The sequence below is a fragment of the Schistocerca serialis genome, chromosome 6 (genome assembly GCF_023864345.2).
Source record: "Schistocerca serialis cubense isolate TAMUIC-IGC-003099 chromosome 6, iqSchSeri2.2, whole genome shotgun sequence".
Lineage (NCBI taxonomy): Eukaryota > Metazoa > Arthropoda > Insecta > Orthoptera > Acrididae > Schistocerca > Schistocerca serialis.
In genome coordinates, this window is record NC_064643.1 from 82,673,527 (window position 1) to 82,745,615 (window position 72,089).

The 72,089-nt window shown below is 44.8% G+C and overlaps 1 protein-coding gene across 1 annotated transcript; it reads right to left on the minus strand.

Annotated features, from left to right (window-relative positions):
- Window positions 1-2,319: 2,319 nt before the first annotated feature.
- Window positions 2,320-46,030, minus strand: LOC126484303 (uncharacterized). Its single transcript, XM_050107735.1, has 2 exons — window positions 45,926-46,030; window positions 2,320-3,675 (listed from the first exon to the last, which is right to left on the minus strand). Exons 1-2 carry the CDS (start codon window positions 46,028-46,030, stop codon window positions 2,320-2,322), a joined length of 1,461 nt encoding a protein of 486 aa, XP_049963692.1.
- Between the last annotated feature and the right edge of the window lie 26,059 nt (window positions 46,031-72,089).

The following is a 72,089-nucleotide window of genomic DNA, read 5'->3' on the forward strand; positions in this document are numbered from 1 at the left end:
GTACGCAGTGTTCAGAGATTCCCGATTCACCTCCCTGACCGGAATCCTCTTTTCTTTCCCTTTTACTCTGTTTTTACCCCTTCTTTTTAAGGCTTGGTTAGTTTTTCTATTCCCATACGTACTTTCTGCATTATAGCAGTTGTACCTTTTAAGTCACAGGTGGTCTTGCCTATGCTGTTTCAGCATAGTGTTGGGTTCGTTCTCTTGCAAACTTCCCTCATTTGTTTTTACTAATGACAACGTGACTGCCCTTTTACGTTTCCCCTTTATCCGATTTATTTTTCTGCCTATACTGAGATGTCCCGTTAGCAGAATGGAGTCTATTTGAAACAAGGGACTGATGACCTTGCTGTTTGGTCCCTTTAACCTCAAACAACCAACCAACCAACCAACCCATTTCCCTGTCATGACTTCCCGCCAGTGGAATGTTTTTCAATACATCCAGCAAGGAGGAATTAAGCTGCTCTTGGAATCGTAGCATCCTCTTATCTGCCTCCAGAAAACAAAATCGCCCTTGTGACGCCAACGACTTCTTTCATTTCTTTCCTGTCCACGTCGACCTTCCCCCCCGAATGATTGCTTTCCAGCTCGTGAAGGATTCATGCTGCTCGTATTGGGTGACTTTCATATTCAAACCATCTCACCGAACACTAGACTGCAGGTTGTTGCAGTTTGCATTTTCCTTCACTTCTTCCCCTTCCTATTGTTCACATCACTCCAGCATGTGGGGTTAGCAGTTAGACCACCTCCAGCCTTTGGCCAACGCCCTCACCTCTTTCTGCAACTTCGTGACTTTAATGCACACCATACACATTGAGGCTCTTCAAGAACCTGCGAGACATGCGCTATCTCAGCCGACCTTCACTATAAACTCAACCTCATCTGCCTTAACACTGGAACACCCACGTTCCTATCAGACTCCACACACAGCTATTCCCATTTGGACCTCTCATTCTGCTCTGTGCAGCTTGTCTCGAGTGGTCCATTCTGTGACGTGTACTCGAGCAACAGTTTCCTGTGTGCTGTCCTTTCACTGACACATACCCCTACATACATGTAAAACGGTTGGTAGTTTTCTAAGGCTGATTGGAGGCTTTACTCCTCACTGGTGACCTTCAATGAAAAAACTTCCACTAGCGCTGAGGAGGTAGAATACCTTAAAAACGTACCCTTGCTGCCGCTGCACATTTTGAAACGTCCCCTTTGAACAATTATACATCACTGTGCTTAAACTGACACACAATATTTTGTTAGCGCAACGCAATCTGACTTTCAAAATTCCCTACAAAAGAATGGCCCTGACTAACATTAAACTATACCTTTCACAAATAACTTACCTCACAAAAATCTTCGCTGCTCAAGCTACTGCAATACAGCGAGCGCCCCTACTGCCAGCTAAATAAGATTCAAACTATGGAAGGCACTAACTACTGATAGGGATAGTTAGCAAATGAAAGATATTAATAGAGAACAAACAATGTATTTACCTTGATATCATCATATATAAATATAGCAGTTCATGACAAATTTCAAAAACTCCGCCATCTCTCTCCCCGCGTCCACCACTGCTGGCGGCTCACCTCCAACTGCGCAACGCTACGCGCTGTTCACATCCAGCTTCTGCTGCCCAACACTACAATGGCAGACAACAATGCAAACTAGACACAGACTGCACACAGCACAGCCAGTGATTTTTATACAGAGGTGGCGTTACCAATAAGAAAACCTAAACAGCCTACTTACATAGCCCCATGCTCCCCACAAAAAATTTTACAAATTGTTTTGGGCAGTGGCCAATAATGATGTAATAAAATTTTTCATAATTACAATAACAAAGATATCAAATGCACACACTTATTGATACAATGTTGGTCAAAAGCTAAAATTTTCTCACAGTCTATAAAGACAGTCCTGATTCATCACAGTAAAATTACAGTGTTTTCCTTTTTTTTCAAAGTCTGAACAGTAAAAGAAAATGCACACGGAAGTAGTGGATTTCCATGCAGTCTTGAAGAAGTAGTGCTGTCCTTCCAACGGAAAGACAGTGCTGACTCTTGACATGCATACAGGTAATGGGCCACAACAGAGCAAATCCCCCCCTGCGGGTCCGGGGATTAGAATAGGCCCGAGGTATTCCTGCCTGTCGTAAGAGGCGACTAAAAGGAGTCCCACCCCCTCATGGGGGTCGTTAGCGCCTGCGTCCGGAGACGGACGGTTCCACGACCTCTATTTGCGGTCATTTTGCTTTTTCCCTTCTCGTTTCTTCCTTCCTTTGGTTGGTTCCTTTCTTTGCCCTTTTCCACCTCACTGTCTTCCTTACTATTTCCTTGCCTTCTTCTCCTTGCCTTCTTCTCCTTGCCTTCTTCTCCTTGCCTTCTTCTCCTTGCCTTCTTCTCCTTGCCTTCTTCTCCTTGCCTTCTTCTCCTTGCCTTCTTCTCCTTGCCTTCTTCTCCTTGCCTTCTTCTCCTTGCCTTCTTCTCCTTGCCTTCTTCTCCTTGCCTTCTTCTCCTTGCCTTCTTCTCCTTGCCTTCTTCTCCTTGCCTTCTTCTCCTTGCCTTCTTCTCCTTGCCTTCTTCTCCTTGCCTTCTTCTCCTTGCCTTCTTCTCCTTGCCTTCTTCTCCTTGCCTTCTTCTCCTTGCCTTCTTCTCCTTGCCTTCTTCTCCTTGCCTTCTTCTCCTTGCCTTCTTCTCCTTGCCTTCTTCTCCTTGCCTTCTTCTCCTTGCCTTCTTCTCCTTGCCTTCTTCTCCTTGCCTTCTTCTCCTTGCCTTCTTCTCCTTGCCTTCTTCTCCTTGCCTTCTTCTCCTTGCCTTCTTCTCCTTGCCTTCTTCTCCTTGCCTTCTTCTCCTTGCCTTCTTCTCCTTGCCTTCTTCTCCTTGCCTTCTTCTCCTTGCCTTCTTCTCCTTGCCTTCTTCTCCTTGCCTTCTTCTCCTTGCCTTCTTCTCCTTGCCTTCTTCTCCTTGCCTTCTTCTCCTTGCCTTCTTCTCCTTGCCTTCTTCTCCTTGCCTTCTTCTCCTTGCCTCCTTCTCCTTGCCTCCTTCTCCTTGCCTCCTTCTCCTTGCCTTCTTCTCCTTGCCTTCTTCTCCTTGCCTTCTTCTCCTTGCCTTCTTCTCCTTGCCTTCTTCTCCTTGCCTTCTTCTCCTTGCCTTCTTCTCCTTGCCTTCTTCTCCTTGCCTTCTTCTCCTTGCCTTCTTCTCCTTGCCTTCTTCTCCTTGCCTTCTTCTCCTTGCCTTCTTCTCCTTGCCTTCTTCTCCTTGCCTTCTTCTCCTTGCCTCCTTCTCCTTGCCTCCTTCTCCTTGCCTCCTTCTCCTTGCCTCCTTCTCCTTGCCTCCTTCTCCTTGCCTCCTTCTCCTTGCCTCCTTCTCCTTGCCTCCTTCTCCTTGCCTCCTTCTCCTTGCCTCCTTCTCCTTGCCTCCTTCTCCTTGCCTCCTTCTCCTTGCCTCCTTCTCCTTGCCTCCTCCTCCTTGCCTCCTCCTCCTTGCCTCCTCCTCCTTGCCTTCTCCTCCTTGCCTTCTCCTCCTTGCCTTCTCCTCCTTGCCTTCTCCTCCTTGCCTTCTCCTCCTTGCCTTCTCCTCCTTGCCTTCTCCTCCTTGCCTTCTCCTCCTTGCCTTCTCCTCCTTGCCTTCTCCTCCTTGCCTTCTCCTCCTTGCCTTCTCCTCCTTGCCTTCTCCTCCTTGCCTTCTCCTCCTTGCCTTCTCCTCCTTGCCTCCTCCTCCTTGCCTCCTCTGGTCTCCGCCTCGACGTTTGAGACAGTCTGTCCTCTCTCTCCTTCTCTCTCCTCCTTATCCTCTTCTTCCTTCCTCCCTGTGCGTGCCTGAAGGCCGACCCACGCGTTCGCACGCGTAGCCAGTGACGGGGTAACGCGTAATTCCCCGCCCTGGGTAGACATGTAAGGCACGCGCGTACCCCCTGGTAAAGGCCAGGCCCGGGGAGGGGTGATTGCCTGAGCTGATACCTTCTGACCATGCCGATTGGTCCCTCCGTCTGGTTCTCGGGAGGTGTGACCTGAGGTGTAAACATTCACCTAAGGCGGGAGTGCCCTCTGAGAGGGTCCCCACAAGGAAGGAGCGCGCCATCGGAGACGCTGGCAATCATGGGGGATTCCTCCGCAATGGATTTCACTCCATCTGTCTCGACTTCTGCCCAAAAACGGAAACGTGACCAGCCATCAGTGACAAAAGTACTACCGCCTGCCCCACAGTTCCTCGTCGCTTCTCGTTCTGAGGACGGAAAGGATTTTTCCTCTGTCAACCCTTTCGTTATCCAGAAGGGTGTAGATGCCATAGCCGGATCTGTCAAATCTTGTACCAGGTTGCGTAACGGTACCTTATTACTAGAAACTGAGAGCGCCTTTCAGGCACAAAAACTGCTTCGGGCCACACTCCTGTACACGTTCCCTGTCCGGGTGGAGGCTCACCGAACTTTGAATTCGTCTCGTGGTGTGGTCTATACTAGCTCCCTCGACGGACTGACTGACGAGGAGATTCAATCTTACCTCGCTGAGCAGGGCGTGACGGCTGTCCATAGGGTCATGAAAAAGGTCAACAATGACCTTGTACCGACCCAGACACTTTTCTTGACCTTTGATAGTGTTAAGTTGCCATCGCGCATCAAGGCGGGCTACGAGGTTATTTCTGTTCGCCCCTATGTCCCAACACCTACGCGCTGTTACCAGTGTCAGCGTTTCAATCACTCGACAGTCTTGTTCCAATGCGGCTAAATGTGTCACTTGCGGCAGGGATGCCCATTAGGGTGACTGTCCACCTCTGTCTCCTCGTTGTGTGAACTGCCAGGGTGACCATGCCGCATCCTCCCGCGACTGTCCTGTCTATAAGGAAGAACGCTGTATCCAAGAAATTCGGGTCAAAGAGAAAGTGTCCACCGCGGCTGCTCGCAAGCTATTTGCTAGTAAGAAGCCCACGCTGCTCCCAGCGGGGAAATACAGTACTGTCCTCGCCTCTCCTCGGACTACCAGGGAGGTGGCAACCCAGACATGCGATCTGACCTTCAGCACCACGGTCGTCCGTTCGGCCAGTGCTAAGATCGCTCGGTCGACGTCTCCTCTTCCTCCCGTCACCCCTCAGACACAAGCACCTTCATCAGCTTCTGCCAAGACGAAGACCCAGAAGTCAGATGCATGGGCCTTTAAGAAGGAACCGTCCCGTGCAGACTTCCTACGTACCTCGACCTCCCAGCCTTCGACCGGTACTTCCACCAAACGTACTTCCAAGAAGGCTCCTAGGAAGCACAGTTCTCCTTCTCCGCCACGGCGCATTTCTTCTCCTGCGCCACCCAGCAGTTGCCGCCCCAGGCCGTCATCCGTTTCGCCTGGCCGCACCGCTGGTAGCCGAACATCTGGCCGTTCACCGGCGGAGGAAGCTCCCCCTCCCGGCCATCTTCCCAAGATGGCCGATGAACCTATAGACCCAATGGACGAAGACTGTCCGCCTACTGATAGCGGCGGCAGTGCTCGCTCGAAGCCAGGCCCTAAGCGGCCTTCGAGGTGACCCCTTCTCTCATCTTCCTTTTCTTACGATGGCACTTATTAACTGGAATATTCGCAGCATTCGCTCCAACCGAGAGGACTTGAAGTTGCTGCTCCGCTTGCATCGTCCGCTCGTCGTAGCCCTCCAGGAAACGAAGCTACGCCCATGCGATCAAATTGCCTTGGCACACTACACCTCTGTGCGTTTTGACCTACCCCCTGTGGTAGGTATCCCGGCTCATGGAGGGGTTATGTTGCTGGTCCGGGATGATATTTACTATGATGGCATCACGTTGCACACTGGCCTGCAGGCAGTTGCCATCCGCATTACTCTCCCCACTTTTACATTTTCCATTTGTACCGTTTACACTCCATCGTCATCTGCCGTTACCAGGGCTGACATGATGCAACTTATTTCTCAGCTACCTGCACCATTTTTCTTAACTGGAGACTTCAATGCCCACCATCCCCTTTGGGGCTCTCCAGCATCCTGCCCGAGGGGCTCCCTGTTAGCAGACCTTTTCAACCAGCTCAACCTTGTCTGCCTCAATACTGGCGCCCCTACTTTTCTTTCGGACACATCTCACACCTATTCCCATTTAGACCTCTCTATATGTACTCCCCAACTTGCACGCCGGTTTGAGTGGTATGCACTTTCTGATACATATTCGAGCGACCACTTCCCGTGTGTTATCCATCTCCTGCAGCATACCCCCTCTCCATGCTCCTCTAGTTGGACCATCTCCAAGGCAGACTGGGGGCTCCTCTCTTCCAGGGCGACCTTTCAGGATCAAACCTTCACCAGCTGCGATCGTCAGGTCGCACACCTCACGGAAGTCATTCTCGCTGCTGCTGAATATTCCATCCCTCACCCTCCTTCTCCACGTCGCGTACCGGTTCCCTGGTGGACCGCAGCATGTAGAGACGCTTTACGTGCTCGTCGACGTGCTTTACGCACATTTAAACGCCACCCTACAGTGGCGAATTGTATCAATTATAAACGATTACGTGCTCAGTGTCGTCGTATTATCAAAGAAAGCAAGAAAGCCAACTGGGCTGCTTTCACAAGCACCTTCAACAGTTTTACTCCTTCTTCTGTTGTCTGGGGTAGCCTGCGCCGGCTAACTGGCACTAAGGTCCACTCACCAGTTTCTGGATTGAAGGTCGCGAATGACGTCCTTGTGGCCCCGGAGGATGTCTCCAATGCCTTCGGCCGCTTTTTCGCAGAGGTTTCGAGCTCCGCTCATTACCACCCTGCCTTCCTCCCCCGCAAACAGGCAGAGGAGGCTAGGCCACCTAACTTCCGCTCCTCGAATTGTGAAAGTTATAATGCCCCATTCACCATGTGGGAACTCGAAAACGCACTTGGCCGATCACGGTCCTCTGCTCCAGGGCCAGATTCTATTCATATTCAGATGCTGAAGAACCTTTCTCCTGCGGGTAAAGGTTTTCTTCTTCGTACATACAGTCGCATCTGGATTGAGGGACATGTTCCCGCGTGCTCACTTGCCTTCCAGTTATCGACCTATCTCGCTTACCAGCTGTGTCTGTAAAGTGATGGAGCGAATGGTTAACTCTCGATTGGTTTGGCTGCTCGAGTCTCGACGCCTACTTACCAATGTACAATGTGGATTTCGTAGGCGCCGCTCTGCTGTTGACCATCTGGTTACCTTGTCGACCTTCATTATGAATAACTTCTTGCGCAAGCGCCCGACCGCGGCTGTGTTCTTTGATTTGGAGAAGGCTTACGACACCTGTTGGAAGGCGGGCATTCTCCGCACCATGCATACATGGGGCCTTCGCGGTCGCCTCCCTCTTTTTATTCGTTCCTTTTTAATGGATCGACAGTTCAGGGTACGTGTGGGTTCTGTCCTGTCCGACACCTTTCGCCAGGAGAATGGGGTGCCACAGGGCTCAGTTTTGAGCGTCGCTCTCTTCGCCATCGCGATCAATTCAATAATGGATTGCCTCCCAGCTGATGTATCAGGCTCCCTTTTCATGGACGATTTTACCATCTATTGCAGCGCGCAGTGTACACGTGTCCTGGAGCGCTGTCTTCAGCGTTCTCTTGACCGTCTTTACTCCTGGAGTGTCGCCAATGGCTTCCGTTTTTCTGCCGAGAAGACGGTCTGTATTAACTTCTGGCGCTACAAAGAGTTTCTCCCACCGTCCTTACTACTCGGTCCCGTTGCTCTCCCAATCGTAGAGACAACCAAATTTTTAGGCCTTACATTTGACAGGAAACTTAGCTGGTCTCCACATGTGTCATATTTGGCCGCCCGTTGTACCCGTTCTTTAAATGTCCTCCGTGTTCTCAGTGGTCTGTCGTGGCGAGCGGATCGAACCGTCCTGCTTCGTCTATATCGCTCGATCGTCCGCTCCAAGCTGGATTATGGGAGCTTCGTATACTCCTCTGCACGGCCATCCATCTTACGCCGCCTCAACTCCATACAACATCGGAGTTTACGACTTGCGATCGGAGCATTTTATACCAGTCCCGTAGAATCTCTTCATGCTGACGCTGGCGAATTGCCACTCACCTACCGGCGCGATATACTGCTTTGTCGGTATGCCTGTCGGCTACTGTCAATGCCCGACCATCCGTCTTATCGTTCCTTTTTTGACGACTCTCTTGACCGTCAATACGGGTTGTATGTCTCTGCCCTGCTACCCCCTGGAGTTCGCTTTCGTCGCCTCCTTCAACACCTTAATTTTTCACTCCCTGCAACCTTTCGAGTGGGTGAGAGCCGCACGCCACCTTGGCTCCAGGCTGAGGTCCGCGTTCACCTTGACCTCAGCTCGCTCCCAAAAGAGGTCACCCCCGGTTCGGTCTACCACTCCCGTTTTTTGGAACTTCGTTCGAAGTTCATCGACATGACTTTCATTTATACAGATGGCTCTAAGACCAATGACGGGGTCGGGTGTTCCTTTATTGTCGAGGCACAAAGTTTCAAATACCGGCTCCATGGCCATTGTTCGGTCTTCACAGCTGAGCTCTTTGCCCTCTACCAGGCTGTTCTTTACATCTGCCGCCACCGACATTCTGCTTATGTCATCTGCTCAGATTCCCTGAGCGCCATCCAGAGCCTCAGTGATCCGTACCCGGTTCACCCTTTCGTACACCGGATCCAACGCTCTCTTCAGCAGCTGGTGGACGTCGGTTCTCCAGCTAGCTTTATGTGGGTTCCTGGCCATGTCGGTATCCCTGGGAACGAAGCTGCAGATGCCGCGGCCAAGGCTGCGGTCCTCCAGCCTCGGACAGCTTCTTGTTGCGTCCCTTCGTCCGATTTTAGCAGGGTGATTTGTCGGCGCATCTTACCTCTGTCGCATGCCGATTGGGCTGCACTTACCGACAACAAGCTTCGGGCCTTAAAACCTCTTCCTGTGGCTTGGACGTCCTCCTCACGCCCTTCTCGGCGGGAGGAGGTCGTTTTAGCCCGGTTAAGAATTGGACACTGCCGGTTCAGCCATCGCCATCTGCTGACGGCTGCGCCGGCGCCGTTCTGCCCATGTGGGCACTTGCTGACGGTTAGACACATTTTAATGTCCTGTCCAGATCTTACCACACTGCGCCTCGATCTTAACCTGCCAAATACTTTCGATGCCATTTTAGCGGATGACCCACGAGCAGCTGCTCGTGTTCTTCGTTTTATCAATTTGACAAACCTCGCTAAGGACATTTGATGATGCTGTTTTTTAATCCTATGCCTGTCAGTCTGTCTTTTATCGTGCTTTCCCTTTTAGTTGTTGTGGTCAACTTGTGCCTTGCGGTGCATTCTTAGAGTAGTCAGGGCGCTAATGACCATTGAAGTTGTGCGCCCTAACACCACAAAAAAAAAAAAGCACCTTCAACAGTTTTACTCCTCCTTCTGTTGTCTGGGGTGGCCTGCGCCGGCTATCTGGCACTAAGGTCCACTCACCAGTTTCTGGCTTGACGGTCGCGAATGACGTCTTTGTGGCCCCTGAGGATGTCTCCAATGCCTTCGGCCGCTTTTTCGCTGAGGTTTCGAGCTCCGCTCATTATCTCCCTGCCTTCCTCCCCCGCAAACAGGCAGAGGAGGCTAGGCCACCTAACTTCCGCTCCTCGAATCGTGAAAGTTATAATGCCCCATTCACCATGCGGGAACTCGAAAACGCACTGGGCCGATCATGGTCCTCCGCTCCAGGGCCTGATTCTATTCATATTCAGATGCTGAAGAACCTTTCTCCTGCGGGTAAAGGTTTTCTTCTTCGTACATACAATCGCATCTGGATTGAGGGACATGTTCCCGCATGCTGGCGCGAGTCTATTGTTGTCCCGATTCCTAAGCCGGGGAAGGACAAGCACTTGCCTTCCAGTTATCGACCCATCTCGCTTACCAGCTGTGTCTGTAAAGTGATGGAGCGAATAGTTAACTCTCGATTGGTTTGGCTGCTCGAGTCTCGACGCCTACTTACCAATGTACAATTTGGATTTCGTAGGCGCCGCTCTGCTGTTGACCATCTGGTTACCTTGTCGACCTTCATTATGAATAACTTCTTGCGGAAGCGCCTGACTGTGGCTGTGTTCTTTGATTTGGAGAAGGCTTACGACACCTGTTGGAGGGCGGGCATTCTCCGCACCATGCATACATGGGGCCTTCGCGGTCGCCTCCCTCTTTTTATTCGTTCTTTTTTAATGGATCGATGGTTCAGGGTACGTGTGGGTTCTGTCCTGTCCGACACCTTTCGCCAGGAGAATGGGGTGCCACACGGCTCAGTTTTGAGCGTCGCTCTCTTCGCCATCGCGATCAATTCAATAATGGATTGCCTCCCGGCTGATGTATCAGGCTCCCTCTATTGCAGCGCGCAGTGTACACGTGTCCTGGAGCGCTGTTTTCAGCGTTCTCTTGACCGTCTTTACTCCTGGAGTGTCGCCAATGGCTTCCGTTTTTCTGCCGAGAAGACGGTCTGTATTAACTTCTGGCGCTACAGAGAGTTTCTCCCACCGTCCTTACGACTCGGTCCCGTTGCTCTCCCAATCATGGAGACAACAATATTTTTAGGTCTTACATTTGACAGGAAACTTAGCTGGTCTCCACATGTCATATTTGGCTGCCCGTTGTACCCGTTCTTTAAATGTCCTCCGTGTTCTCAGTGGTATGTCGTGGGGAGCAGATCGAACCGTCCTGCTTCGTCTATATCGCTCGATCGTCCGCTCCAAGCTGGATTATGGGAGCTTCGTATACTCCTCTGCACGGCCATCTATCTTAAGCCGCCTCAACTGCATACAACATCGGGGTTTACGACTTGCGATTGGAGCGTTTTATACTAGTCCCGTAGAGAGTCTTCATGCTGACGCTGGCGAATTGCCACTCACCTACCGGCGCGATATACTGCTTTGTCGGTATGCCTGTCGGCTACTGTCAATGCCCGACCACCCGTCTTATCGCTCCTTTTTTGACGACTCTCTCGATCGTCAATACGGGTTGTATGTCTCTGCCCTGCTACCCCCTGGAGTTCGCTTTCGTCGCTTCCTTCAACACCTTAATTTTTCACTCCCTGCAACCTTTCGAGTGGGCGAGAGCCACACGCCACCTTGGCTCCAGGCTGAGGTCCGCGTTCACCTTGACCTCAGCTCGCTCCCGTAAGAGGTTACCCCCGGTTCAGTCTACCACTCCCGTTTTGTTGAACTTCGTTCAAAGTTCATCAATATGACCTTCATTTATACAGATGGCTCAAAGACCAATGACGGGGTCGGGTGTTCCTTTATTGTCAGGGCACAAAGTTTCAAATACCGACTCCATGGCCATTGTTCGGTCTTCACAGCTGAGCTCTTTGCCCTCTACCAGGCTGTTCTTTACATCTGCCGCCACCGACATTCTGCTTATGTCATCTGCTCAGATTCCCTGAGCGCCATCCAGAGCCTCAGTGATCCGTACCTGGTTCACCCTTTCGTACACCGGATCCAACGCTCTCTTCAGCAGCTGGTGGACGTCGGTTCTCCGGTTAACTTTGTGGGTCCCTGGCCATGTCGGTATCCCTGGGAACGAAGCTGCAGATGCCGCGGCCAAGGCTGCGGTCATCCAACCTCGGACAGCTTCTTGTTGTGTCCCTTCCTGAGACTGTAGCAGGGTCATTTGTCGGCGCATTTTATCGCTGTGGCATGCCGATTGGGCTGCACTTACAGACAACAAGATTCGGGCCTTGAAACCTCTTCCCACGGCTTGGACGTCCTCCTCCCGCCCTTCTCGGCGGGAGGAGGTCGTTTTGGCCCGGTTACGCATCGGACACTGCCGGTTCAGCCATCGCCATCTGCTGACGGCTGCGCCGGCGCCGTTCTGCCAATGTGGGCAATTGCTGACGGTCCGCCACATTTTAATGTCGTGTACAGATTTCAACACACTGCGTCTCGATCTTAACCTGCCATGTACTTTAGATGCTATTTTAGCCGATGACACACGAGCAGCTGCTCGTGTCCTTCGTTTTATCAATTTGACACACCTCTCTAAGGACATTTGATTATGCTGTTTTTTAATCCTCTGCCTATCAGTCTGTCTTTTATCGTGTTTTCCCTTTTAGTTGTTGTGCCTCGCGGTGCATTCTTAACGTAGTAAGGGCGCTAATGACCATTGAAGTTGTGCGCCCTAAAACCACAAAAAAAAAAAGAAAACGGAGAAAATCCACAGCAGAGTCAGTCGAAATTTTGAAGAGTATTGGTAGGCAGGTCATCACAGAGCAGACCCACTGTAGTCCTGGTAGAGATTACGGTATTGGTGGGCCACCAGAGGTGCAGACCCACTGCAGTCCTTGTAGAAATAATGGTATTGATGGATCATCAAAGATGTAGACCCACTGTAGTCCTTGTAGAGACGGCCAGCAGCCATCTGTTGTGACTGTGCAGGTGCACAATCACCATTGAAGAGTCTTACGGATAATATAGCAAGTCCATAAACCACCACTTGTGCACTCACAAAGTTTTTGGAATTGTCCTTAGAACCAACAATGCTGTTATCCAGTCCCTTGCTGAATTATTAACACACGTGCAAACACTAACAGTCCCTACTTCTCACATATTGTCCATATACTATGACCAACAGAAACGTGTGCAGTGAAATGTAACTTAAAAGTTAATAATAAGATGAACTGGTGTCAATTACAATTTTATAACATGAGAATACAATTACAAAGGTACAAAATACATCATTAAAGAACATAACGATGCAGATAACATTTGTGGTACAGGCTTTACAAAAGAATCGAACTAACATATACATCAGTGTTACAGGAATTATGACATAAGTAAATACATACATAAAAGATCAGAATAACTTTCGAAACATCAACTTCACACATGAGCATTAACACAAAACAGAATAAATGTCTAAACATCTTTACAAAGTAAAAAATACATTATTAATGCCAATTGTATTTGAGGATAACAGTATTCATCATAGTGAATGTAACTTAGTATTAGAAGAGAAAAAAGTTCTATGAAACAGTACACAGAGACAGGAAGAAAACACATACACAAGGGTACACAAACATATAGTGGGATAACACAAAAGGGAAAGGACAGGGTTTGTTTTACTGCAGTATTTTGCATGGAGATCTCCCTTTGTTCATCATTATTCCCAAAAAGTCCTATCTAAGCCTGCTTTCTGTATTCTGTTCATATTTCTTTCAAAAATAATTATTTCTGATTGTACAATACTCATTTTGGCCCAAATATTTTTCATATAACGTCTCAATGGATTTTTTTTCTATTGTCCATAGTCAGTTTCTTATGTAGTCTACCCCCTCTTAAGCTAACTTAAATCTACTGAACTCAGATGCTAAACTAAAGGACGAGGCAATGCAGCAGCACACAACAATTAACACAAACAGCAAGGACAAAAAAATTCAAATTTGCAAAGCAAGCTACAGTAAATCTAAATTACCAAGCAATTCAACATTACAACTAATATGAGGCAATGCGCAGCAAACAAGAAAAATAAATCTGGCTTAGCAGAGTAACACAAATTGAAATTAAGTAGCACTATGCCTGGCAACCAACAACAGAAAATGAAATAACTTTTACCTAAACATGACAAAGCTCAAGCAGAAAATATAGTACACTAAAGATAACAATGCAGATAAGGGAAATGTATAATCACATGTTAATGTCTAAGTAATTAAAGTGGTGCACAACAACAACAACTTATTGTAAAAGAAATATTACCATGTACTTAAAAAGAATATTATGTATGTAGTTACTGTTACTAGTCCCTTCTTATTGTTCTTTCCTTTCCAAGTGCTCCTTGTTTTAAGAATGTGGATTACAAAATTATTATTTAATAGATCTGTGACAAAGTGTTCACATTAGCAAATGCATTTTATTTTATAAAAGCAATGCTGCAACACAGCTGGAAACTAGATATCAAATGAAATAAGCAACTATGTACAAAGTAAAGCATAAGAACATCATTCAGTAGTCATTAGACATTTCATAAGTTAGTAGAAAAATCTCTCAACTAGAGACAGTATTCATAATCAGGTGTATAGACATAAAAATATTTCTCGTCATTTCATTAGGCATTTCAGTAAACCATAAATTAAGAGCTCCACAGTGTAATCATATGTTATCAAGTTCGACCGTGTCGTTTTTCCGATGCTTTGTACAAAGGAATGTCAGAAGCGAGGTTAATGGCTCCTTTTTTTTCTCTCCACCTAATGGCTTTTTCTCCAGGCGGCTGGCCCAGCTGGGTGCCACAACGCATTACATCGAGGTCACTCAGCTTTCTTACCGAAATATTTACGACACCAGTTGCCGCTACAGTGACAGTCTCATATAAAACATTCACAGGTCGAGAATTTGCGTTGCAAATGTGTAGAAACAAAATCTTATGAATATAACAGTGTCCAAAAAATTTTCGCCGGCATTGTGATACATTCACGCATTTACACACATTTCATAACTCTTAAAGTACGATTCTTGGTTTCCAACAACCTTTTTCACAAATCAGCGTCCCTAACCACTACTCATTATTCCCTACCTTATTACACATATACATATTCGTCGACACTTCAATATTTCATCATAAGAAATACGTAGCATACTCAAATAACTCATATAGCATCAGCTTATTAATCATAAACATACCTCAATAGCATAATACACATAGTCATCATAATAATATCATAACACCTCAGTCAAATCTCAAAAACGTCGTAGCTTTCTGCATTAATTTCCAAACCTAAAAAAAATTCTCTGCTCATTTCAATAGTGTCATCTACCTCAAACGTACTTTAAAGTCATGCTCCCTTACCAAATACATCATTCAAAGCTCTCATAGTATCACAATGATCCCGAAAAAATATGAACAGTTTACAAAGTACAGACAAAATACAGTTTCATAAGTGTGAAGTTACCCAACTGTGTATTGCGTAAACATGTCACGGATGTAGTAAAAAAATGTTTCTCTCAGTTAAATGATCAGATAGCTGTGTAATTTGTGTGTTAGAGAAATATGGTACCGATGTGTAAAGTTGTATAAGCAGATACCATATTAGCTAGGGTTCCTTGTGGTTGCCACACACATGGTACACAAAGTAAGCGTGTACCCCCCTGAGGATTAATGTAATTATACCCTCAGGTGTTACAGATTACAGCAATGGAATGAAATGTATCATGGAAAACTTTCTTTGTAATTCAAAAATCTTTAAAAATAAATGTTTTAAGTACAAAATTAATCACTCAAATACGTGTACTGTAGCGCTGAATGTGCGTCTTGTTGCAACATAATCTGTGTGGAAGTGTCGTAGTTATCGTCCTCCGAAAGCTAAGTTCTGCAGAAGTCAATGTACTTACCTCATAATACACAAAAGTGAAATGCTTCCCCTTTGAACAAATATACATGACTGTGCTTAAACTGACACACAATACTTTGTTAGCGCAACGCAATCTGACTTTCAAAATTCCCTACAAAAGAATGGCCCCGACTAACATTAAACTATACCTTTCACAAATCACTTACCTCACAAAAATCTTCGCTGCTCAAGCTACTGCAATACAGCGAGCGGCACTAATGCCAGCTACATAAAAGATTCAAACTATGGAAGGCACTAACTACTGATAGGGATAGTTAGCAAATGAAAGATATTAATAGGCGAGCCGCGACGCGTTTTGTGGACGGAAATGTGCTCAACGCGTTTATAACTGTCGTCCTATGATGGCAAACTACATTCCTTAGAAACAGTTGCGTGCGCATTGACGCTGTATTCTTAGAGATAGCAAAAACGTAGGTGAATTTCATTTACTAATTTTAAGTACCACTCGCTCTTTCATGTGGGCCAAACTCACACGGCTGTCTGGGAGAAATGTCCTTCCTCAAATTTGCGGCATGACAGTAGCAGATGTCATAGTAGACTCCACTGCTATCTACAGCACCTTGGGCTGTTGTTTTGTGGAGGTTTGGAGCTCTACACATTACCACCCGGCCTTCCTCGATTGAAAACAAGTGGCGGTGGCTCGGACAATAACTTTATCAGAATCGTGATGGCCACAATGTCGCCTATACTACGAGAGAGGTGTACGGTGCTCTCACTTCATCCCAATCCTCTGCCCCAGGGCTGGATGATGTTAACATTCAGATGTTGCAGCACCTTTTCTCGCAGGCAAGTGTTCTCTCCTTCATATGTACAATGTCCTCTGGGTGGAGGGAAGATTTCCCAGATGCTGGACTGAAGCCACTGTCAAACACAAGCATATAAGCATGGTAAGAACAAGCACTCTTCTAGCTACTGCCCCATTTCCCTCAGCAGCTGTTTTCAAGGTGATCTAACATAAGATTCATCACCAGCTGGTACAGTGGTTAGTGCTGCAATTTACTAACCAGTGCCCACTGTGGATTTAGTGCGCCATTCTCTTGTTGACAATCTCGTCACTTCGTCCACCTACATCGTGAACGGCTTTCTACGGAAACCCCAGGCAAGCTATACTTCACGATTTGGAGAAAGCTCACGACATCTGTTGGATGACTGGCTTCCTCTGTACCCTCTACTCCTAGCTTCCCTGTTCCCCTCCACAATTTTTAAAAGATGGAGGTTTCAATGTGTGTGTGTGGGTTGCGTCTCGTCAGACACCTTTATCCAAGAAATTGGCGTACCTCAGTATTATGTCCTCAGTATTGTCCTCCTCGCTATCGCCATTAACGCTATAACGGTCTACCTCCTGCCAGGCCTCTCTGGCTCCCTTTTTATTGACGATTTTGTCATCTACTGCAGTTCTCCACGGACCTCTCACGTAGAGCGACGTCTTCAGCGATGTCTCGAACTTCCTTGCTCATGGAGCATCGACAACTGTATTCCTTTTTCCACTGACAAAACAGTTGTGTGGATTCCTGTCAGAGCAGTTGGTTTCTCCCACCATCTTCACATCTTTGGCCAGCTGGTCTTCTGTTTGTTGGAACTACGAAATTCCTGGGGCTCATGTTCGATAGAAAACTCTTCATTCTACCATGTGTCCTACCTGGCATCCCCCCCCCCCCCTCCCTGCGGGTCCGGGGATTAGAATAGGCCCGAGGTATTCCTGCCTGTCGTAAGAGGCGACTAAAAGGAGTTTCAACCATTTCGGCCTTCCATGTGATGGTCCCCCTTGGGGTTTGACCTCCATTTTTCAAAATTCTACACAAGTAAGAGCCTTCTGGGGAAGGACACCTTACATGGTGTACCACTGGTCCTAAGTGCACTAAGACGTTGGCACTCAGCATTGCACCGGCGTTGTAACCATACCCACTATTCCTCAAATTGGGTCTAAACGCCTGATGGGTTGTCCAAGTTACGCCCATAGTGCATCTCCATCTGCACCAGTGATCATGATGGACTTTCCATGGCACCAGAAATCCAGCACGGTAGCCAGCCCATTGTGGTGGGGTCGTCATGTACCCTCTAGGTTGTAGCCCCCTGACAACACAGGGATCGTACTGCCGATACCTGAGCTGCACCCTCCCCATGTCGGCCAAGGAGTAGATGCCCGTCTCCTTGGGGCATCAGGACTCCCGGCAATGGTCATCCTGCCAGGTGGCCCTTGCTGCGGCTGGGTGGCGCCCGTGGGGAGAGTCCCTGGTCGGAGTGGGTGGTATCGGGGCGGACGTTTTGCAGATGAAACGTCAACACGTATCAGGTCGTTTTGCGGCCGAGTCTTTCAAAAGAAAAGGTACCGTTTCTAGTTCTGGTTCTCCTGCCCTTTCTCCCTTAGCCACTCCATGGGAGGAGGGACAGGCCCGCCGGCTTGGGGCGAAGTACTTCCCCCGCTATTTGGTCTGTTCTCGAACCGATGGGGGGACGTTCGCCACCTCCAAGCCCATGTTTTGTTCAGCACATTGATGACATCTTCAGGGAAATGTAGGCTCTTAGTAAAATGCGTTCAGGGTCCGTTCTTATCAAGACCACCTCCGCCACACAGTCGGCGGCGCTCCAGGCGTGCGACCGCCTAGGGGACATCCCAGTATCCATTGTCCCATATCTGGCACTAAACAGGACACAGGGGGTTATTTTTCATCGTGACCTCCTGCTACAATCTGATGAGGAGCTCAGGGCCAACCTGGAGCGCCGCGGCGTGCATTTCGTCCGGCGAGTCCAGCGTGGCCCCAAAGACCGTCGCATCGACACAGGGGCCTTTATCCTCGCCTTCGAGGGGGACGTTCTCCCGGAGAAGGTAAAGGTGATGTGCTACCGGTGCGACGTGCGACCTTATGTCCCGCCTCCTATGCGCTGTTTTAGGTGTTTGCGCTTTGGGCACATGTCGTCACGGTGTCAGGCTGAGCCCCTTTGTGGCGATTGTGGATGTCCTCTTCGTGAGGAACATACATGCACCCCACCACCTCGGTGCATTAATTGTCCTGGCGTCCACTCGCCTAGATCCTCAGACTGCCCCACCTATCAGAAGGAGAAGAAGATACAAGAAATCTAAACTTTGGATCGGCTCTCTTATTCTGAGGCCAGGAAGAAGTATGACTGCCTTCATCCCGTGCCATTGACCACTTCGTTTGCCTCAGTTGTGTCCACTCCTTCCGCGGTATCCTCACCCCTATCCTGTCCCCCCTCCGCCTCCTCCGCCCATCAGGGGGCTCTGCCTCCGCCTCCCAAATCCCTCCCTTCCAAATCCGCCTCCCCGTGGCTCCCACCCCCTCTGCCCTAGGGGCCACCCTTCCTCCTCCTCCTCCTCCTCCTCCTCCTCCTCCTCCTCCTCCTCCTCCTCCTCCCCCCACGCCATCTGAGAAGCGATCCTCTTCTCAGGCGTCCATCGGGGAAACGTTCCGGACCCCAGCTTCCGAGGTCCGGCGTTCCAAAACGGACCCCGCGCGTGAGGACCTTCTTCGGGTCCAGCCCACCATCCCTGTGCCTCCTCGGCTTTCCAAGAAGGCCTCCAAGAAGAAGTCTTTATCCCCCTCTCCACCCCGGCGCGTTTCGTCTGACGCTTCATCCGTGAGTCACTGCTCCCGGCCGTCCTCAGTTTCGCCAGGACACTCCGCTGCCAGGCGCTCCGCCGGCCTTTCGTCGGCAAATGATGCGGCCCCTCCTACACAATCAGGGACAGCGGCCGCAGCTGGCGACGAGTCAATGGAACCGGATCCGCCTCCTGTCGGTTGTAGCGTTGTTCCCTCGCAACCTGGCCCTCCGCGGCCGTCGAGGTGACCAGCTCTTCCCCCGTCTCGTTCCCCCAACTTTTTGACTAGCGATGGCGTTGTTTCATTGGAACATAAGAGGTATTCGATCTAATTGGGAGGAATTAAAACGGCTCCTCCGCCTGCACTGTCCGCTCGTCCTTGGTCTCCAGGAAACCAAGTTGCGCCCGACTGACCGTATTGCCTTTACCCACTATACCTCGGAGCGGTAAGATCTCACCCCTGTGGACGGTATCCCAGCTCATGGTGGGGTCATGTCGCTCGTTCGGGACGATTTCTATTACCATCCCATCCCATCCCATTGACCACCCCACTCCAAGCAATAGCTGTCCGCATTACTCTTTCTGCTTTTACTTTTTCAGTTTGTACCATCTACACTCCACCGTCATCTGCTGTTAGTTGGGCTGACATGATGCACCTGATCGTTCAGCTTCCCCCGCCGTTCTTATTGTTTGGCGACTTCAATGCCCATCATCCCCTTTGGGGCTCTCCTGCATCCTGTCAAAGAGGCTCATTCTTGGCGGATGTCTTCAACCTTTCTCGATCTTGTCTGCCTCAATACCGGCGCCCCGACTTTCCTCTCGGACTCTACTCATACCTACTCCCACTTGGACCTCTCGATCTGTTCTACCACTCTTGCCCGTCGGTTCGAGTGGTATGTCCTTTCTGACACCTATTCGAGCGACCACTTCCCCTGTATCGTTCGTCTCCTGCACCACACCCCATCCCCACGTCCTTCGAGCTGGAACATACTGAAAGCTGACTGGGGACTTTACTCCTCCCTGGCGACCTTTCCAGACCACGATTTTCTCAGTTGTGACAGTCAGGTCGAATACCTCACGGCTGTTATCATCAATGCTGCCGAACGTTCCATTCCTCGTACTACTTCTTCTTCACGTCGCGTTTCCGTTCCCTGGTGGAACGAGGCTTGTAGGGACGCTATCCGTGCTCGACGACGTGCTTTACGCACTTTTCGCCGCCATCCTACGTTGGCGAATTGTATTGAATACAAACGACTCCGAGCGCAATGCCGTAGAATCATCAAAGACAGCAAAAAAGCTTGTTGGGCCTCTTTCACCAGCTCCTTTAACAGTTTTACTCCCTCTTCTGTCGTATGGGGTTGCCTGCGCCGGCTGTCGGGCATTAAGGCCCACTCCTCGGTACCTGGCCTGACCTCAGGTAATAACGTCCTTGTTGATCCTGTGGCTGTCTCCAACTCCTTTGGCCGCTTTTTCGCGGAGGTTTCAAGCTCCGCCCATTACCACCCTGCCTTCCTTCCCAGGAAAGAGGCAGAAGAGGCTCGGCGACCTTCCTTCCACTCGCTGAATCTGGAAACGTACAATGCCCCCTTTACTATGCGGGAACTCGAACGTGCGCTTGACTGTCCCGATCCTCTGCTCCTGGGCCAGATGCCATTCACGTTCAGATGCTGGCACACCTTTCTCCGGCGGGCAAAAGCTTCCTTCTTCGTACCTGCAATCGCGTCTGGACCGAAGGTCAAGTCCCCAGGCGTTGGCGTGACGCCGTTGTTGTTCCTATACCCAAACCCGGGAAGGATAGACACCTTCCTTCTAGTTACCGCCCCATTTCTCTTACAAGCTGTGTCTGTAGGGTGATGGAGCGCATGGTTAATGCTCGGTTAGTCTGGATTCTTGAATCTCGACGACTACTTACTAATGTCCAATGCGGCTTTCGTCGCCGCCGCTCCGCTGTTGACCACCTTGTGACCTTGTCGACATTCATCATGAACAACTTTTTGCGAAGGCGCCAAACGGTAGCCGTGTTTTTCGACTTGGAGAAGGCTTATGATAACTGTTGGAGAGGAGGTATCCTCCGCACTATGCACAGGTGGGGCCTATGCGGTCGCCTGCCCCTTTTTATTGATTCCTTTTTAACGGATCGAAAGTTTAGGGTACGTGTGGGTTCCGTATTGTCCGACGTCTTCCTCCAGGAGAACGGAGTGCCTCAGGGCTCCGTCTTGAGCGTAGCCCTTTTTGCCATCGCGATCAATCCAATTATGGATTGCATTCCACCTAATGTCTCAGGCTCCCTCTTTGTCGATGACTTCGCGATCTACTGCAGTGCCCAGCGAACATGCCTCCTGGAGCGCTGCCTTCAGCATTGTCTAGACAGCCTCCACTCGTGGAGCATGGGAAATGGTTTCTGGTACTCTGAAGAGAAGACGGTTTGTATCAACTTTTGGCGATATAAAGTGTACCTTCCGCCATCCTTACATCTCGGTCCTGTTGTTCTCCCATTCGTGGACACAACTAAGTTTCTAGGGCTCACGTTGGACAGGAAACTGTGTTGGTCTCCACATGTCTCTTATTTGGGGGCCCGTTGTACACGTTCCCTTAATGTCCTCAGAGTTCTTAGCGGTTCATCTTGGGGAGCGGATCGCACTGTCCTGCTTCGCTTGTATCGGTCCATAGTCCGGTCGAAGCTGGATTATGGGAGCTTCGTCAACTCGTCCGCTCGGCCATCCCTCTTACGCCGGCTCAACTCCATCCACCATCGGGGGATACGTCTTGCGAACGGAGCCTTCTACACTAGTCCTGTCGAGAGTCTTTATGCTGAAGCTGCAGAGTTACCATTGACGTACCGGCGCGACGTACTGCTGTGTCGGTATGCCTGTCGGCTGTTGTCTATGCCCGAACACCCCTCTTACAAGTCCTTCTTCGCCGATTCTCTCGACCGTCAGTACGGGTTGTATGTGTCTGCCCTGCTGCCCCCCGGAGTCCGCTTCCATCGTCTGCTTCGACAATTGGATTTTGCCCTCCCTACCACCTTCAGAGAGGGTGAGAGCCCGACACCACCTTGGCTCCAGGCTCCGCTTCATATTTATCTCGACCTCAGCTCACTCCCGAAGGAGGGTACTCCCGCTGCAGTGTATTGCTCACGGTTTGTCGAACTTCGTGCTCACCTTGCCGGTCACACCTTTATTTACACTGATGGCTCCAAAACTGACGATGGTGTCAGCTGTGCCTTTGTCGTTGGGGCCGCCACCTTTAAATACCAGTTCCTCGACCAATGTTCGAGCTTTACGGCCGAGCTTTTTGCTCTCCATCAGGCCGTTCAGTATGCCCGCCGCCACCGCCATTCATTGTACATACTCTGCTCTGACTCACTCAGTGCTCTTCAGAGCCTTGGAGCTCCCTATCCGGTCCATCCCTTGATTCAACGGTTACAGCAGTCCCTCCATTCTTTCGCTGATAATGGTGGTTCTGTCAGCTTTCTGTGGGTTCCCGGACATGTAGGTGTGCCTGGGAATGAGGCTGCAGGTGCTGCAGCCAAGGCTGCAGTCCTCCTGCCTTGGCCATTCTCCCACTGTGTCCTGTCATCTGACGTTCGTGGGGATGTATGTAAGAGGCTTGTGTCGTTGTGGTGGGATGCTTGGTCATCACTCCAAGGAAACAAGCTCCGGGCAGTAAAACCGCTCCCAACTGCTTGGACAACATCCTCCCGACCATCTCGGCGCGAGGAGGTCCTTCTGACCAGGTTGCGGATTGGGCATTGCCGGTTTAGCCACTGCTACCTGCTCTCCGGTGACCCAGCCCCGCACTGCCCTTGTGGTCAGGCATTAACAGTGCGCCATGTTTTATTGTCGTGTCCCCGTTTTAGTCCATTTCGTGTTGTCCTGTCCCTGCCATCTACTTTACCGGATGTTTTAGCTGATGACGCTCGAGCAGCTGCTCGTATTCTGCGTTTTATAACTTTAACTGGTTTGTCCAAAGACATTTAACCTTTTTACTTATTTTATCTGCATCTTTGTCAGGTCCTTCTGGTGTCCCCCCATCCCCTTGAGTTTTAACAGATTCCATGTGCTCTAACAACAGTGACTGGGCGCTAATGACGTCAGCAGTTTAGTGCCCTTAAACCCAACCAAAAAAAAAAAAAAAACTACTACCTGGCATCCCACTGGTATGTGGTCCCTCGATTTCCTACGTGTCCTCAACCTGGTCCCTTGTCCATTCGAAACTAGACTACAGGTGCTCTGTTTATGCATTTGTCCATCGTACACTATCTCAACACTACCCACCATTGTGGCATCTGTTTGGCCACTGGCGCCTTTTAGTGTACACTGAAGATGCTGAACTACCACAGTCATACTGATGTGATATTCTCCTCAACAGATACACATGGAGTTACGCTGCCATGCCTGGCCACCCATCGTATGCCTCCTTTGATGACTTCTTTCAGTATAGGGCCTATCCCTTTTCAGTTGCCTCCTGGAGTCTATTTCCAGTTCTTGCTCCAGCAGCTGAACTTTGCACTGCCTGCAACTCACCCAGTTGGAGTGAGCCCTTCAGCACCTTGGCTTTGTGTGGCGGACCATGACCATCTAAGCTTTAATTTGCTTCCTAAGGACACTAATGCTGCCTCGCTCTATTGCCTTCACTTTCACTACCCACACAAGGGACTTCGAGATAGCACAGCCAGAGCCATCTGTGTACAGAAAGGTACTATCAGGTGTGCCTTTGTCATTGGCGCACAAGTTTTTCAGTATCAGCTTCTGCAACACTGCTCAGTATTAGCTGCAGAGCTCTTCTCCCTCTATCAGGCCAGAGTACATCTGGTGACACAGGCTTTCCAACTGTCATCTGCTCAGACTAAGTGCCCTTGTCTTTGTGCACTGTACACTGCCCACCCCTCTGTGCAGTGAGTCCAGGAAAACTCACTTGCTCACCCTTGATGGAGCCGCTGTGACATTACTGTGGGTTCCTGTTCATGTCAGCCTGACAGGAAATGAGCCTGCTGAAGCTGCTGCCAAGACTGCTGTCCTCTTACCCCAGCCTGCTAGGTCTTATACTCTTTCAGGTGATCCCTGTTCCAGCCTGCCAGCAGGTGGTGTCACTTTGTCATTACCACTTGTCCTCCATTCTAGGGAACAATCTCCAGGTTATTTAGGCTCTCCCAGTGATATGGACAACCTCCTCCTCTGCCCTCTCGACGTGAGATCATTTTAGCTAGGTTTCGTATTGCGCACTGTCCTTTTAGCCATCATCATTTGTTTAGAGCTAATCCCTCATCAGTTTGTGCTCATTACCCTCAGTCTCTGACGGATCGCGACATCCCGACGGAATGCCCTTTTCTTAAAAACTTATGTTCTCATTTAAGTTTGCTGTTACGTTATCACACGCCTTAGCGAGCGACGCACGGACTGTCGACCGCGTTTTGCTTTCGATCCGTCGTAGCAATACGGTGAAAGACATTTAATATTCAGTTCAGGACCTCCATTGTGTCTATGGCGTATATGGACCTTTCTCAGTCCTTGTTTTTAAGCTCTTTCCTTCCGTCGATTGTTCTATGGTTCTGACTTGGGCGCGTAAGACTCAAATTTTTGCGCCTTACAATAAAACCGCAAACTGTCTGGAATGATGATAGCCACTTGTCCAGAGTCCCAATGTTCCTGGGACAGGCGCTACCTGCTCCTTTGTGTGCACTGAGTCAACACTGTGTTGTGCTCCCTGCGTTGTCAGAAGTCACGTTTTAGTACGATTAGGTGTAAGCTCAAATGGCTCTGAGCACTATGGGACTCAACTGCTGTGGTCATCAGTCCCCTAGAACTTAGAACTACTTAAACTTAACTAACCTAAGGACATCACACACACCCATGCCCGAAGCAGGATTCGAACCTGCGACCGTAGCAACAGAGCGACTCCGGACTGGAGCGCCTAGAACCGCACAGCCAACGCGGCCGGCTTAGGTGTACGCCTCAGTTTACACAAGTACTGTCAGTGCAGATAAATTAGATGTCGTAACGTCTTCGGTATTTTAATAAATTTTGCCTCATTCCTATTACCCAATCAGCAGCGTAACCAGATTTTACAAATTATTTCTGGCGCATCCACGATGTAATGCGTAAGTAGCATTGAGACTGATATAGCGCTGTCAGGTGAGCCATTTTGGAGGAATTCCTAGCTACTGATTTTATTTACTACAGTGCTCTGGTATGTCACAAGACGTGCTTTCAACAAGCTTTAACCTTTTGAATTGGGATTTCATCATAACTTCGTACTGTAGGCCCAGTCTCCAGATGATACTCTAGGCTGCTAACAAATAAAAGCCCACGAGGTTGATATCATCTTCTGAAGGTTTGCATTCAAAGTCTTGGCCATCACATACAGAAGCACAGTTTCGTATGGGGACAAAAGCTGGCTGTTTGTACATTTTTTGGAAAATCCTAACTATCAGTTCGTTCCAGAAGCCTTTGGAAAGGGGTGATAAAGTTAGTGCGTTGCTTCTACGTGTCTGGAACAGTCGGTAGAGCACTAGAACACTAAACACAGAGGTCCTTAGCTGTAGTCTGTCCAGTACAGTTTTATTCTGGCAGTAACTTCTAATTCTAGAGTTCCTCGCATTTCTTGTCTCAGCCTGGAATATATTCTTTATATATCCTCAGGGTATATGCATCTTTGCTGTTGCCGTGAACATCACAAAGCTGTTCTTGTTACCAGCAGAAAGAGGAATTCAGTCCAGGCATTCATCGTTTTACAACAAATCATACCAATGAGCTGTTTGCAGGTTCCCTTTGTACAGAGGAATTACCATTATCAATGGGAAAGTTCCCCTGAGCGACGTAGTATTGAATGAGGGAAATCTGACCAAATTGAGTTGTGACAAAGCGATGGTGCCCGTCAGCAGTGCCAAACGCAGGTTTGTGTCGTTCTCCAGTTCCAAGCTACTTAAGTGATGGCATCGGTCTTCAGCATTGAAAACAAAATGGGTGTTGTTTTCTACTGCCTACTTTACGAATGTTTGAAGAACACGTCGGCCAAGGGAAGAGATTGTAGATACCAGTTACGATTAGTTCACCAGTTTCGGTGGTTAATTAATAGTGTCGTGAGTTGGTTAGCAGGTAAGCATTTCTATTGAAGTCGGACTTCTTGGTTACTCGGTAGGCATGGTGAACGTCGCACCAGCAGTATCGTATCTATCTATTTTCTCCTCCAGAGCGTAGTTGATCTCCATCTGCACGGTTTCCCTGTAGGACATACCATTGCTTTTGAACAGCATGTTGTGTAGAATTTCTGCTAATGCTCTCGAATTTTCATTTGACATAAATAACTGCTCTCATTTTCCTAGAGATGTGACCCTGTAAAAATAACTTCCGATGTACTGCCGATTCATTCCTTCTCTCTCCAATAAGATCTTCGCGTACATCAAGGAGACATACAGCTGTTGTCTAACAAACAGGTGTTGCTCTCCTAGCACTACACAGGGGTCACATGTAGGACACTTTCAGGTAAAACCTACCGATGTGAAGCTACATAGACCCCTGAAACAGCTGTCAACTGTGAAACTCCAAAGCTTCATTTTACCTTAGGTAAGCAGTCCGTTCACATGCCGCTCAACAGAGTAGCATAAGCGGTGAGAGACAATGCTGTAGTTGACTTAAGGAGTAATATTCAATGAGCTTTTGAGCTCAGTGGGAAGGAGATCAAAAACTTCCAGAACAGCAAACTTAACGTCTCCACAGCAGTGACAGGTTACGTAACTTGTCATTCATTGATTTGGTGTTACACATGTGAAATGCTGAGCTGTGTTCAGACAATGGAGTCCTTGATAGCAACACATTAGACAACTAAATGTATTGAGAAGCAAACAACTTTAGCCAGCTGGGAATACTTCAGATTCTTGACATTACTTTACACAAGAGTATACTCACTTTACTAAGCAGTGAAGATAGTCAGGGGAAGAGAATAGGCGGCCCAGAAGGTAATTAGGTTTCTTTTCATAGAGTGCACAGGAACAAACTAAGCTGCTTTTGGGACCATTTCGTCGCCAATTTCTTGGCGCAAAAGAAGCTGATCACATTTTTTTCTCGGTTGGATGAACGCCATGTTCCCAATGTAGTTGGCAGTTGTAGCAAACGCCCAGAAACGTGATGCTACCACCACAAGTTGCCACAATCCACTGCAGGGTCCAGTATTGCTAACAGCTGTTAACCTCCAGTCAGTGGCAACTGATACAACATTTCAGATGCCAACGTTTACTGGACCTCAAATGCCCATCCAAGCAAATGTCACACACTTTACATAATCTCAGTTCAACCATAATTAGTTTTGGAAACCAACATCCGTAAAATTGATAGCCATAGCAAGGACAGTCACAAGGTAGCAATGACAGCATTAATTAAGTTCTCCTAACTTTCAAATTCACTCCCCTTATCAATGACATGGCTATCTCCATCAGTTAATCACATTCTGCTACGATCTTCATGTAAACTCACACCTCTATACAGTTACATCAAACCCATCAAAGTTTGGCAGCAATGCTTCAGTAACCTTCCATTCAATATAACTAGGGGTAACGTATGTTTAATGTACTGTCATGTTCTCTGTCCATGTGTCAATGGAATAAAAAAGGTTTGACTACCAACACTTCTCACACACAATGCCATATGCCATATCTGACAAAGATGTGGAGTGTTACGTAAAACTCGGGAAGGGTATTGAGAGATGAGAAACGTTTTAGGTAACAAACTGTCAACATCTTGATACTGCCTCGAACAATGGAAGTTAATTCACGTAGGCAATAGTCCGCCCTTTCTTCTACACTAGTTTTGAGCCACCAAAATGTAAGGTGTCTTTAATCACAATGGGAGTATAGCAATGTATAAGATGTGCAAGATGATGCAAAGAATTAATCCTTAGCCAGACACAAGTAACACCATGTTAATCTGTAGGGAACACCAATAATCTTCAGCAATCTCTGCCTAAATGCAAGAAGTCTTATAATGCAAGTAAGGGCATCATTCCAGGTAAGCACTGGCATATCAGCAGAATCAAGACAGTGCCTTTCATCAATTATTTCAAATGTGCCATCACTGCTCATACTGCAGACAGCATAGTCTTGCCCCACCAGCCTCCACCAATTGACTCCACACTGCTCTCCTTTGATCCCTGTGTTGCCACCAGTACTGGTCAAGGAGGCTGTAATTTGCAGATTTGCCACACATTGTTCTAACAGATATTGTGTTATAATGCTGGTAGTCATGCAAAGTTTATTCTACACCAGTTACAACTGCATGCACATTAAAATAAATAAGATGAGGATGGACACAGAACTGAAGGCATTTTTTTCTGAAACACCATTCCACTGATGTTACTAAAAGGCTAACGAAATTAATGGCATGCACTACTAGTTTCATCTTGCTTACAGGTATCTGATAGCTTCCTGGGTCAACAGAAATGTAATTTTTCGGGATGCAGCCAAATATATGTAATACTGAAAATAAAATTGCCAGGATTTACTCAGTAATAGGTATGAGCTTGCATCAAAGATTCTACACACAAAAGTATTTGTCAGAAACGGTGTGTCGTCAGGCAGTGCAGGTAAGGATGCACAAGACTATTCATTCAGTAATTTTTTTCATAATGTGGGGCCATAGTCATAATATATTTCTTTAACGTCAGTGCCGCCATTAGACTGTTATTTGCAGTTTTACATTTACACTGTCTTGATTTCGGCTTGAAAGTGCCATTATCAAGTGCTTTGTGTTACACAGTGCCTACGATGGCATACTCTCGTATTTAAAACATACTATTAGACACATTGCCTAAGGGTCGATATTTCTTATAAGGCCTACTGCTTCTTTTCACCAAGAATACCATCTTGACTGAATGACAGTTTGCTCTAAGGCACTGTATTACTCTTATAACACTTCATAATGGCACTTTGAAGCCGAAATCATGATAGTGTAAATGTAAAATTGCAAATAAATAACTCTAATGGCGATACTGATCGTAAAGAAATAGTCAGTGTTTCATAATGAGCGCTTAGTTGCTTCCAACAAACATTAAACGTAATTTCAAACATTTTCTAAATGCTTAACAGCAGATAGGTACAGCATTATCATTCGCAAGGTATCAGAAGTTCAAAGAAACTGCAGTGAATAAAACAGCTTCAAATAATTGTAAGTTCAGTGAGCAGAAGCGATAATAGCAATTAGAAACAAAGTAGCTAACGTTTTTTCTCTTCGTTTGTATTTGACCTTCTTCCATAACATTTGCAAAGTATGCTTCAGCTGTAAAAAAAAAATCCTGGCCTATGAAAACCATATTACCAGTGAGGGATTTTAGCAGACATACTTTTGAATTATATCATATTCATTTAAAATAAAGGCGTAAAACAACAAATGCATTAAATTTCTGATTTGTGTACTTCAGCCTTTTCATTATACATGGTTTTTGTTACATGCTGTTAAAACCTTAAGAACATACAAATAATCGTAATAAGGTAGGACTCTAATTCCTGTCGTATTATTTAATAGGTCACAATCAAGTACAAGAGTTGAATGAAGAGTAATGACTCATTCTTCGTTAATTGGGTTTGGATGGGAATATTTTAATGCCTCAAACGCAGAAATAATCCATAGAATTGTTACAGTTATATGTGTTTGTATTTAAGTGGCAGACAAAAGTTGGCAGCACTTCTGCTCTAGAGCCTTTGGAGAGACAAGCACTAGGAACTACGTCTTCGACGATGAGTCTTTGTGTGGCTGTACAATGTGAAATAAACGCAATTTTCAGTGAAGTACACAGATTCTTTTTAAATCTAAAACAAGTAAAAGTAACAGGTTATGGGCCCAGATTCGCTTAAGTGTCGTAAGTGAATTAGACTCGAAACAGTGACGAAAAGTTAACAAAATACGATAACGTGTGCTTGAGTGAAAACTGTTGTAAAACCATTTGCTGAACTGTGAAAGTGTAAGTAAGGGCCAAAAACGAAAGTTTTTATGACCAGTATAAAATACAGTAGTCAAAATTTGAGGTTAAATTGTTGTCAACTGAGTTTTGAGTGGAGTACAGCCAGCTGAGGTTTGAGGTCAGGAACATCGACAGATGAGTTTTAGGTTTTTACGATTAGTTTTCAGTAACCAACTTTCTGCCATATATTGTATTTTGAAGCAAAGATTCAGCAAAAATGGATACGTCAAAAAATATAAAACCAATTAACAGACAAATGGACTGGCCAATTTGGAAACGAAAAAAGTCTTGATGGGTTACCATGAAGGTGCATTGGACATGATTGACACGAGGTTAGTTAAGCCCAAGCCACTGGAAGACGGTGCAGCAGATGAAGCAGCAAAGAAACACAGAGAACAGTTAGATTTGTATCGATGAAGTATATCAAAAGGTAATGGACAAGGAAACGGCTAGTGATATGTGGAATGCCTTAAAGCAGCAGTTTAAAGCTTCATCCAAGGATCAGTTGTTAAAAATCTGCACACACTTTTCTCCTTCTGCTGGATACCAGGTGATGTTTCTACCCACATAGCAAAATTGAAGAGTTTGTGGAATGAGTTAAACAGTGGACTCAAAGCTAAAAACGAAAGTGTTTTACCAGACCTTAAGTTAGTGTGCAAAACGTTGCATACTCTTTCAAGTGAATTTGAAACTTTCCAATCAAGGCAAAGGCAAGTTCATCAAGAATGACACAAGAAAAGGTGACATTTGCTATTATTGAAAGTGTAATGTCCACTGGGTAAAGGACTACTAATGGTGGATTTCTGATGGAAGACCAAATAAAAATCGAAACTGAAGTCAAGAAAATTGTGCTTCTGTTAGTGCTGTGCTAATGTCTGTCTGTGAAGAGGCCTATACAGTTGAGGCAGATTTAGCACCATGGTGGATTGATAATGGAGCTAAAAGACCTGTAAGAAACTGTTCAGTGTTTTACAGACTTTGTAAAATTTGGCACTCCATGTGGTGTAAAGGCAGCTGGAAGAGAAACTCTAATGGCAGTGGGAAAACGCAATATTCAGTTATCATCTCTGACTGATGGACAAGATGTGATGTTGTTGGATGTGTAGTATGTTCTACAATTATCTAGAAAATTGTTTTCAGTGTTAGCTGCACAGGACCAGAATCCTAATAGTGAATTTAAGTAATCAACAAGTGTGTTGGCTTAACATTGATGACAAGGTAGTGCTGCATAGAACCCATGAGCCCTTTGGTACCTTGTACAATGCAGACATTTAACCAAATTTGCCCAAAGAAATTGCTGAAGTAAATGCCATTGAAGAAACTTCATTATTGCAACTGTATCATGAGAGGTGGGTACTTCAGGACAAACACCATGTCAAAGGAATTCAACCTGCCCTCGTGAACTGATGTCAGCTGAAGTCTGTGAATCTTTCAATGAATCTTAGAAGAGGAGTCATATGGTTGTGTTCAGACAGCTACACAAAATTTCGGTATTGCTTCCATGTAAGGCAAAAGTCTGATGTTAAAGATGCATTGAAATATATTCTACATTCAAAGATGCCGGATCATACAGTCAAAGAGCTCCTGAGTGACAAAGGTGGAGAATTTGACAATAACGAAGTTAACGACATACTGCAAGCAGGTGTTACTCAGAGGGTGACAGCACCCTACACGCAACAAAGTGGTGGAAGTGAGTGGGATATGCTAACTATAGTTGAAATGGCAAGAACCTTAAAGTATTCAAATAAAGAAGCTAATTTCCCAGCAGCCTTATGGGCAGAATTGGTTGGAGCATCAGTGTACATTTTGAATCGAACTGCAGAATCATCTGTGGAAGGAATTAGTCCATTTGAGCTGTGGTTTGGCAAAAAGCCAAGAATAAAAGTTACATATAATAGGCTCTACATGCTATGCCCACATACCAGACAAAGAAGATTGAAAATGGATAAGAAAGCTGTCAAGGGTTATTTTGTGGGGTATGAATATGAGTGTTACAGAACTTGGGTGGAAGAAGAAAACAGTTATTCTTAGCAGAGATGTAATCTTCCATGAAAAGCCTGCAAGTTGTGAAGAAAGTCAAATTACCATTGCAGGATGTTGAGCAAAGTAATCAGGGAAACTATGCAGCTGAAGAAAAAGATAAGGTAAATTCCAACAAGGAAGAGTCTGAAGAATCGGAGACTGAAGAGAGCAGTGCTGATACCAGAGAACAGGAAATTTTTGTCCCACCTCATCGACAACTGTGAAATTGTTCAACGTTATTGAAACCTTCGTGGCTAAATGACTTTGTACTATTTACAGCTTCTTCATATGACTCTGGTTCTTCATTTGGTTCATTAATCATCTCTTCAGTGAACATTACACTGTTCACTAGAAGCAAGCTATGAAAAATGAAATGAAGTCATGAATCACACATGGGAGCTGACTACTTTACCAAAAGGAGCAAGAGCTATACCATGTAAGTGGGTTTTTCGTGTAAAGACTAATCCTGATGGAAGTTTTGAGAAATACAAAGCAAGACTCGTCATAAAGGGATTTAATCAACGCTATGGTGTAGACTACAGTGAGACCTTCAGTCCAGTAGTTACGTTGAGCACAATTCGTTCAAAGTTAAGTGTTGCTGCAGCTGAAAAGATGCATCCAATACACTTTGACGTGTCTACAGCGTTCTTGTATGGATAACTAGAAGAAATAATATTCATGCAACAGCCAGAAGGATATAATGATGGCGCAGAGTGAGTCTGCAAATTAAGGCGAAGTTTGTATGGAATTACGCAAGCCCCAAGATTTTGGAGTAAACGGTTTGGAGCACTTCTCATGTCAGCAGGCTTAAAGACAAGTGATGCAAATCCTTGTTTACGTATCAGAGAAGAATGTGGCAAGAAACTGTTACTTCGTCTTTATGTAGACGATGGGTTAGTTATGGCAAGTGATCAGCTGGGTGCCAGAAAATTTGTTGATGAGTTGAAGGCTGAATTTAAGATCTCAGTGAAACCAGCATCATGTTTCCTTTGCCTTGGGATAAAACGCTTTGATGACGGTGAAATCAAGATAAGCCTATGCAAAGAAGATTCTGGAGGATTTGTTTTCAAGAGTGCAAACCTGTCTCAATACCAATTGTCAAGAAACCAGATAAATTACAGGTAGAACGAAAGAATGCAGAGAAGTGTAACTTTCCCTGTCAGCAAGGAGTTGGAGCACTGATGTACCTGATGCTTGGAACGACACCTGACCTGGCTTACAGTGTGAGCTTCCTGTCTCGAACTCTTGCCACGGCGTCAGCAGAAGATGTAGTGCGACTAAAGCGAGTACTAAGGTATTTGGCAGGTACATGGGACCTAGGCATAATCTATCGTCCAAAATTGTGCAGTGACATAGTAGATCGCTACAGTGATCCAGACTTTGGAGGAAGCAACAAAACAGGACGGTCAAAATCTGATGTACTTATTACACATGCAGACAAAAGTTGGCAGCACTTCTGCTCTAGAGTCTTTGGAGAGACAAGTAACAGAAACTACGTCTTTCATTATGTGTCTTTGTGTGGCTTTACAATGTGAAATAAACATAGTGTACAGTGAAGTAGACAGATTATTTTTAAACCTAAAACAAGTAAAAGTAACACGAATGTGATGTTTAATTACAAATATTCACTTTCCCGCATCACCACCAGCCAGTTGGATACATTTCTGCCAACGATGAAAAAGTATTCTGAAGCTGTCGCAGAAGTCGACACTGTTCCCGCAACCACAGTCTCACAGTTCTCTCAACGTCTTCATCAGAAGCATAATGATGTCCCCGCAGATCGTCTTTCATTATCGAGAACAGACGGAAGTCAGACGGTGTTAAATCTGGACTGTATGGAGATGCCATACAGTGGTGTGATTCAGTCTCTCAAGTTATGCTGAGGTGGCACGTGAAGTGTGGTGCATGTGAAGCAATAATATAAACCACAATTTCTTGTGAAATTCCGATTGTGCTTGCAATTTTTCTGCATGATACGACCATTGTCCTGGATCAGTCTATCAAAATTTTGCTTTTGAAACTGTGGTTGCTGTCACAAGACGTCAAACTGTCATGCAGATCAGATGTTCTCTCAGCATCTAAAACTTACTCGCCCAACGACGAATGGCACTCAAATCAACACAATCGCCATAAATTGCTTTCATTCTCTGATGAATCACCTTTGGGGTGAAACCTTCGCCTGTCAAGAATTCAATGACTGCAAGTTGCTTAAATCGCATTGACCGATTGTCTGCATAGGGTTCCATACTTCACACTGTAAAAACACAACCGTTTAATGCTGAGGCTTCACGCCAACTGGAGCTGTAGAGAAAAGGCTTCAGAACAAGCCAGTACCTGCCACACACAAATACTATCAGCTGTTGAAGTGAAGTGTTATGAAGGTGGAGGTATTACTTTTCAGTCAACCCTAGTACATGACATGGTAGTCTGAGCTAGGTTTCCGATTAATAATTATCTCTACAGTGTCAACTGAACTGTGTGCAGCTACGCAGTAACTTATTATTACTCCTGAGCTTTTAAGCCTCTCTGTAAGAGTGCTTAGATCACAAATTTGTAGTCCTAATATTTTCTTGTAAATGGTTACACTCTACTGTGATTCAGTTGTGAATAGTTTCCTTTACGCGACCAGTTGTGCATAGATAAATGTCACAAGCACTCTTAGTATGGTCGGTAATACAGGTTGTCTGTACACCTCCCACGCCTTGTCTCAAGTACTACTAACACGTTAGATGTATGGTTAAATTACGAAGGACTTATTGTTATTTTGATATATTTTTCGTTAATTCAATGTGATTATAAATAAGCTTACGGAGGGCCAGTTATTTGATATGATAGTTTGATACACACATTGCCATCACTTTATATTGTACTTCATAAATAATATAGTACTGTATCTGTGTTCCTTGATATGATTAAATAACATCTAACTTCAGTATGTTTACTGACAGAGCTGCTTATGACATGAGTATTTCGTGCCTTCTACATATGTTTTGGTTTGTACACTGCTTTTTATTCAGTTTGCATGGCATATATAAATCATGTGCCCCCTGTACATATATTTGTCATTTGGGTGATTTTTAAAAAAGCCTTTGTTGAAAAACACTTTGTTACTGTCATACATTTTTACAAACTTACAATAGAACTTTTTTTACCTAACATTATGTATTGTGCACATTCACACTCTTTGTATGATCCTGGAACTGTTATCTTTCACACTTCACATTTTACCTGTATAGCTCACATGCAGTATTTTGCTTTAGAAGTCGAAAATTGTATTCACTGTTTCATATATTTTCAATACGATGATGGTTAATCGTGTATGACGAAATGTCAATTCTGATGTGATTGTAATTTTCTCGAAAAGAATGTCGATTTAGTAATCTTACTGGATCTCCTGTTCGGTTTCGATGCTAGTTTCCATTTTCTTCTGTTTTGCCGTCCACACAAATGGTAAATGACCGAAATTAGTCATAATAAAAAGTAACCTCTCACTATACTTAACTGTCCGAGAAAGGAATTATTAGTTTAAGAAGCCAGTGTGTTCTCAGTTAAATTTTTCTGTTACTGTCTTCATATGTCTTGCATGCACATTGTTAGTCACATATATATTAAACAGTTCGTGTAAAATTAGTTTTTCATGTCAGTTCACATTCTGATAACTCTGATTTCTAGTATCCACTTGAAGTTTTAAAAGTAATTAATGAAAATTGGAGTTTGTGTGCTTGGAGATGGTTTTCTTATCCAGACTCTCTCTCCAAAATATTTGTATTCCGCAAATTTACCTTAGTTTAAATTTGTACTATTAGTATTAGAAATTTGTTCCCTTTGAAAGGAAATATAATTACTTCACATTGTCATTGCTGAAGCTTTTAAACTCGTGTTCGTTCTTGCAAGCACTGTAAAACGTCTGTTGCAAATATTTATACCAATTAAGTTCAGTTAGATGATGCAATGACATGTTTTGCAATTCCAATATAGACGAAACGATATTTGTAGATAAAAAATAAACGATGTAGAAAACTTTTATTACCCTTCATGTAACTAACAGCTACTATTTACGTTACGTTTTCCATAATATGAAAATATTTAAAATGTTTTACCTCACTTGTGTAACATTTTTCCTCAGCTAGATCTAAGTTGTCCTTTGTTACCATTAAGGCGGTATATTATACCTTCTCTTATAAGTACATTACCGATTGACTGGTACATTGTCTTCGGTGTATCTTTGGCATATGTTAGAACAGCTAACTAGAATTTGACTATGTATGTTGTTACTAGTAGATGAGTTGCCGTTTGCACATCAGAGTGTGATTCTGAAGTAAAAATTCAGAATTTAATTCATGAAATTGTCTACTGTTAACATTGTTAAATTCTCTTCTGTTGCTATTTGATACAAAGCATACTATTATGCATGTATGGCCATAAATGTGGACTGAATGTGTGTGCCACACCTTGTGGGACATTGTACATACTGTAAACATATCTTTAAATAATGGCCAATAACGAAAACTATAATTAAGATTGTCCTATTTTTGAGTTCTCTAGACAGCATAAGTTGCATATTACTGTGTTGGTATAATCATTCCATAGGTACTTTATAATAGCATGGTAGTACAAACTGGCCAATAGCACACTAAATCAGTTGTAAAGATAGGTTGCAACGTTTTCTTTTATGCAGTATTTCGGGACTGTGGACTCTCATATAACAAATGATGAAACATGATAAGTTGTAGATAGAAAAATTGTTAGCCCAGATGGTGCAACTACAATGTAGAACATGTTGACAAGCTTGTAAATCTAATTTTTTTGATTAGAAAAATCCTTACTCTGTAAGTATTTGAGAAACTCCTGGGAACTTTAGAAAATGTTTTTACTCTGTTCTATAACCTATGTATTAAAGTGACAAAATATATTGTCTTGGTTGAAGTCAGTCGTTATCCAAACCTGCATGGGCTATCATGACAGTAAATTTCGCTACAAAGTGTTTCAATTGACAAAGACATACCAGCTCTAAAAATCAGCTATGTGTTGAACATGTATTGTGTTACTGCCGAATGTTGCTTTCCTATAGCTACACATCGAAAATCTAAGTTAGTATTTTAGACAAAGATTGTAACATTTCTGTGGAACAATTTCAATTTTGTTATGAGGAATATTATCTTTTGTACCAGATCAAAAACTGTGTAGTTATTTCCACTATTACTTAATGTGAGGAAAATATTTTCAAGTCAAGTAGCTTTAATTTTTGGCAACGTTACTTGTAATAAGTTTCTGTAAAGTGTCTGCATGTTGTGAAAATTACATTTATTGAATAAGCGCTGTTGTCACTTTATTTACATGGATTGTTGAGTGTACTCTTCTAGTCCAAGAATACAAGAATCTTCCTTCTCTTTGTGTCAGTCTTAGATGATCTAGTACTGACACTCCTTCTGCTCAGTTGCAGACTTCTGTTTCCCTTTCCTGTCGGCCTCTCTTGGCCAACTCTTGATTTTTCGACCCCGACGGTATTAGGTTGCGAGGCCTGAGGGTGTCCTTCATTTTCTTTCTCTAATCTTGCAATACATGTGGTGAAGTCAGTCCTCCTAGAGTGTAAAACTGTAAAACGAAATGTGGTCCTCCAAACTGTGGGTTATGTGACAATGCTATAATCTGTGCAAAAATCTTAGTACTCACAAGCCCCAGATACGAAGGTTCATGAGATGGTGACAACAGGCCATAATGGGAGTGTAGACATTATTCACACTAGACTACTCTCATTGCAGAAAAATGTGACCTGCGTTTGGGGACATGTCTCTGCATCAAAACTGAAATAGGTGAGACATGTAAGCCACATAAAATGGTAACGGTTGCTGCTCTGTATCATCACCAAAAGAAGTAATTGGGAATAATGGGAACTGGGAACCCCATCTCGGAGCCATTACTAAAGGGGCAATCCTGGAGGGAAGCACAGCACTTAAACACTGCACCGAGAGAAATGAACAAATCAGGTAGAGGAGGGTGGTGTTCCAAAATTACTGTGACGTTATGCACTGCATTTGTCATTCCTGAGGGACAGAATTACAGTAATTCTATTGGTGCTAAATGTGAAGAGAAGACTGAAGTGAAAGTGACAAATCATTGTGGGGGACTGTTGCTGAATTGGAGGCACCAGTTTACTTCGTCCCAAAACAGTTCAGTACACAGCCTCATCAAAGATGCAGTGCTCCACATTGTCAGTCACCCAAGACATAACGGACGTCTGCACTAATAGTCATTTGGAATTTGGTGACCACTACTAGAAGAAATATGACTGTTTCTCAAGAAGATGGTTCTCTGACATTAACTGGAAGATGACATGTGCAGGAAGCTTGAGAAGAGGCCTGAAGTTTGTTCATCTGCAGTCTTCTATTTGGGAGAAGGACATAAGCTGCCTGTATGCCAACATTGTTCCACAAGAGTTAAAACTGTGACAAATAAGCTCTACCTGACAACCTGCCAGCACGTTTCTTCCTGTCGTGTACTTGTTTCATCTTTTCAGGAACATCCAGCATAAGAACCAAGAAACCAAGCTACAAACGACGATTGCCTGTGACTACATGCTGATACTGACATGCTTCCACATGTCACTCGTGACACATCTCAGAATATTCAGCTGAATGCAGTCTTAAATACCTGTGGGCTACTGCTTTCGTCTAGCGTGGAAGCAGACAGCTTAGAATTTATATAGTGAGAGATCAGTTTTAGATGACCCATACCGATGTTCACAGGCGAATCAGCAAGATGAGGTAGTACTGTGGGTGTTCCATGAAAGGTCAAAGAACAGTGGTAGCTCTATGGATGGCTGTTCTGGAGTTGGCGTGACTCTGGATTTATATCAGCATATTCCTTTAGGGAGACAGGATACCAGAAGATAACCAGAAGAGTGGCACAAGAAACTACCAAATGTTTTCAAAGATCTGTGTAGACTTCGCAAAGAACTACATTAACAAAAAGACAATCCAGAATTTGGGATGCGAGGTAACAGGGTGCAAAGAAACCGGTTATCATACGTAAATTGTGTCCAATTCACTTCCATTAACCGGTCTTCAGTGCAATATCAGCCACAGTTACCACAGGTGAGACATCAGTTGTGACCAGGAGGATGACACAAATGTCTCACGAGAAGGGGCAGTATTACTGGAAAAAAACTGTGGATTCAGTTTCACTTACATTCTTCACAAGCTACTTACGTATGCGCTTTTCCTGCAGCTTTGCCGTTTCCTTTTTCTTATCGATTGTATTTAATCATAGAATATTGTGTACATAAATGTTACCGGAGCATTATTCTCTGCCTCTGTTCTGCAACAATTGTGCAGCAGATAGCCTGTGAAAGACCCCAACTGACACAGGTGATAAAATGTGTTTGACTAAAATGCAGGCAATAGATTTACCATATCAAGTAAGACAACTTTTGTATGTAATGTGTGTATTGTATGTATATCAATATTGAAATGAATGCACTGGATATGAGGTAAATTGGCAGCTATAATGTAACAATACCTATGAATATTTCGCAGATAATAGGTGGCAGAATGCCATGATTTTCGAATTAAATGTACCATAAGTAATTAGGCACTATTTTGGCCGTTTGCTTATATAGTCAAAAACGCTGAACCAGTTTGTTGCTCATCTCATGTTCAGTGCTCAGAAATACATTAAATTTAGTTGTATTTGGTAGTAAACCCCACTGGAGCACACAAAGCTGTTAAAATTTTTATTACTATGCAGCTCCCCTATGTGGTCATTTCACACCGTAATGAATTTTATGCAATCTGTGCAGAAGGACTTTGAGTTTTATGTGTATGCATTCTGGTACTATGTTTTCAATTGTCATATTTGTGAGGCCAGTGATAGGCTTCACAGATAATAGAGCTAGTCGATTAATGACGTTTCTTTAATGCAGTAATTTATATGACTGCAGGGCTCCTAAGGAATACTTCCTTACAACGTGAAAATTAAGAGACTTGTATAAAATTCGGTCAGTGCAGTTACCTGCTCAGTTTTTTAATGACTGTAATTGTACCCCGGAATTTAAACTTAATCTGCTGTAATGCACTTGTTAGTTGTGGCACTATAGTCAAGCGACTTGCTATAGTACTGCCAAGCTATACAAGTTGTAGTTTTGTGTTAATACCTAAGTTACATTGAAGTATACTGAGAACCACTTTCCATAAATTGAGACATAATTTGGATGGAGGTGATGCGAACTGACTTCGTCTCCTCGCCAACCCAAGTAAGATAAAGTCTACAGTTTGCTCTCGCTATTGTCCCCCGTGTTGAGGTTGTTCTACAATTCCTACCACAGACCTTCGCAGGTTGTAGAGGAGACTTCGTACGTTTCTGGACATGAGCTCCTTATCAGAACTTCATTTACAGAGCTTTATCTCCAAGCCTGTGACAGGAATCGTGAAATGCCCTGCATTTATTAGTGATGGGATTTATGACAAATGTTTAGCATAGATGACTGAGCCTAAGTAATACAGTGTCTTGTATATCTAGTTTTGAAACACCTGTTACTATGTAGCAAGTGGAATTATGTGCAATTATTACACATAAAATTACGAGGTTAACGTCTAATCCATCTGTTTCTTCCAATGTTGTCAGTTGGGTTCCTTAGATGTTTGTTGTTCCTTGGAAGTTTGATGTTCATTAAAGAAGACTGAAGCAAAGCTTGTTAGCTTTTCGACGAACAACTGAGTACAATAATAGAAATACCTTGTTATTATGTGATGCCCATACAATTGTCTGTTCTGGTTTCACTGTAGAAATATTACCGAAGTCTGTAAAATTTATAGAGAAGTTCCCCCTGTGAATTAAACCATTAACTTTACGGGTTATGGATGTGAACAAAAGTTTCTTCATAGTAGTATTCAGTCAGATAATGTTTATGAACGAAGTAATGTATTATGCAAATATTGGTTTGCAAGATACTTCAGTTCTCTTACAAATAACAAAGTAGTTTGTTTAAGGTTACTTCTAAGGTGGCGTATATAATTTCGAATGCAAACGTTCTACTGCAGTGGTATTACCATGATTGTGTAATGTATTGGAAAATTCTGTACCAGTAAATCCTGATTGTCTAAAGATTTCCACACATGAGAGTATCTGACTCATTGCTCTGTAAATTGTGTTAATTGACTTGAAGCATGTAATCAAGTAAAAGTTCAGGAAAGGTTTGAAGTTGAACGTCAAGTTTGATGGAAGTCAGTAAGCGCTCTTTGCCCAACACAGGATGGATGAAGTCCAGGTATACGCACGCAATCTACGCAGAGTCGAAAAGCACTCGGTTCCTCAAGTTCCTAACGATTTTTCTTATTCCCTTGAACTTCCACTATACTGCACATCTTAATGAGTGAATTCTGGCAGTCTAAATTTCTGAATTTGGAAAATCTGTGAAATAATAATTATAAGATTTTTGTTGTCCTTGGAAGCTGTGACGTAGGCAACCTGAAACCGGGAACAGGCTATGGCCTGGTTTAGTGTCACTATCTTACTGGGACATGGAAGACAGAATTGAATACCAGTTACTGGAATAGTTATTACAATCGTTGGAGCGAAAGTATTCACATCAGAATACAACGTTAGGTTTACAGTATTAAGACGGCCTGCATAGTAACTTCCATATATTGTCTTGAGTTAATGTCAGTGCGTTTTCACTTGTTACTTCCATGTTCTTGTAACACCAGCTACTGGCTACATATGTTCCCACCCTAAGATATAGGTATTCATGTAAGAGGGTGTCGCCTCTACACAGATGTTTTAGTAGTACACCAACAGTGTAAAAATGCTCCCCTAAGCACAAAGATGAATATGTTCCTCTGTAGAACAATGACAGAAAAGTGGGAATCGGCAGCTCAATCTCATTCTGCTTTCTTCACCAAATCTTTGGTATATGGACGTACGCTGTTGGAACGAGGAACATTCTGCATCCTTCCACCCAATCTCTTTACAGTTAAGTATTGCTACTCCGCTAGAACAGGGAACAAAAGCGTGACTATAGCGGATGTGGAAACAGGAAACCCCCCTACATCCCCACTCCCCCCCACGCATGAAAATGGCGACGATGACGGGAGAACATCTAGGCTCCACTGACTCACTCGCTGCAGCTATCTCCACCTTTATCTGTACCACTAACACTGCCACTGATGCCTCTGCTCCAGTGTCTCCCTGCTACTGTCTCTTAGTGCAAAAAAAAAGGCGAATATGTTCTTCCTTAATTCACTTCTATGCAGTCACACCCATTGGACACCACGTGGCTAAAAGGTGCCTTCTCATTGTGCCCAGTCGATACTCCACATGTCTCAGCGATATAGTATTGTGGGTAGGCTCAGTGTATTGTATATCTGAATCCTGAACGGTCTTGACACAGTTGACAGTTGTATTGGGCTGTAGGAGGATTGGTTTCCTGAATGCGAAGGGTTCCCACTGAGAAACACTCTAGCTTCTGTGGTATATGCTGTCAGATCTTCGTGAAATCGACAAATTAATTCTATAGTTCCTTACTGTGTCTACTGTTTCTCAGCGAATTGTCAGAGAACGTAGATCTGAGATACTGTTCAACGCCCTGGCTGGAAACCTCACTGAATTTACCAATTACTGTCAAGAGTTCAGTTCTTTATAGGAGGCAGTTAGACAGGACCACTTACCTTACATTAATCAAGGTCACTCATAGATAACACGCACATTTATCACCCTCGTTTATGGACTGGATAGATCAGCAGCGTTTTCCTTTCTAGTATATCTTTTTTGGTCATTCAAATTATCTGCTGGTGTGGTCTGCTGAAAGTTTCCCATCTCTTGTCTGGATCATCTTGACGTGTATTTCGTTTCCACCAGGGCTGTCCTTAAGCTATTTGATTTGTTAGCATACCATCCTATGTGGGGGGGTGGTTCGGACACAGAAGTGGTCAGACTTGAAAAAGAACTGTACTTTGGTTTCATCAGTTGGAGGCGGTAGAAGTACTCCTTCCATCTGTTGGCGATTTTACACTCTATTTCCACCGTTTCATTAGTTTGTAGCCCGTGACCCTCCAATAAAACCCCTCACCGTTATAAACATTACTGTGACCTTGTTTGCTCTAGTGTGTTTCTCCCTCCACGGTGATGTCTTTCACATACTTCCTCTTTGTTCATCTCAGAGTTGACAGAGTAGCTCTTCAAACCACCTCAAATCGTGCTTAATCCTGCACAAAATTTGTGTCGAGCAACCATCTTCTCATGGTTTTGTCTCTGTTCAGAAGGCATTAAAGCTTGTAAATCATTGCACACAAATATCTGGTCACGTTATTGGGAAACGTTCTGTTGCTGGCTGAGCTGGTGACGTCAGGGAGAAGTAGTAAGATGAAGCTATACGTGTTATTGGAGCGTTAGCCGAAGTCGCGAGGTTTTTGCGTTCCTTTTCTGCAAACATTTTAGCTACTTAGTGATGGGAAACTTAATTACAACTTCTAAGTAATAAAAACAAAATTGTGAACGCTGATAATGGAAGCCTTGTGAAAGTGGATGCTTTTGGTCCACCCACTTATCGTGGCGATATGTACAACTAAGAGATACTATTTTCCCTGCAGTATCATTAAACTCGCTCAAAACTAAGTAACTGTGAAATTTTAGCAAATCGGTCCGTATATTATAGCTACATCGTCGACTGTCATGTGCTACTATCCAAAACACAATAAAACTATTCAAGGCAAAACGTACAGCTGATTTCGTCTTCAGAACACCCTTACCCCAGTAGTGGTGCATCCAGCGAACACTCGGTGGCGCAAAGTATAGTGCACCTGACTGCAAAAAGTGGTCACATTTTCCAATTTAGAACAGGTCACATATTTTTAACAGCTTTACACGAAATACGTAAACAGCGTTATCAAACAGTTCACCTTTCTGCAAAGCATTGCTGGTAGTGAAGATCTCCATACGTCCACAATAAGAGGTATCGGGCGATGAGCCTGTAAAACTTGCTGACACAAACTTCAAGACTGTACAGTTCGAGAATGTAAAGTAACGTTGGTGTCTGAAGCGGATTTAATTAATCTTTGTGCGATGACGAAATTACAAAAGTTTAAACAACGAACACCATAACCGGATAGTACGAAGGTAAAAACTTTATTTCCAATAAACTAGAAAATATCTATATGAACGTAATGTGTGTGAACAGAGATTGCAAATGTAAGCGTACGTAAACGGCAAGGAAAAAACTATATTCTGCCCGTGCTCGGTGTGCTGAAGCTCAGGAATTATGATACGGTTCTGATACGTGAGTCGAATCGTTTCACAAATCAAAATGTTCGTTCGGGCTAGCTTCGAACCAGCGGTCTGCGAAACCCACCTTTTAAAACTAAATGGTGTACCGCCCTAACAATTGAGCTACCGAATAATTGAGGTGTAGTTCGGTAAAACAATTTTTATTAGAAGTTTAATTTCGTTGAATGACGCTATCCTTAGTTGTGACAATGGGGAGTATATGTCGGAGATGCGTTAACTTCATAGTGAACGCATTTGCAGTTACTTTAGTAAACTTGTGCGTCGCCATGTTGGCAATTTGGCGGTACAGTGCTACCATATTTTACGCAACTTGTTCTCTGAAGCCCTGAAAGAGTCTGGTACTCTTCACCATTTGTAACCCATTTTCTGAAACGTCAATTCCAAAACAAGACGTCACCCCACATATCCATTAGGCTGTGGTGCAGTGAGCTAGCCAGTGACGTCACAGGCATCACATGACTCGAGTGTTTTAGTGGGCTTTCAAAACAGTATTTTTTGTAAGAACCAGAATGAAATTCAAATGAGACTTAAGAGGAAAGAAAGCATGTTAGTAGCATAAAATGTCAATCATTCAAGGCAATTTGCCGAAATCGGCTAAATATCCTATTCCCTGGCATATTCACAAAAATATGTTCATTAACAATGCTACAAACACTTAGACGTTGGTTGCGCGTCCGTCTTAATAAATGCTAGCAACTTGCCATGTTCCATGTAAAAGTCGGTACGGGTTGTTATCGTCCAACTTTTCTGAAATTTTATTTCTATTGTTTTGACATTGTAGATACAAATCAAGAGGGTACGCGTTAAAAACAAAAGACATGAATCTCTTCGGACACCCTAATAGACAGTTTCAGCAGATTCTACAACCGTCTGCCCATTTATGCCGTCCCATTACAACTCGGTAATTCTCATACGAACATTACAGTACCCTAAAGGCGTTGCTCAAATGAAGGCCTAAAGTAAACACAATCTCAGAACTGTGGTCAACTTTGTAAACCAATTGTTACTCAAGAGTTCTGTCTTAGGCGTACTGCAAGTGGAAAAGCTCTTCAAAACAGGCGCCTTTCGCCTTTATTGGCAGAGCATAAAAATTGGAAATATTTTAATTAAGTAGACAAATTTTTCGTTCTTTCAATATGACGGTTTTCCTTCAAAATAACTCATTCTAGACGTTTCTGTGAACGTTGTGTGTACCTTTGTCTAAGTTTTAATGACAGCAGCTTCTCTTTCATATTAGCCGATCCAGTTTCCTCCACTTGTTTTTTGTGGAGATGGTTTTTTCGGACATCGCGCATGGTTTCCATTAACAGCAGACTACGTGATTTGGAACTTTGTCATAGCTTACAAAGTCTGTGTGGATGTTCATCCTCAGCAATCAATCCATTGTCTTTTCATTTGCATTCCTCTGGTTTAGGGATAGTACCAGTGACAGCGTTCTTAAAAAAATGTTTGAAAGTGTGTAAACATAGACGTGTTGCCTACTTAAGTTCCACATTTTGGAGTGTTCCATAGGTTATACTCCTGTCGAGTCAATGATCTTTCAGTATTCAGTGCTCTTAAGGCACAAAACAGAAATAACTTCGTTATTTGTTGTATTTAATTTGCAGTTGGTGGGCCGGAGTATTGTAAGTAAATACGCTCTGCCTCAAATAGTTACAGAAACGGGAGTAAAACTCAGGGACACACAGCTCTGATATCCCGGCCCACGGCAACGGCGTCTTAAGACGCACGCTATTAACCACTTCCGACGTGTATTCTGTTTCACCTGGGCTTTCCTCCTTAAGCTATTCGATTTGTTTGTATACCATCCTATGTGGTGGTGGTGGTGGTGGTGGTGGTGGTGGTGGTGGTGGTGGTGGTCCGGACACTGAAGTGGTCAGACTTGAAAAAGAACTGTACTTCGGTTTCATCAGTTGGAGGCGGTAGAAGTACTCCTTCCATTTTCTGGCAGTTTTACACTCTATTTGCACCGATTTGCATTAGCTGGCATTCTTCCTGCTGGTAGTGTAACTGAATCTTAGCAACAACACAGAACACGTTCGGCAACTTTGACATAGTTACTTCCTGGATGGCGCGGAGGTATGCTACTAAATTAATTTGATTTCACGTGCCGTATCATTGAAAAATTTTCACGATTTTCAATACATGGCTTCGAAGCCAGGAAGGTCATTCCACGTGGAAATTGGAACTAATCTCGCCTTTCACATTGCAGTTCACTTGTCCTAGCCACCACTACGGCAATACGTTAGACTAGTACAGTGCGTCTTCAGTAACTCGGGATAATGTCATCACCTAAAAAGTCGTCCTCAGCAAGACGAACTGCGAGGCAACAGCCTTTAACGATGACGTGGCAGAACAACGAGCCAAATCGAAAATCAGTAAGGATATCTTAAGGAAACGTCCACATAACATATTTTATTCCTACTTCTAGTACCTCACAGTGCAAGGGCACAACAGGTAAAGCCTCATTCTGCTTCTGTCGACATCACTTTCGATGTCCTTGTAACATTCAGTGTATTTCAGATTCCATGAAATACTGCAATATCGGTTCATCTTATCCTAATAATAGCACAATGGAGTGTTACATTAGCATTCCTTCGTTGATTTTTACGTACGTACGTCTTACACACACAAACCGCGATTTACATTGTTGGGCTAAGCTTTTATTACATTTTACGGTATTTTCTTCACGGCAATGTAGAATTATTTCGCGATTAAAATGGGAACGAAACATCACACGGACTGGCAGTTGGAGAAAGTTCTAGCAGAAATGGAGAGGTATGAAGTTGAAGATGAAGCTAAAGGTTGATTATTCCACCAAATGAAGATAAAATATCGGATAACGGAAACATTGCAGAAAGTTCTGAAAGATAACTGTTGTAAAAAATGTAACTTATTTTTGGTTCATACTTCCTGGTTAGAACTTTGGTTGTTGTTAAATCGGACCTTGTACAATATTGTCTGCACGCTCGTCGTAGAATATCTGGAGTCCACGAATCCTAAGTACTCGGTTCGCTAGATCAAACATGCAAACAAGTTGTATTGTTTTATTACAAAAAGGAAAGAGAAAATACTTCAATTTGTCGACCACACAGATGTCGCAAGCGAAGGGCGACATATGAGATAAATCCTGAGTAGACACAATCCTAAGTCGCTGCTATAGAAGTGCCTAACCTCCGAGCTGCTATTCAACTGGGCCGCCACCGCCACCGCTCTGTCATTCCCAGGTAGGGCCGCTGCTGCCACGTTGTCCAGGCCAGCGTGCGACTGGCTGACGCCCTCTCGCAGCCATCTCTTGCCTGCCCTTCCCCACCTGCGCTCCGGCGCTTGACTTAACGCCGGAACAGTTATTAACTTTTCAAGAAGCTTATTGAAGGAGAACAGTAGGACAAAGTAAAGAGTGGTGTATTAGGCCTATCCACAATGAGACGTGAACGAAAGCATACCCTGTGCTTGATACGAAAAAAATGGTGCAACAAAGTGAATGAGAGTTCAACAGATCTTTCGCAAAGAGAACGAGATTCTGGTGGTGAAATTGTGGGATAACAAAACAGTACGTGTGGCCAAAATTTATAGTATTACCACAGCATTGAGCTTTTCTGAAATATACTCACAGGCAAAGAAAAACAAAACACCTTCTAGAATGCCAATTCTCTTTGAAGAATAAAATGCCGATTGGACAGAATGCCGATTGGACAGAATGCCGATTGGACAGAATGCCGATTGGACAGAATGCCGATTGGACAGAATGCCGATTGGACAGAATGCCGATTGGACAGAATGCCGATTGGACAGAATGCCGATTGGACAGAATGCCGATTGGACAGAATGCCGATTGGACAGAATGCCGATTGGACAGAATGCCGATTGGACAGAATGCCGATTGGACAGAATGCCGATTGGACAGAATGCCGATTGGACAGAATGCCGATTGGACAGAATGCCGATTGGACAGAATGCCGATTGGACAGAATGCCGATTGGACAGAATGCCGATTGGACAGAATGCCGATTGGACAGAATGCCGATTGGACAGAATGCCGATTGGACAGAATGCCGATTGGACAGAATGCCGATATGAAAAGCTCTCACTGAATAACAGTGCTGTAGCACGTCCCGAAAAAAACATGAACACAGATACGCAGAGAACTACAAGGAAAAAAATAGATGAGGGTGGGTGAGCACAGATATAAAACTACAGGCAGGAGCTCACTTTAGCTGCAGAGTAAAACACGAAGATATGCATACTGCAGAAAAGGAAAACTGTATATCTGCTATGATCGTGTATATGGCAAGTGTTTCGTTCCATTTCAAACTGAATACACATTTACTAACATTACGTTTTTATTTTATTCGCGATGTTTCTTGTAGATTCGAGCTTTGGCAATATCGTGCATTTTGATAGCTAATTAGAACTTCCCGAAAATGGGACGCCGTACAGCATCGTCTTGTTTCAGAACAGCTTTTCTGTAACTGGAGATACCAATTACATGTAAAACAATGGAACAAATTAACGTTTTGGCATAATGGATTAATGTTCGAGCACGCAAAATCCAATACATAACTCGAACATAAATATAGAACTTGAAATAAGTGTCAGTTGACACGCACACCCACAGCCACTCGCCTGACGGTCGGTGCCTGGAGCACGGTCGGCAGCGGGTGTGGGGCGGCAAACTGCCTGACCCTGACGCAGCCACTACCTGCTGTTCCTGGAGGTTTCTACCTAAACCGTGCTGTTACTGGCGGTTAGGCAGTGAAGCGAATTATCTTTGAGATTCCATCAGACGTAACTTCCACAGACAAAAATACGATTTACAAAACAAAACAGCGAGCAGTCTCGATCTCGCGACTTCGTATCTACATTACGCGACGTTTGTCTCTACACCATGAGTACATAGACCCACCTGTAACGTCTGGCGAAGAATGATAGCACTTTCTCCAATCACTTCAGCATCCCGACGGTGCATACGGCCGCATTTACAGCTGTGAGGTGCGGTCGGTTGCACTGGGCCCCCTCAGTGAACGACTGAGACTATCTCTGACTTTGGGTCGGACTGTACAGTTAAATGTTCAAAACCCATTCCATCTTGGACGGGAATGTGTCACTACGTAAGAATTGTAATAACTTAAATGACATTCAAATGTAATCGCATTTATACAAAATTTCCAATTTCTCTTTATTACTGTGGCCATAAATAGAAAGGGTCTTTCGCTAACTTACATCAATCACGTCCTGTCACACTCCCCTAAATGTACATATCCTGATACTTCCATTCCAGGCAAATGATCTCGAGACAAGCGAAATTGTGCCGATTTAAAAACGGGAGAAGATAAACCATCAGAAACAACACACCTACCTACATACATACTGATATTTTCTAACACAGGCACTCCTAGTAACAACAGAATATTGAAAAGATTTCCATTATTTTCTGGAAATTGGACGGCGGCTGTATACGTTACCCACCCTTTCCGGTACCCGTACACCGACGATACAAGAATAGACGACAGGGATCACGTGCAGGTGGGCTGCGAGCTGCGACGTCGCCATAAACCCTCCGCCACGCCGCACTGCATTCAAGCTTTCATATTTCAGTGTTATAATTAAGCTGTATAATACACTATTTTCTCCCACGGTCGGTGAGTTGCTGTTGCCAAGCATGCGAGCGACGTAAACTTGCCTCGCTATCTCGGAGGGCAATACTCTCTCTCTCTCTCTCTCTCTCTCTCTCTCTCTCTCTCTCTCTCTCTCTCTCTCTCTCTCTCTCTCTCTCTCTCTCTCTCTCTCTGTGTGTGTGTGTGTGTGTGTGTGTGTGTGTGTGTGTGTGTGTGTGTGTCTCTCTCTGTCTGTCTCTGTCTGTCTGTCTCTGTGTGTGTGTGTGTGTGTGTGTGTGTCTCTGTGTGTGTGTGTGTGTGTGTGTGTGTGTGTGTGTCTCTGTGTGTGTGTGTGTGTGTGTGTGTGTGTGTGTCTCTGTGTGTGTGTGTGTGTGTGTGTGTGTGTGTGTGTGTGTGTGTGTGTGGGGGGGGGGGGGGGGGTGTGGAGGGGAGGGAAGCAAACGAGAAAACCTGTGTTGCCATTTTAAACTACAATTGTATTATTAGGTTTTCTTTGCTCGTCTACAAAGCTAAAGCTGTCCTAATTCTTCAGTTTTTGTCGCAAACCATTATTTTTCACTTACGAACTTCCTCTAAAAATCCCTCAGCACACTCTGTAGTCCGTAACTCTGTACGGTCACCGTTCACTAACAGAAATTCACACTCGCGGAAGTACCCTTGTGTGCTGAGTTTTAATTGCGTTCACGAGGGAAAACGACGGCAGGTCTGGGCTGCTGAGCGCTGCTCGGGACCATTCAGGCGCCAGCCGTGCAGCTCACCGCTGGGAATACACCTCGTGATCCCTCGCGTGCAGTCTGGTATCCGTGCAGACACGTTACCGACAGCGAAATATTCATATTCTCCAAGACGTTTTGGCAACTTTGTCTTTTCGAAGAATTCTCAAGAATCCGAGGAAATATCAACACCTATTTTGTTTCCAGGTGTACCCATCATTTTCTTTACATTCACAAGTGAAACCTGAGTCTCATTCACACATTTCGTTAAAATAATCTCTTCTACTCCTACTCAGAAGACTGTAGCAACAATGTTAACAATAGCGTCGCTGAAGGATATCGAATAGCAACTTGCATTTTTCTAGAAAACATGTGAACGGACGTAAATGAATAAAGTTCAGTTGTGCACTAAATGTTGATGCTTCTGCAGTTCGTTCAGAATTTCCTGCCTGAATGTGTTTCGCAAAGTTAAAAGGATTATACTGACCTCACAGATTTCAAAGGCGCAGCCCCCATACGCGATACACCTCAGGCCAGTACATGTCTTTACCACAAGGCGCAGTCATGCTAGCGCGACATGACACATGCGTTCAACCATACTCAAGTACCTGGCGTGACTGACACATCACAGAGTGGTCACTCGCCATCTAAAACGTTCTTAAATCAAATTGCTTTGTAAAAAGAAAGAGCTAAGTCGACCTCTCGGGAATTGTATAGTGTCCCAGAAGTAGTTAACGCTCACTTTCTAAATGTCTCGGCTTGTATGCACGGAAATTCTTGCCCTAACAGAACCTGTTTACGAAAATAGCGCGGAATATAGTCTTCCTCGCACACCTAACGTGTTACCGTTCCTGCTCTCTACATACGCAAATGTTCTCACCGCTATGTAGAGGCGCCTATATCCCAGCACAAGCAATGTGAATCAATCTAGCATTCTGGTTGGCTCTTACCGAATTTACCCACGGAATGACAAATGCCGCCTGTATCGAAGCACCATTCACCTTTTCTTTCCGGGACTTTCAGCGGTTATTTTACGCAGATCGCTAAAATTGCATGGACAGTTAAATCTGCAAAGTGCCATACATGTCGTCAAATATGCAGTGTCTCTTACTCACCTACACTGCTCTCCCAAATGCCCCATCACACCTTAGAAAGCCAGCGTCGGAGCGCCGCCGACAGCCTGTGGGTCACGTCTCTCTCCATCTAAACAGCCATCCACTTGCCTCACCTCATCTCACCTCCCCGACCAGGCTGCTGACGTGGACACTCTACACCTGCTCTCCAGCGATTGCCTAGTCGGCTCTGGAGTAGCCCAGCTCACTTTGTTCCCCTGCACCTCCAGCGGGGCACCTAAACTGTCTTTCCCAGCCAGTGAACCCTACCTCATTCACATTTGGCGGCGAATTGCTCATTCCGTTAACAATATACCGCTCCCGAACGTTAAACAGTCACATAGATAAAAGCCTGCGTACAGTTGTGAAAACATAGACAAAGAATGCTGTCTTTATGATGAACTAAACATTGGTGTGAGGTGCGGGGAGGGGGATTAAGAACAAAGATAATTCCAGGCACAGTCATACAGAAGACAAAAATGCACTCAATTTCAGTTATCCGACATGTCTGTAGACGTCCCAATTATACAGTGGTAGATGACTGGCAGCATTCATCCATTCCTTGATCATATGCTTTCACAGAACTTGGGCTACTTATATTGCATCCACGATGTTCTAACCATTATGTACAAGCATCTGTCTCCCGACACACATCGTATCTCGTATGACTCTGTAGAGCACAATAATTTTATTTTTACACAGATAGCCATATTGCATGAACAATTAAATCCAATAAAGGTTTCATACGTGTAGTCAAATAAAGAAAGACTCTTACTCATCTACAGAGCTCTCCAACCAAGGGCAGGAGCTTGAATATTAAAGACTTAAACCGACATCCAACGCGTACTGTATCCATGTAGTAAACACAGAATTCCGTTCCTCTACCGCACAAAATCAACCGTTTTACATCAACAGACAGTATCGTATATACTCCTCTAAGCACTAGGGCATCCACGCCCGACAGGTGCGTACAGCACGTCAGAACTGTCTTAAAATTCGTGATTGCTACACCTCTGCCACAAACGTGTTAGTCTTTCTGATCCGAACCTGCTTCCTTTTCTTACAGACATCCAGACGCCAGGATTACAAGAACACACATTTTCGCCATAACATTACACCACTTTGGCGGTACTTCTCAATATCGAGCACTAGACGGCATCCAACCGATCCCTAGCACAACATAATTCCCAAGATTTAGAATATAAATTGTTTGTATAGAAACACCGAACTTTAGCGAGGTGCAGCGTGCTGTAAACCACGGAGTAACTAGAACCAAATAGAGGAAACGAATATGTCCCCTCTCGAATACCGATGTCGATCATCTAACAGAATCCAAATCACGCCTATAATTTACAAGTCAACGAAGGTCTTTCTCATGTCTAGAGAACAAGCAAATGTGTCCCATACACCACAATCGGTCTTCCCTCAACTAAATAAAGGCACGAAATGTGCAGAAGCAGTCAACTGAACAATTTACATGGGAGGGAATAAGTCAAACGCAAACGCACATCTGTACGTAATCTTCCCAAATGTCCACTTGATCACGAAAGGCGCCCAACACGTATTAAGTATCAGTTCGCTATTTGGTCGTCTAGACGAGGGCAAAGTTAACTCTGATAAACTCCAACAGGGCTCTGCATTCGGATGGCTGGTGCAGTATTATATGATGCAGCTCTGTCTTGATCCCTCAATCGATTCAAAGGATTCTCTCCCTCCACTGGCTATTCGCCACCAGTTGTCCTGCCTCCTCAGTGTTTCTCAGGGTTCAGAAGTGATTTGTACTGATGGCTTCGTAGTTGCTGGTCGCACTGGTTTTGCTTACACCTATGCACGATGCACGGAACTTCGTTCCTTTCCAGATGGCTGTAGTGTTTTTACTGTGGAATCGGTAGCCATCTTGCACACACTGGACCATATCCGCTCCTGCTCAGGATTATCCTTCACTATCTGTAGTGACTCATTGAGTGGTTTGCACGCTATCCGCCAGTGCTTCCCTCGCCACCCGTTGGTTATTGCTATCCAGGAGTCCCTTTCTCTCCTCAATCAACGTGGATGCTCGGTGGTATTTTAGACCCCAGGCCATGATGGAATTCCTGGCAATGAACTTGCTGATGGACTGGGTAAATTAGCAACTACCAGGCCACCTCTTGCTTTTGCTATTCCGGGAATAGACCTTTGCTAGGCATTACGTAGTTAGATTTTGGGTCTTTGGGATGCAGAATGGAGCACTCTTGCTTCGCTGAACAAGCTCAGGGCAATTAAGGATTCTAAAACGCCATTGAGGTCCTCCTCACAGGAATCTCTTAAGGCCTCTGTCGTCCTGTCATCCTCTGCTGGCTATGCAATGGCCATACTTCTTTGAATCAGTTACCTCCTCCGTCATGAGGACCCCCCCTCCCTCTGTCGTTGGGGGTCGATGTTGATTGTGGATCACATCTTAATGGACTGCCTCAACTTAGCCACCCTATGGCAGACTTGTAGCTTTCCAGACTCACTACTGCTGGTGTTGGCTAACAATGCCTGAGCGACGGATCTCATTTAAAGTTTTATTCGTGATGGGATTTCACTTCATTTAAGGAGGGGACCCTCCACCTCTTCAGTGAGTGGAGGGGATGGCAGGCTCCCTTACTCCCCCCCCCCCCCCCTTGCCCTGACTGGATTGGCTTCAACTAGGCTTGGTGGTTCACCCTGGCCCTCTGCCTTCCCACTCCTTTTGTTAAGGGGTCTGTTACGTCTTGAGCGCCTATCTTGTCTCCCGTGATTCTTCCTTCCCGCCCCTCTCATTAGTCACTCTTTCCCTCACATCTTCTTCCACCATTTTCCTTCCTTCCTTCCTTCCCTCCATTTGTTTCTCATTTTATGGACATTGTCTTTGCCTCTCCTGATGTGGAATTTTATCAGTTTCAGTTAATCTAAGGTCGGAGGGACTGATGACCGTGCAGTTTGGTCCCTTCTACAACCAACCAGATGTTAAAGAAAAAAATCCCAATCCCAACAACTAGTGCAAGTTACACTCACAAGCGCTCTTGGTTCTACAGGTGCACGCTAGTATCCATGTTAAAACCTATAACTGCTTTACTAATCGAGGTACGACATTACCTTGAATGAGGTGGCGTTTTCCGGACAAATACCATGACGGTGATAATAGAAATGTGTGTGCATTAAGTCAACGATGCAATCTCGCGATAAAGTCACTGAGGTTTGAAAGTGATTCGGCTGAGGAACGTGGTATGCACACGGTATTTGCGACTCCATCAAACCGCACCCAGCTAGATAATTAATTAGTTTTGACAACACACCCTGTCTCGAGACCATGTCAGGGGTTTCGCAATACATCCGCTGAGTTATAGGCGAAGACAGACAGTAGTGTGTATTTTCCTTCTGATTACCTCAATCAGGACATCTACTATCTTCTAAGATCTCAATCGTTACGCTACACGTCAGAAATTACGTCCATTCAAACACGTACTTGCATACGCTCACACCCACATGTCGATCATATATTTCCCGAACCTAGCTTCTGCAGTAAAATTCCAACATGGTTTCAGTGGCCCCCTACACGTTGTGCAACTGATCCCACTTCTGCAGCTTCGCGCATGTGATCGGTCCAATTTCAGTCTGAACTGAGCAAAAGTCGTAGAAAGACATATCCACCGCCTTCAGCAACCTCTGTAGAAACAGAACGACACGAATTAATGTAACTGGACTGTTTTAACAATTCGCTGGAAATGCACGCAATTTTGTACGTCCCCAAACTGGATACAAGTAGGCTACTACAGATCCACGTCCATTCAAATCAGACAGCTCATCAGATGAAAATTAGGAACTACAAAAGCTCATACGAATTAGAAGTCACATAGGCACCGATTTGGGCGCAATGACACCCTCCCTCTGGTCCTATTTAGTTGTCTCAGACACTTTAGTTGTACAAAAGCTTGTTAGAAAACAAATATTTCGTTTTTCTGCCATAAGTTCCATGTTTGTCTCATGTTCTACATTAACATTAGGACACCTCTCGCAGAAAACTAGACATCGCGTGGTGTAAATAATTTTATTACTGCAACTACCGTAACACGCCACACATCTTTTTTTAACTAAAAACCCACCTACAACATAACGAAAGTAGAAGACTTTCACGGCATAGGCGTACGTCTCCAAACTGATGTCCAAAAGCGAATGACTACCTATACATTTAGACTCGTCCCTCACACAGACGTAATAGCTGACGACTATGCGACCCCCTTTCGACTCAGTGATCAAGTACATGAGTGCAATAAGAGGAATGTTTCCCTGCTGGGAACCCCCAGAAGTTGCCGTCCATCCACGAAAAATTTTCCCTCCAACTCAAACAACCCATATCAATCATTATCTGCTAATGAATGCAGGGATGGGATGGAAAAGACACCATCCATGTACTCTAAAATTGTTCGCGCTATCACGATTCATGTTTATTATTACTCTAACTTCAACACCAGCGAATCGTGTGACAGCATGTTTCATGTTTCCTCAGTTTCAGTATCGTAGCTAAACCACCCCTTCTCTACATTGCGAGTACCATTGCGAACATGGATAGATGACTATTCAGTACAAACATTCACAGTTAATTCTCGAACACTTAGATCATCAAAGTATACCAAACAGTGCTCTACATATTTCTAAGACCTCGAGCATAGTCCTTAATTTACGATCCATCTCTCTGCGTAAGGGAGTCACAAAGCATTCTCCCCATCTTTAAAAGACCATCCTCACACATTCATTGACCAAAAAGACCGCTACACTCCACGTCTCATGAAAGAATAGATCTTTCAGAGTCCTAACCCATCAAAGTACACGAGATTTCTGGAGATGTGACCATGTCGAAGAGTTTGAAATCTAGCACGCACTCCTTGTAGATGTCTAGTAACAAAGTTCAGTAATGTAATATCATACAGTTAAGAAGAACAAGAATCGACATATTTTTATACATGATAGAGTTCGAAACGAATTCAGCTAGACACCAGTTAACCTAAATCACCGAAGCTATCAACTCTAAATTATTGTTCTAGAGTCCAGGATCTGTACCTGGAAGGTATTGGTGAGAGAACACACACACACACACACACACACACACACACACACACACACACACACACACACACTCCTAACAGTACAACGTTCTGTACTTAGAAACGGGCTTATTGTTAGACCAGAAAGGTATTCGATCTATCAGACATACATACTTCTTCAGTTTCTCTATGCCAAACTATTTTATTGAATCGTAAAATGAAAAAAGTAGTTCCATGAAACATCTACTCAGCATCCTTCGAGCACAATATAGCTTTGCGGAGATGTATAGTCTCCACTGTCCACATCCAATGACAGTTCAGAAATTATACCACCCCCCCTGTGGGTTCGGGGGTTAGAATAGGCCCGCGGTATTCCTGCCTGTCGCAAGAGGCGACTAAAAGGAGTCTCACATGTTTCGGCCTTATGTGATGGTCCCCTCTCGGGTTTGACCTCCATCTTTCTAAATTTATCCGAAGAGCGAGCCAATTGGGGAAGGGCGCCTTACATGGTGCACTGTATCCGTCGTGCAATTAGACCTTTAGCCGGATTGCTCGTCGTTGCAATGGTGTCCCGCTCGTTTTCGATCTCTTGGGCGAGAATACGTCCCTGGGTGCGATTACCACGCTGCCCTCTGCAGTGTTTCTTTTAACTGCGACGACGACCTTGGACATTTTTTGCACCTAAGATCCAGCACGGTAGCCAGTCCGTTGTGGTGGGGCCGCCATGTACCCTCTTGGTTGTAGCCCCCTGACAACACAAAGATCGCTCTACTGATGCCTGCGCCGTTAACTCCCCACGTATGCCAAGGAGTAGATGCCTATCCTCCTGGGGTATCGGGACTCCCGGCAACGGCCATCCTGCCAGGTGGCCTTTGCTGTGGCTGGGTGGCGCCCGTGGGGAGGGCCCTTGGTCGGAGTAGGTGGCATCAGGGCGGATGACCCGCAATGAAGCGTGGTACATCATCTCTCGCTGGCGGCCAGCCGCCAGCAGTCTCTAAGCGTTCTCGGGCTCAGTTTAATGCTGAAAAGTACGATCCGAAAACGTTCCCCTCCCTGACCACGCCGTGGGAAGAGCGTAAGTCTCAGGATGGAGGTAACAGTTATTCGCCCCGATTCTTAGTTTGTACGAGAGCTGATGGGGAGTGTTTTCTCTCCACAAAGCCTCAGTTCTTCGTCGAGCATTTAGAGGACAAGTTTGGGGAGGTGGAGGGCTTGTCTAAAATGCGCTCTGGGTCAGTACTGATACAAACGGCACCCTCCACCCAGTCACGCAGGTTACTTGCTTGTGACAAGTTGGGGATGTTAACGTTACTATTACACCACATAAGAGTTTAAATATGGTCCAGGGTGTTATTTTCCATAGGGACCTCCTTTTGCAGTCTGATGACGAGCTGCGCGCCAACTTAGAACGTAGAGGTGTTCATTTCGTCCGGCGCTTTCATCGGGGTCCGAGGGACAATCAGGTTGCTACCGGTGCCTTCATCTTGGCCTTCGAGGGTGATACGTTACCGGAAAAGGTCAAGGTGATGGTCTACCGATGTGACGTCAAACCCTATATCCCTCCCCCGATGCGGTGCTGAAAGTGCTGGAAGTTCGGCCATATGTCTTCCCGCTGCACTTCCAGCCTCACATGTCGAGATTGCGGACGCCCATCTCATCCCGATACTCCATGTGCCCCGCCTCCCATCTGCGTCAACTGCGGGGAGCACCATTCACCTTGCTCGCCAGACTGCAGAATCTTCCAGAAAGAACGCAAAATCATGGAATATAAGACCCTGGACCGACTGACTTATACCGAGGCCAAAAGGAAATACGACCGATTACATCCCGTGAGAATGACATCATCCTACGCCGCTGCTACAACACCTGTGCTCGCCCCATCAGTTTCGCGACTTCCGGCCGGATCGCTGAGTGGTACAACTCCTCCTGCCCCCTTGCCAGTGGGGGGCTCTACCCACCGGGTTGCTCCTGCGCCACCTACCTCAGGGGCAACACCATCCCCCCCATCAGGGACGTCCGTCCCTGCTTCTAAGCCAGAGAAGTGTCCAACTTCTTCGGCTTCTCACGCTCGCAAGGGGTCCCTGGGGTCCCTCCCTTCCCAGGTTTCCACCAGTGGGAAGGCTGACGACCGACAGTGGCGTCAGTGCCCGCAATCAGCTGGTCGACGGTCTTCACGATCCTCCTCAGTCCTGGAGACTGAATCGGTGAAGCCCTCCCAGCCAGTTAAACCCAAGGAGCAGCGTGAGAAATCAAAGAAGAAGAGCTCTAAGCCCAAGGAACTCGCGGTGGCAGCCACCCTACCGCCACCTTCCAGATGTGCGTCTGAGGACGAGGTGGAGATCCTGGCGTATGCTGAGGACCTCGATCTCGCCGGTCTCTCAGACGCCATGGATAGCGCTAGCACGGGTGCTCAATCGGAGGCAGCAGGTGACCCAGCGGCGTAATCTGCCTTCCAAGTCCCGTCACGCCTTTGTCCGCCATGGACACTACCATCCTCCAGTGGAACTGCAGCGGTTTCTTCCACCATTTAGCTGAGCTCCGCCAACTTCTCAGCCTTCGCCCTTTCTTCTGCATTGCTCTCCAGGAAACTTGGTTTCCAGCGATGTGAAACCCCGCCCTCCGTGGCTATCGGGGTTATTATAAGAACTGAGCAGCTTATGAAAGGGTGTCTGGTGGCGTCTGCATATATGTCCTTCACACTCTGCACAGCGAGTCTGTCCCTCTCCAGACGCCTTTAGAGGCTGTCGCTGTACGCGTGTGGACGCCACAGGCTATTACCGTCTGCAGTCTTTACCTTCCACCGGATGGTGATGTGTCGCAGCATGTCCTGGCTGCACTGGTCGCCCAATTGCCGCCAACTTTCTTGCTATTGGGCGACTTCAACGCCCATAACCCTCTGTGGGGTGGGTCCGTGGCCACAGGTCGAGGTGTCATCGTTGAGCATTTATTGTCGCAGCTCGATCTCTCGCTGTTAAATGATGGTGCCTTCACACACTTCAGTGTGGCGCATGGCACCTACTCCGCCATTGACCTTTCCATCTGTAGCCATAGCCTCTTAGCGTCTGTCCAATGGAGTGTGCATGACGACCTGTGTGGTAGTGACCACTTTCCGCTCTTTTTGTCACTACCACAGCGTCACTCTTCTGGGCGCCCTAGCAGATGGGCTATGAATAAGGCTGACTGGGATTTGTTCTCCTCCACTGCCGCTTTTGAGCCTCTCTACTGATGACATGGATGCGGTGGTTCAATCAGTCACCACCGGCATCGTTACTGCCGCCGAATCTGCCATTCGCCGTTCTTCTGGGTCTCCTCGGCGGAAGGCTGTGCCTTGGTGGTCGCCGGAGATCGCTGAAGCGATTAAAGATCGGCGGCGGGCGCTCCAGCGTCACAAGCGACATCCCTCCTTAGCGCACCTTATCGCCTTCAAACGGCTGCGTGCGCGGGCCCGCCTCCTTATCCGCCAAAGCAAGGAGGAGTGCTGGGAGCGGTATGTGTCCACCATTGGCCTCCATGTCACTCCCTCGCAGGTCTGGGCCAAGATTCGACGCGTCTACGGCTATCGGACCCCTGCCAGCGTCCCTGCGCTCTCACTGAATGGAGCCGTGTGTCCTGACTCCGACGTCATTGCAAATCGCTTAGCAGAGCATTTTGCTATGAGTTCCGCTTCTGCGAATTACCCCCAGGCCTTCCGCTCCATTAAAGAGCGGCTGGAACGTCGGAGCCTTTCGTTTTGCACCCACCACCCGGAATCTTACAATGCTCCATTCAGTGAGTGGGAATTTCGCAGTGCCCTAGCTGCTTGCCCTGATACCGCTCCTGGGCCAGATGGCATCCACTGTCAGATGCTGAAACACCTTTCAGTGGACTGCCAGCGGCGCCTTCTCGATCTTTACAACCGTCTTTGGGTCGAGGGGGAGTTTGCGTCGCAATGGCGGGAAGGCATTGTCATCCCCGTTTTGAAACCTGGAAAGACCCCTCTGGAGGTGGACAGCTACCGTCCCATTAGCCTCACCAACGTTCTTTGCAAGTTGCTTGAACGGATGGTGAGCCGGCGCTTGCATTGGGTACTGGAGTCTCAGGGCCTTCTGGCTCCGTCTCAGGGTGGGTTCCGTAGAGGCCGCTCCACCATCGACAACCTGGTGAGCCTGGAGTCGGCCATCCGTACTGCTTTTGCCCGCCGTCAGCACCTGGTCGCTGTCTTTTTCGACATGAGGAAGGCGTACGATACGACATGGCGTCATCACATTCTTTCTATGCTTCATGGATGGGGTCTTCGGGGTCCTCTGCCGATTTTTATTCGCAATTTTCTGTCGTGTCGTACCTTCCGCGTGCAAGTCGCGGCCTCGTATAGTTCCTCCCACGTCCAGGAGAACGGTGTGCCACAGGGCTCTGTTTTAAGTGTCTGTCTGTTTTTAATAGCCATTAACGGGCTTGCTGCGGCCGTGGGAAACTGTCTCCGCTTCCCTGTATGCTGACGACTTCTGCCTTTACTACAGCTCTACTGGCATTGCAGCTGTTGAACGTCAGCTACAGGGCGCTATCCGTAAGGCACAGTCTTGGGCTGTAGCGCATGGGTTTCAGTTTTTGGCAGCCAAGACCCGCGTTATGCATTTCTGCCGGCGCCGAACAGTCCATCCTGAGCCGCGGCTTTATCTTGCCGACGAACTCCTTGCTGTGGTGGAGACCCTCAGGTTTTTGGGGGTGGTTTTCGATGCCTGGTTGACTTGGCTGCCTCATATCCGGCAGCTTAGACAGACGTGTTGGCGGCATCTAAACGCTCTGAGATGCTTGAGCCACACCCGCTGGGGCGCCGACCGCTCTACCCTGTTGCGGCTCTACCAGGCATTAATCCAGTCCCGTCTGGATTATGGGAGCCTGGCTTATGGCTCAGCATCCCCATCTGCGTTACGGGTGCTGGACCCAATTCTCCACAGCGGGATACGCCTTGCCACTGGTGCTTTCCATACCAGCCCTGTGGACAGCGTACTAGTGGAGGCAGGTGTACCTCCACTGCGGGTACGACGCCAACAATTACTGGCTGCTTATGCTGCCCATGTTTTTAGTTTGCCCGGGCATTCAAATTACCGTGTCCTGTTCCCGCAGTCGGTGGTCCATCTGCCGGACCGTCGGCCCCGGTCGGGTTGTCCGATCGCCGTACGCATCAAGGAGCTTCTCTGCGGGCTTGGGTTTTTCCCTGTTCCGCCTCCTTTCCAGGCGCCTCTGCGTACACCCCCGTGGTGTGTTCCTCGCCCTTGCCTTCGGCTCGACTTGGCACAGGGCTCGAAGGACTCAGTCCCTCCAGAGGCCTTCCGCCGCCGCTTTTATTCCATCCTTGCCACGTATCAGGGCTCTGGAATTGTTTACACCGACGGTTCGATGGTTGCTGGTCGTGTCGGGTATGCGCTAACTCTAGGGGACCATTCCGAACAACGGTCCTTGGCGGCTGGCTGCAGCGTTTACACTGCTGAGCTAGTCGCCATCTTTCGAGCCCTAGAGTATATCCGCTCCTGCGCAGGTGAGTCCTTCGTGATCTGTAGCGATTCCCTGAGCGGTTTACGAGCTCTCGACAAGTGTTTTCCTCGTTCTCGTCTGGTGATGGCTATCCATGAGTCCCTGCATACTCTTGCGCGTTGCGGCCGCTCTGTGGTCTTTGTGTGGACCCCCGGTCATGTCGGTATCCCGGGCAATGAACATGTTGACCGCCTGGCGAAAGAGGCCACGTGTAAACCATCTCTGGATGTTGGCCTCCCAGAGACTGATTTGCGGGCAGTCCTCCGCCGAAAAGTTTTTGCGCTTTGGGACGCTGAATGGCGCGATCGGATTACACCCAATAAACTCTGTGCCATTAAGGAGACGACGACTGTGTGGCGGTCATCCCTGCGAGCCAACCGCAGGGACTCCGTCGTCCTTTGTCGGCTCCGCATTGGCCACTCCCGGCTAACACACAGTTATTTACTGCGCCGGGAGGACCCTCCTCTGTGTCGCTGTGGGGCAGCTTTGACAGTGGCCCACATTCTGTTGGCCTGCCCCCTTTTAGCTGTGGTCAGGCAGACATTTGCGCTGCCTGATACGCTCCCTGCCCTTTTAACAGACGACTCCACTATGGCTGACTTAGTTTTACGTTTTATTTGGGCAGAGGGTTTTATCATTTCATCTGAGTGTTTGTTTTATTTTATTGTTTTGTGTTGATTCTGGCCTTTGGCCTATGATTTTAAACTGATTTTTTAATGTGTTTCTAAGTGGTTGGCTTTTCCTTTTTTATTTTTCTGGTCGGCCAACCACCGTCAAACTCTGTGTGGTTTTAGTTCGTTTTGTCTTGTCTTTGTCTCAGTTTCTCTTGTTCTGTATCGTCTGTGGTCTCTTCTGTTCCTCGTTTTTATTCTCTGTGGGTGTTCTTTGTATTTGGAAAAAGGGACCGATGACCGTAGCAGTCTGGTCCCTTTAATCCCCCAAACCAACCAACCAAATTATACCACGCCTGCATCAGGCCTATATAAAATGATAGTTGGTAGCGGGGGATACATCCTACAAGGAAACAGATAAACGCATAGCAGCAGCGTCCGACATGTGAAAATTACAAATCATTCCACCACTAACTCCTTAAACACAACATATGTCGCGCAAATGTGTAAAAGAGGATTGTAGCGCACCACAAGCTCATACCGCTATCTTAGTTGTGATGCTGAAGTCTCAATTTTACACCCATGTGACAGGCGCGATCGTAAAAATCAAAGCTCGTTTAGGGAGAGTGTCAAGTTTCTTCACACATAAGATGGAAGTCCTCTGGTTACCGGCAGGTTTAATGTTAACGATCGCAAGTAGACAGTGGTTTAAAACACAAAAGTAACTCATAGCTGTGAGTAGAATGCAGGCTATTTAACGTGACTGATGCATCCGGACAGAACACTGAAGGAAAAAAAGACTTCCAACTTATCCTTCTCCACAATGAATCAGTCACGCATTCAATCGTACCTCCTTAAAACTCCATCTCAATCGATCACCCGGTCCAGTCTGTTATCTTTTAACGCAAATGGAAGTAAGTTTAGAAATGAATCATTCTGTCATCCGAAAAAATCATCAAATACAGTAGCCAAGTCACGTGTATCACTGGTACCTCAATAGACATATAGTATAATGCTGCCTCAATGTGACAAAATTGACTGCCTTCAATATTCCCTTCGTTTTGATGTCCACATTTTCCCAGAGTCGTCCTGTTGCCACATACATGGTTTCATATACAAATTGTTCGGCACGAACCAGAAAATAGCAAAGTACATCCTTAATTTCAGTGCATTTGGGTCTATATTCGGTCAATTTATATCTATTAGCTCCTCATTTTTCGCGTTTCAATCTATTTTAGGTCAGATCTACCCATGCGATCCTGACATAACATCTAGTACTGTGTGCTAAAATTGCTTATAAATGTAGCACAGCTGCCTGCACTTACCAAATGAGGTGGTGGTGGTGGTGGTGGTGGTGGTGGTGAGAGGATGTGAGGATGTAATATAGCACTGTACTCGAATGCAGTCAGTCACCTCCATACTGAGAGTGTTTTTGCTCTGTTTTGTGTGTGTCTGCGTGTATGAATGAGTCCCAACCATAAATGATGCAGGTCTGTAAATGATGAACCACCACAAACAAATTCAAGACCTTTTCCAGTTTCCAGTAAATGTAACTGAAAGTAATTTAAGAAGGCTAACTGCTAATGGACATCCGCAGTCAAATGAGCATTTTCCAAAAGATGAAGGAAGATATTATTCTTGTGCTTACTAAAATGTTGTAAACAAATCATTGTGCAGTTTGAGACCAGTTTGGTTACATGTACAGAGAAACAGCAGGTGTAATGAATGTATTGTCTATCTTGTGGCTCAATGAAAATAGGCAACAAACATATCTGCCACATATTTCTGTTTATTTGGTAAGGGCTTGAATCCAAAATCATGACAGAGGAAAAATTTATAAATGAGGTAGGGCATTGCCCATCTTTTCTGTATTTTCAGTACTAACAGAGGAACCAGCACAATTGAGGCCAATCATTTTGTGTCGAAGCTCTCTTGAAATTGTCAACCCACCTTAGGAAACTTCCAAGGGAGGCTAAAACATGGATATCTTGCAACCCAATGTTAGAAAAATGTCAGTTAGATAATGCGCCTATTTCACAAAGAAGTACAATGGAAGTTACGAGTTTGACTTCAAATTCAACATTCCTAACTACTTTCAAACTCCTACGTAATAAAGAAAGTCACAAAGGTTACTAAAACATAATGCAGGTAGACTCGCCAACCAAAGAATCATGAAATTGGTGACAAATCATGGCAATTGGCAAAAAAGGTATCCATAGTCCAAAAAATAATTCGATCAATAAAAATTAAATGGAAAATGTGGAATGAAACATGCAAAGAAACCATAGCAGAAAGGGCTTAGTGAGTAAGAGGGAAATGGTCGATGAAAATTATAGATCATGATCAATCTAAACAACAAAGGAAGAAAACATGAGATTAATCAGAAATATCAAATAAGCCTTTGAGAAGGAAAAGCTTTGCAAATAGGCAAAAACGTTGTGAAAAAATTATTCCCTTCTTTTTTTATTAAACTGTGAAGAACAAATTAAAGGGGTATCAAAATGCAGATGTGTTTCTAAAATGAAAACGGCCAAATTGGTTAAAATAATACTGGAAATTATGATGTATGTATGATTTTAATCAGCTTCTGAGCTATGTCATGAATCTGAATTCTCAGATGTTGTGGTCTTCAGTCCAGAGACTCGTTTGATACAGCTCTCCATGCTACTCTATCCTGTGGAAGCTTCATCATATCCCAGTACCTACTGCAACCTACATCCTTCTAAACCTGTTTAGTGTATTCATCTCTTGGTCTCCCTCCAAGATTTTTACCCTCTGCACTGACCTCCAATACTAAATTAGTGATCCTTTGATCCCTTAGAATATGTCATACCAATTGATCTCATCTTCTAGTCAAGTTGTGCCACAAATTTCTCTTCTCTGCAATTCCATTCAGTACCTCCAAATTAGTTATGTGATCTAACCATATAATCTTTAGCATCCTTATGTAACACCACATTTCGAACGCTTCTATTCTCTTCTTATCTGAACTGTTTTTTGTCCATGTTTCACTTCCATACATGGCTACACTCCATACATGGCTAAACTCAAGACAAACACTTTCAGAAACTACTTCCTGACACTTTAATCCATACTCGGTGTTAAAGAATTTCTCTTTTTCAGAAATGCTTTCCATGCCATTACTAGTTCACATTATATATCCTCTCTTTGACCATCATTAGTTATTTTGCTCCCCAAATAGCAAAACTCCTTTACTACTTTATGCGTCTCATTTTCTAATCTAATACCCTCAGCATCACCCAATTTAATCAGATTAAATTCCATTATTCTCATTTGGCTTTTGTTGATGTTCATCTTATACTTTCCTTTCAAGACACTGTCCATTCCGTTCAGCTGCTTTTCCAGGTCCTTTGCCGTCTCTGACTGAATTACAATGTAATCGGTGAACCTCAAAGTTTTAATTTCTTCTCCATCGATTTTGGAGTTACGTATGAGGAACATTGTGGGCACGATAATAGGAATGCATTTGCAGCGTATGTGAAAAGTAGCAATAATATGAACTTATTACAGAAGAGAACAAATTGATATACCATACTTTGTACGGCTCTGGAAAGTTCATTTCTGTGTGCTGGAGGGACTTGATATTTAGGCCCATCAGATAAAAAGTTCAGGGAAACAGCTGATTTGATAGTGATTTAACACATCACAGACTATGGAATTAAAGACTTTTGGCCTTACCTGTATTTGTTCAATTAGATAATAATAGAGAGAGGACAAATAGGTCAAAGGGATGATACTTCAAGGTTTCTTAGAATTTAACTAACTTTCCCCTGGAATAAAAATAGGAACTTGGAAAAACTGTCTCAACAATAGGCATAATTACTCATTTAAGAGTCCACAAAATGTCATGGTACACATTTTTATGAAGACAAACTGGATCAGCTTTTTCAGCTGCCAACCTTGAGGCATTTAGTTTTCAAGAGATTACTTTGTCTGCATCCATAGACAGCCTAAAGCCACACTGGTACTGGTATAAATATCCCTCGAATTTAAGAAGTATCATTTCACCCTCCCTTTTGCTTTGAATAGTATGCACGTTCCATTGTCCTGAGGATAAGGACCCTGAATAGGTTTCAAGCCTAACCTCATTCAACTTCTGGGAGAGAACTTCTCCCTCTCAACACATATGATAAGACTTCAAAAATGGGTATTTTATTGTAATTGCTGGGCTGTTTCAGGTGGTATCAATGTGTTGTGCGAAAATGGAGTGCACCATTGGGCTTCCATTCACTGAAAGGAATATGTAACCACATGAGACTCCAGGTGCTTCTCTAATTCTCACAGACCATCCTCCTGCTGATCAATGCAAAACTGTTCATTAAACATTATACTAGTACAGAAAACAGTTTATGGCTGCGTGTTCATTTATTTGCATGTTATCTTTGGCAACAAATTCATCGAGGCCTACATACCTAGACAGTGATATGGGTTTTCTGTAATATAGCTGTTCCTGAAATTTAGGTCCACTCATGTTCCATACTTATATTAAAGGTATGCCCTCTGTTTGCTTGTGACACTAGATCGGTAGTAAAGAACGTTGCGTGGAATTTTGGCATTGTTCCAAGTAGTGCAGTTTGAGACATAGGTTTATGGCTTGTAGATAATAAACTAATGCTAAATCAAAGCAAGAATCAGTTTTTGCAATTTCTAAGAAGTAATTCAACAAACCCTGCCATTTTAATTTCACAGAATGGCCATACGATTAGTGAAATGTAACAGTTCAGAGTTCTAAAAGTTTGGATAGACAGTGAACTGTTGTGGAAAACTCATGTTCAGGATCTTGTTCAGACTTCATGCTGGTATTTTTACTATTTGAATGGTATCTGAAGTAAATGATAGTTCAACATAAAAATCAGTCTACTTTGCTTATTTTCATTCACTTATGACATACGTTTCTGAAAAACCCCAAAATATAACATTTCCCAAAGGCTGTTTTCGCTCAGAAATCAGCAGTTTAGGCAACAAGTGGTGTAAGTTCATGTAACTCCTGTTGACCCCTGTTAGTCTGAGTAATCTGACATAGGCCTCTCAATGAATATATGCACTTTTCTGTCATTTCTTGTTATCATCAGCTTATTCCCAAGAAGAATACTAGGCAGAAATCCAATCTGCCTTAGGGGCACACTTCCTTGACTATTGTGCAGAAAGGCATGCAGTATACGGCGGCATCCATTTCCATTAAGTTACCACAGGAATTCAAACATTGTAGCATTAATCCATGTGGTTTCAAATAAAAATTCAAGTGTTTCCTATTCTGTTGAGAATTTCCTTGAAAATTTAAGCTGTTTCCTGTTACAATCTTGATTGCAGATACATAAACTTATGGCTCCTCTTCTTCGGTTTCTTAAACATTTTATCTGACACATTCCATGACCTTGAAGATTTGTGCCACATATTTGTCCTACAAAACAAGATGTATAAAAAAGAAACCACTTACTGGATAATAGACTGTTAGCCATGGTCATGGCAGCTGGCAAATAAGTCAATGCAAGATCTGAAAGATCATCACAAGAATGATCATTCGATTCTGTTTCATGTACCAGAGACTTATATTAATATTGGGATTTGCTTTCAGCAAAGGATAAAAATAACTAAACAACTACTTTTACATCACACAGCACAATTCGTGATGCACGTGCTGAAGTACACTAACGTAGTTTTATTGAATTACTAATCAACATGTCAAATATAACCACTAAGACAAGTAGATCTCTCAAAGTAGTGCACTTAGTACTTACTGCACATTTTCAGAAGACTTCAGGAAGTTCGTCAGGCCTCGATTTTATGGAGGAGAATGAGTCTATCATTCTAGAAAGGTACTTACATGTGTGTTTGCAATTTAGAGTACCTGTAACATAAGCCCAGTTGCCAAATGCAATAAGTAGTTTAGACAACAGTAAGTGGTAATTGTCATTTTTAAGGAATATTTGTCATGTTTAGAATCAACTTGGTATAACCCATTGCTTTGGTAAAATTGTATGTGAAAATGTCCATAGTAACGATGAACAATGACCACCAGCACAGTCATTTTTTTTTAGTTCAAATGGTGGCTTTAAGCTTTCATACCCTTTAAGAGCCTTCTCCGTTGTGCATAAAATCTGGTGCAGATTGATGGAAGATTTCTGCAGGGTGGGATAACAATAGTTACTTTCATTATTCATCCACAGAAATGCCCAAATTTTACATGGTCCAGTTGCGCCACTTTCACAGGTTTATTCCTTGCTGTCCCATTCTGGTTCAGCAATGTGCCTTTGCCCTAAAACTGTCAGCACCATGACAACTGCCATTACATCAGGAAAATGAAGAAGTTGAGCTGTCATTAAGATTCTGTATACTACAAAAATGACATTATATGGCATTAATAGTAAGGGAGAGTTTCTTGCTTTAAATTAAGAGCCAGTATATGAGTGGTCTTTGAGAAATGTTTTGGATCATTTACATTTGAGGTAGCATTTCAGTTACCAGTGCAAAAGAAGTTACAGGAAACACACCGCCATTGGAGACTGAAATGGAGATCAACAGGATATGAAGGAAGGAGTTTAAGTAAGTGGGTAGTGTGGAGTGCAGCACAGAACAGGAGGAAGTATTGTAAAGGCTCAAAGCCCTGAGCTGATGAAATTTGTGCTCGCCCTGGAAGGAGGCGAGAAGGCAGTGTGGGGTTCGTTACATGCCACAAAACCAAACCTTCTTGCTACTGGTGAAAATCACCCTTGCTCTGCCAGTCTCATGGGTGGTGCCTCTACTTTCACTCACCTGAGCGATAGGACATGTGCATTCCTCAACAAGGCCTGATAGACAAACAGAGAATTTGTTTCACTCTTGCAGAGGAAGTATTTTTCATGTTAACACACACTAGTGATAAACTAAGTGTTTCAACATGACGTGATAAAGAACAGAATCAGTTGGTTCTGTTTTTTAGAGAGCCTATTGATCAGTTAATTACTGAGCATCTAATCTACTCAATTATGTAAGAGAATCAATATTACTGAGTTCCAGAAAGCCAGAACTTTATTCCAGTTGCAGGCTGGCTATCTGACGACTGTCAGGGACAAATGTTTATCTACAGCTCGCATAATTATTGATCAAATTTTAAAATCTTGTCGTAATCTGCTTAGTAAAACATACAATATTATGTTACACGGTTAACACACTGTGGCAAGTTTAACAGTTGGAAACTGTCCACAGCCTCACTCACTGCAGGCATATACCAACATTATATTCATCAAGTATTTGAATATGAGAGCACTTAGTGACTTGCAAAAAACTTCACCAATAATTTCAAATTATCATTCAATTTTTCTCGTGGATACCCCACAGAGAGTAATGGCAAAAATGTGGCAAGTGGTAAACATTTTTGCTGTTTGATGCGGCAATTTTACTGCGCACACACACACACACACACACACACACACACACACACACACATACAATGTAACTCTCCTTTACTTACAGATGGGTACAAGTAGTGAGGAGTGGCAGATGAGGCAGATTATTTCTCAGGTGGATTCTTTGTAGAGGTGAGGCAAAAAGAAAAGCTGATGGGTATGGAAACAGGATGGAGTAAGAGACCTAATAGGAATGACGTGGAAGTGAGTGGTGTTGCATCTGGCTGGTGCCTTACAGTGCTGCCTTCTGCCACACAACAGAGTGATGTCAGTTGCTGGCATGTTAAGAGGGCCGAAACTCTCACTCAGTGCAGCTCATCTTGCCATTGACGGCCACTGCACGGTTTCCACCCAGGAGCCATGTGACACTGGATGACTTAACAGTATTTCTCCATTGCACAACCTTCATAGGGTAGGCTCACCAGCCAACCCAAGTTCCAGACTTGACATCAACTATCTACTTCAGAGTGTCGTGACTATATTAATAAGAATGCAACCCACAATATTGGCATTGCCAGTCCAACCTACACTGTCAGTAATAAGTAACAAACACTGCTGTAGGCACCTTCAGAGTGCTCAGCTGCAAGCTTTAAGAATAGTTTTCATATTATCTGCAATCTTTCAGTGGATCAGGGCATTCTCTAACTTGCCTTCACCAAAAAACTGTTCCATTTGCTGCATGTTAGCATGTACAGTCTGTGTCGCAATGAAAATCTATTCCTCCTGTCTACTCGGGAACATTCCTCTTCTTATGCTTTTTTTCAGTACTTTTTTGTCTCTGGAAACATTTTACCAGTGTCTTGTGTTCCATTACATAGCCTTCATCTCTGTGCAGAAGCACTTGAACAGTGTTTGAATGGTTTTGCTCAATGTTCAAATGTCTTGTGCCACTTCAGTCCTTCACTCCTGTGTCTTTCTGCCTGCATCATTCCACCACATCATCCCTCCTTACTGATGCCATGGCCTCATTTCTGTATTTTTGTTCCATGTGTGTTCCTCCTGGATGGCACTATCGCCTCCATGGGGATGACAGTTTTCATATTTTTGGCTGCTGTTAGTCACAACTTTTCTCCTGAGCACAGCAATAACTTTGGAATCTAGGACATCACCAGTGCACATTGCAGTGCCTATTACACCATATCAGGACTATTTTTTATGTTCTTTGCACTAGGAAGCTGTTTCACTTGCCCAACATCACCATGTGCCCTCTGTGTTGCAAGGCAGTTCTAATGTTCATGGCTAAGCACATTTCTCTCGTTGTGCATGGATAGTCCACAATAGGTGGGACTTATGACCACGAGTGTGGGTGCATATGGGGCCAGGGAGCTCCCTGCTGGACTCCCTGTAGAGAGGTGAGGCAGGAAGACAAATAGGTTGGTCTGGGAACAGACCGTAGTTAGTCTTTATGGGAAATAGTTTATGAGCAAAGAGGCAGTGATACTGTACGTACATCATCTTCAGATACTTATCAGCAGCCATTCTCTCCACATGTATTGACACATTTATCCTATGTGCTTTGGTTGTTTATACTCTATTTACTCCCAGCATCTTCATTTCAGAGGTGATCAGCTTTCACATGTTATAAAGTAAATCACAGAAACCTTACTTCTGCTGACTGGATTCTTCATAACCCCCCTAGCGATTATTGAAAAGACAGCTCCACAAATAATTGATGTCTTGGTAGTCTCTTGGAATAAATTGTTTACAAAGACAAAATAAGGAAAATAATAAAATTGTCTCCAGTACACTATCTCATGAGACAGAATAAAAACAGTACATCAAAAGAACAGTATCTGTACATTTATGGTGGCAGATTTCCAACTAGTCAGGATTTTGATATGGTTTTTATTAATACAGAGATACACTGATTAGCAAACTGCAGTCATGGAATGTGCAGCTGGTCCCGGTGGAGGTTAGAGTCCTCCCTCGGGCGCGCATGCTTTGACAGTTGAC

Bases quoted from the DNA above. Each gene is read 5' to 3' on its own strand.
- LOC126484303 (XM_050107735.1), bottom strand. From the start codon at position 46,030: ATGAAACCGAAGTACAGTTCTTTTTCAAGTCTGACCACTTCAGTGTCC. The intron at 3,676-45,925 runs GTATACAAACAA...AAGGAGGAGAAG, and splicing joins CACCACCACCACATAGGATG to GCAAGGAGGAGAAGGCAAGG.